We start from the raw sequence: 72,089 nt of genomic DNA, 5'->3' as shown, positions 1-72,089 counted from the left end.
AATTTAAATTATTTTTAAATTATTTTATATTCTTTCTAAAGCATTGTAAACTATTTTTAAAGCATTTTAAAATCAATTAAAATTGTTCTTAAAGCAATTTAAATTATTTTTTATGTATTTTAAACAGTTTCTAAAGTATTGTAAACGACTTTTAAAGCATTTTAAAAACATTTTAAAGTACTTTAAAGCTGTTTAAATTGTTGCTAAAGCGTTTTAAAAGAATTTAAAATTGTTTTTAAAACATTCTAAAGTGTTTTAAATTGTTTATAAATTATTTTGAACTATTTTAAATTGTTTTTAAAACGTTCTAAATTGTTTCAAAAACATTTTAAATTGTTTTTAAAGCATTTTAAGTTGTTTTTAAAGTGTTTAAAATTGTTTTTAAAACATTTTAAAGTACTTTAAAGCTTTTTAAATTGTTTTTAAAACATTTTAAAGTGTTTTAAATTGTTTTTAAAACATTTTAAAGTGTTTTAAATTGTTTTTAAATTATTTTGAACTACTTTAAAGTGTCTTTAAAACTTTCTAAAATGTTTCAAAAACATTTTAAAATCTTTTTAAAGCATTTTAAATTGTTTTTAAAGCATTTAAATCATTTTTAAAGAATTTTAAATTGTTTTGAAAGCAGTTTAAAAACATTTTAAAGTAATTTAAATGTCTTTAAATTGTTTTTTAAACATTTTAAAACGGTTTTAACACATTTTCAATTGTTGTTAAAGCACTTAAACTGATTTTTAAAACATTTTAAAATGTTTTTGAAACATTTTAAAATCATTTGAAATTGTTCTTAAATCAATTTATATTATTTTTAAAGTATTTTATATTGATTTTAAAGCATTGTAAACTATTTTTAAAGCATTTTAGAATCATTTAAAAATTTTCTTAAAGCAATTTAAAATATTTTTTAAGTATTTTAAATAGTTTTTAGAGCACTGTAAACTGTTTTTAAAGCATTTTAAATTGTTTTGAAAGAATTTTAAAGCACTTTAAAGCTTTTTAATTGTTGTTAAAGCATTTTAAAAGAATTTAAAACTGTTTTTAAAACATTTTAAAGTGTTTTTAAATTATTTTCAACTATTTTAAATTGTTTTTAAAATGTTCTAAATTGTTTCAAAAACATTTTAAATTGTTTTTAAAGCATTTTAAATTGTTTTTAAAGTGTTTTAAATTGTTTTTAAAACATTTTAAGGTACTTTAAAGCTCTTTAAATTGTGTCTAAAACATTTTAAAACGGTTTCAAAGCACTTTCAATTGTTGTTAAAGCACTTAAACTTATTTTTAAAACATTTTAAAATGTTTTTGAAACATTTTAAAACAATTTAAAATTGTTCTTAAATCAATTTAAATTATTTTTAAAGTATTTTAAATTGTTTTTAAAGCATTGTAAACTATTTTTGAAGCATTTTAAATTGTTTTGAAAGAATTTTAAGAACATTTTAGAGTACTTTAAAGCTTTTTAAATTGTTGTTAAAGCGTTTTAATAGAATCTAAAATTGTTTTTAAAGCATTTTAAAGTGCTTTAAATTGTTTTTAAATTATTTTGAACTAATTTAAATTGTTTTTAAAAGGTTCCAAATTGTTTCAAAAACATTTTAAATTGTTTTTAAAGAATTTTAAGTTGCTTTTAAAGTGTTTAAAATTGTTTTCAAAACATTTTAGAGTACATTAATTTTTTTTAAATTGTTTTTAAAACATTTTAAAATGTTTTTGAAACATTTTAAAATCATTTAAATTATTTTTAAATTATTTTAAATTGATTTTAAAGCATTGTAAAATATTTTTAAATCATTTTTAAATCATTTAAAATTGTTCTTAAAGCAGTTTAGATTACTTTTGAAGCATTTAAAATAGTTTTTAAAGCATTGTAAACGGTTTTTAAAGCATTTTAAATTGTTTTAAAAGCATTTTAAAGTACTTTAAATCTTTTTAAATCGTTGTTAATGCATTTTAAAAGAATTTAAAATTGTTTTTAAAACATTTTAGAGTGTTTTAAATTGTTTTTAAATTATTTTGAACTATTTTAAAGTGTTTTTAAAACATTCTAAATTTTTTCAAAAACATTTTAAATTGTTTTTAAATCGTTTTAAATTGTTTTTAAAGTGTTTAAAATTGTTTTTAGAACATTTTAAAGTACTTTAAATATTTTTAAATTGTTTATAGAACATTTTAAAATGGGTTCAAAGTATTTTAAATTGTGGTTGAAGCACTTAATCTTATTTTTAAAACATTTTAAAATCATTTAAAATTGTTCTTAAATCAATTTAAATTATTTTTAAAGTATTTTAAATTGTTTTTAAAGCATTGCAAACTATTTTTAAAGAATTTTAAAATCATTTTAAATTGTTTTGAAAGCATTTTAAATTGTTTTTAAAGCATTTTAAATTGTTTTTAAAGCGTTTAAATCATTTTGAAAGCATTTTAAATTGTTTTGAAAGCATTTTAAAAACATTTTAAAGTACTTTAAAGCTTTTTAAATTGGTTTTAAAACATTTTAAAACGGTTTTAAAGCATTTTCAATTGCTGTTTAAAAACATTTTAAAGTACTTTAAAATCTTTTTAAATTGTTGTTAAAGCATTTTAAAAGAATTTAAAATTGTTTTTAAAACATTTTAAAGTGTTTTTAAATTATTTTGAACTATTTTAAATTGTTTTTAAAACGTTCTAAATTGCTTCATAAACATTTCAAATTGTTTTTAAAGCATTTCAAATTGTTCTTAAATCAATTTAAATTATTTTTGAAGTATTTTAAATTGTTTTTAAAGCATTGTAAACTATTTTTAAAGCATTTTAAAAACATTTTAGAGTACTTTAAAGCTTCTTAAATTGTTGTTAAAACATTTTAAAAGAATTTATAATTTTTTTTAAAACATTTTACAGTGTTTTAAATTGTTTTTAAATTATTTTGAGCTATTTTAAATTGTTTTTAAAACGTTCTAAATTGTTCCAAAAACATTTTAAATTGTTTCAGAAACATTTTAAATTGTTTTTAAAGCATTTATATTGTTTTTAAAGCATTTAAAATTGTTTTTAAAACATTTTAACGTACTTTAAAGCTTTTTAAATTGTTTTTAAAAAATTTTAAAATGGTTTTAAAGCATTTTCAATTGTTTTTAAAGCACTTAAACTTATTTTAAAAACATTTTAAAATGTTTTTGAAACATTTTAAAATCATTTAAAATTATTATTAAATCAATTTAAATTATTTTTAAAGTATTTTAAATTGTTTTTAAAGCATTGTAAACTATTTTTAATGTTGGCATTATGATTCAAGTGTTGTCCTTGATGGCAACTCACTCAGAGGATGGTACAGGTGCTCAGAGGTTGGTACAGGTGATGGCAACTTAATCAGAAGACAGATCTTAGTACAGCATGCCAAGGAAGTTCATATACGCAGGTTCGTTAAGCCCAAGTCGCGTGTACACGCTAGTTGGATTCAGAAAAAGCGCGTGTATGTGGAAAAGTATCTTTGGTCCATGGTGGTTAGTCCTTGGAAGTTGTGCCTATGATTTCGGACCATTGTGTCTCGACGGGCGTGTCGATCCCTAGTTTTGAAGTTGATGGTATTGTGTTACTATGGTTTTGGCTCTTGGTATTGAGCAAGGCCTAAGGCTATATAAGGAGAAGAAGATCATTAGGCAAAATTATCTTTCGACAAGGCTTGAATATCTAAGAGAGAAAGAGATCTGATATGCAGGTTCTGGGTTGCTTGATCTAAGCCAAGGAGAGATCACATCGGTTGATGGAAGACTAGATCTAAGGATAGATCGGGATCTAATGGTTTGAAATGCACTATCATGATATGGTTGATTATGCGTATTTCTAGATCTGCATATTGTCGCAATGTTATGTTCTGGGTCTAACTAATGTCTGGTACAGCTGCAAATTGAGAAAGTTTATTTTTAGATCTGTACGCAGGTTGGCTTCGGTAAAAGCGCGTGTATACGCGGGTTTTGCTCATTGAAGTAGCGTATATCTTTTGAAGCTTGATTTTGGGTTTACAGTGGGGTCTGACTGTTATTGCAGAGTTCTGTAGTCTGCTCTGTGTTCTGGTAACTGGTGATTGACAGGGTTCAGTGGTTCAGTGATTCAAAGTTTGGTTGTTTTATGCTTCAATGATCTGTTGTGGAAATTGAATGAATTGTGGTCTTCAGATTGTAATGTTGTGCTTCAGGAATATCCAAGTCTGAAAATGTATGAAAAGTGATACCTGAAAGAAAGAAGATTGTAGGTCAGCACCTACGTACTAGTATCTTGGCTAGTACAAGAGCAAAGGGGGTTGGAGCTCCCTTCCAAGGAAGTTTGGAGAACGAGAGAAGGTTGTAGCCTTCTGCAGGTTGTAGCTGGTATAAGGCTGCACCAGTACAAAAGATTGTAAACTGAAGTTTCATATTAAGAAAGATAGAGACAACTTGCAGCAGGTGGTTTTCACCCACATTGGGTTTCCACCTTATATCTTGGTGTTCATGTGTGTGGCTTTTGATCTGTTCTGTTATACTGCACATGTTTACTGTTAATGTGGTGAATAATGTCCTGATGCACTTAACTGAAGAATAAGCTAACTAAATTGTGAGTTTTCTTCTTATACGCTGTTTTACTTAGTCACAGTAGCGTGTACACGCTGGTTCACTTAACTGAAGTAGCGTATATGTTTCTGAGCATTGAAAAAGTTTGATTGATCTGATAATACTGATTCACCCCCCCTCTCAGTATTATTTCCAACAATTGGTATCAGAGCAGGTCCTTCAGAGAAGCTTGATCGCTTGAAGGTAGATCATTCATCATGAGCAACTACGAGAAAGAAGCATCAATCAGGCCACCGGTTTTTGATGGAACAAATTTCAATTATTGGAAGGTAAGAGTTACTGCATATCTTCAATCTCTTGGTACAGAAGTTTGGAACATTGTAGAAACAGGCTATGCTTTTCCTTCAGCTACTCCTACAGATCCAGCTGAGAAAAAGACATATGAAACAAATGCAAAAGCAGTCAGTACTCTATTAGGAAGTATATCCCAAACAGAATTCATGAAGGTCATGCACTTCAAATCAGCAAAAGAGATATGGGACAAAATGATCACTAGCTATGAAGGAGATGAACAGGTAAAGCAAGCTAAACTTCAAACTCTCAGGATTCAATATGAGACTCTCAAGATGTATAATGATGAAAGTGTGGCTAATTATTTTCTTCGGGTAGATGAGATTGTTAATTGTATGAAAAATTTGGGTGAAGAAATAAAAGAGACTATAGTAGTTCAAAAGATTCTAAGATCATTATCCCCCAAGTTTGAATCTAAAGTATCTGCAATAGAAGAAAAGGAAAATCTCAAAGTTCTCACTATGTCTCAGCTACATGGAATTCTAACTGCTTATGAAATGAGAAAGGGAGGTCCATCAGACAGAAGGGAAGCTGCTTTTAAGGCATCAGGAAAAGAAGATTACTATGAAGCAAGCCATGTTCCAGAAGAAGAGGAAGAAGAATCAAATTTTGTCAGAAATCTTCAAAGGGGTGCTGGAAGGTTCAGAGGTAAGCTACCTTTCAAATGCTTTGCTTGTGGAAGAGTAGGTCATTATGCTGCAAAATGTCCTTATAAGGATAAAGGAAAAGAACCTGCTAGATGGAACAAGAAACAAAGTGCAAATAAGAAAAGCTACTACACCCATGAAGATAGTGATGGCTTATCAAACAGTGATGAAGATGAACAAGGTAATAAATATAAGCTGTTAATGGCATTTGAAGATGATGATTATGAGGATGCTGTAGATGTGGATAATCTCTATAATGAAATTACTAGACTCAAGAGATGCATAGAAGAAAAGAGTGTGATCATTGATACTTTGCAATTTCAAATTGATGAAAAGGAAAAACATCTTGAAAAACTAGAAGGTGAAATTGTTGGTCTCAGAAAAGAAATTGAGAAAACAAAAGCTATTAATCTTAAGTTTGTCAAAGGATCTGAAACTTTGGATGAGATTATCAATGTGCAGCGGTCTCCTCTAAACAAGACAGGTTTGGGCTATAATGGAGAAACCTCTCAAGCATCCACCTCAAAAAGTTATCTTGATGCAGCAAGAAGAAATGAGCAGAAGAACAATGAAGATAATCAGGTAAAGCAGGGACGAATTACAAACAGAAACTATCAGGGACAATCCTTCTTAAGGGTGAACAAAAGCTACAACCAACCACAGGTAAAATCTTCTCAGTTTGGCACAAGAATAGATGAAAATAGAAATTACAATCAGTTGGCTGGTAGATTCAATAACCGCAGAAGCTTCTTCAATGGACAATGCTTTTCTTGCCATAACTTTGGTCACAAAGCAGCTCAATGTGTTGCATATAAAACAATCATGACTAGGGAAGCTCAAAAACAAAGAAGTATGACAGGGATTACAAAGAGGACCTATAACAACTTTTCGGTTCTTGAAAATGAAGTTGAATGTTCTATTTGCAATAATTTTGGTCATAAAGAATCTGAATGCAGGAGCAGGTTTCAGGAGAAAAAGGAACAAGCCACGAGCACCAAAAAATGGAGAATAAAGGAACCTCAGACAGAAAGATGTGGGATAGCTTTTTATGCAGAAGGACAGGAAAATCTATGGTACATTGACAGTGGATGTTCGAAACATATGACAGGTGATAAAGAAAAACTTGAATCTTATTCTACTTTAGAAAAGGGAAAGAAAGTTTCTTTTGGAAATGATACTCCTGCAACTATAAAAGGAAAAGGTATTGCTCCTTTGAAAGAAAAGGTCAAGGCTGGAAATGTTTTGTATGTTGATGGATTGAAGCATAATCTTCTAAGTGTCAGCCAGATGTGTGATCAAAAAACCGAGGTTATTTTCAGATCGAATGGATGTCTTGTTCGTGATCTTGATACAGGTAAAACAGTTCTCAAAGGCAAAAGAACTCCAAATAATCTGTACATATTTGAAGAAGGACAACAACAATGCTATCTTAGCAAGGATGAAGAGCACTGGTTATGGCATCGAAGGTTGGGACATCTAAGCTTCTCACAAATAAGGAAAGCATGCAAATATCAGGCAGTTCGCGATCTTCCAGATATCAAAATTCCAGACAACACCATATGCAAATCTTGTCAGTTTGGAAAGCAAACCAGAACTAACTTTCCAGAGAAGGAAGGATCAGCTAGCTTGCCTCTTGAGCTAGTCCATACAGATGTATGTGGTCCATTTAGGAAAAGGACACCTCGAGGAGAAGAATATCTGATATTATTCATTGATGATTTCTCAAGGTTTGTTTGGTTAGGGCTTATGAAGCACAAAGATGAAGCATTCGAAAAATTCAAATCCTTCAAAGCATTGGCTGAAAATGAATCAGGACACAAAATTAAGTGCCTCAGATCTGACAGAGGTGGGGAGTTCACATCAAATGAATTTTTCGATTTCTGCGATGAACATGGGATAAGAAGAGAATTCTCTACAGCTAGAACTCCTCAGCAAAATGGGGTTGTGGAAAGAATGAACAGAACTATCCAACAAATGGCTCGTGCTATGCTCGATGAATCAGGTACTCCTGCAACCTTCTGGGGTGAAGCTGCACATGCTGCTGTTATCATTCTTAACAAAACAAATGTCCGAGTAAACAGCACTCAAACACCTCATGAGCTTTGGAGTGGTAAAACTCCTTCCGTGAAGCATTTCAAAATCTTTGGGAGCAAATGTTATATTAAGAATACTGATGAGCAACTTGGCAAACTTGAACCTAGAGCAGATGAGGGCATTCTTCTTGGTTATTCTCCACATAGCAAAGCATACAAGTGCTACAATAAAAGACTTGGCAGAATTGTTGACAGTATTGATATAGTGGTTGATGAGAAGGGATATATTCCTAGGCAAGTTCATCATGAAGACATTGAAGAAGATGAAGGTTACTCTCAAAGGCGAAATGATGAAGAAGAAGAACCTCAAGAAGAAGAAGAATCTCAAGAAGAACCAGAGGAGCAGACAAGAATAGAAGAGAAGACTCCATCCAGATATGTCCAAAAGAATCATCCAGAAACTCAGATTGTGGGGCAGAAAGAAGCAGGAGTACAAACAAGAAGGACACTTGCAGAAGCTTCAAGCTACTTGGCTCTACTCTCCTCCATTGAACCACAAAATGTGAAAGAAGCATGCAAAGATGAATGTTGGGTCAAAGCAATGGATGAAGAACTTGAGCAAATCGAAAAGAACAACACTTGGGAATTAGTTCCTAGACCAAAAGATAAGAATGTAATAGGAACAAAATGGGTCTTCAAGAATAAATTAAATGAAAATGGAGAAGTAATTAGAAACAAGGCCAGACTTGTTTGTAAAGGGTATGCACAGCAAGAAGGAATAGATTTTGAAGAGACCTTTGCTCCTGTGGCAAGACTAGAGGCCATCCGAATGTTCCTTGCTCTCTCAAGCTTTCAAAACTTCAAGGTATTTCAAATGGACGTGAAATCAGCCTTCCTGAATGGAGACTTAGAAGAAGAAGTATATATTGAGCAGCCAGATGGTTTCATTCTTGGGAATGATCCAAACCTTGTATGCAGATTGAAAAAGGCACTCTATGGGCTCAAACAAGCTCCAAGGGCTTGGTACTATCGGTTGGACAAATATCTTCACCAACAAGGCTTTTCAAAAGGATCAGCAGATAGCAATCTCTATATAAAAGTTGAAAATAACAAATTGCTAATTCTTGTTGTTTATGTAGATGATATTATTTTTGGCAGCAATGAAGAGACTATGAGTCAAAACTTTGCCTTGGTTATGCAGAAAGAATTCGAAATGTCACTTCTTGGAGAATTGACATATTTTCTTGGATTGCAAATCCAACAAAATGAAGGAGGTATCTTCTTGTCTCAAACCAAATACCTCAAGCAGATCTTGAAGAAGTATGGCATGGAAGAGTCAAAGCCAGTATGTACACCCATGGTTACAGGATGCAGCCTCAGTGCAAATGATGAATCAGCAGCAGTTCACCAACCCACTTATAGATCCATGATTGGGAGTTTGCTTTATTTGACAGGTACTCGACCAGATATTACACATGCAGTAGGAATGGTTGGAAGATTTCAAGCCAACCCAAAGGAAACTCATCTTCAGGCAGTCAAAAGAATCTTCAAATATCTTCAAGGGACCCAAAACTATGGCTTATGGTATCCTAGAAATACAGATCTCACTCTTCATGCTTACACAGATGCAGATTGGGCTGGAAGTGTGGATGATAGGAAAAGCACAAGTGGAGGTGCTTTCTTCATGGGTTCCAGATTAGTATCTTGGTTCAGCAAGAAACAAAGTTCGATTGCCTTATCTACAGCTGAAGCAGAATATGTGGCTGCAGCATCTTGTTGCACACAACTTCTTTGGATGATGCAGACCTTGCAGGACTTTCAAATCACTTGCACTCCACCTGTCTCTATCTTATGTGATAATACAAGTGCAATCAGCATTTCAAAGAATCCAGTCATGCACTCAAAGACCAAGCACATACCAATCAAGTACCATTTTCTTCGGGAACAAGTGCTTGAGCAGAAGGTCAAGTTGGAGTATGTTCCTTCTAAGGAGCAAGTTGCTGATATTCTCACAAAACCACTGCCCAGGGAAACTTTTGAATATCTCAGACAAAAGCTGGGAGTAGTTGATGCTTCATCCTGTTGTTGAAGTTTGTTTGTTCTACAGAAAAGTTGGTATACGCAGGTTACGGAAGGGATATGCGCGTATATACGCGGATTTATGCTGGGTAAGTCGCGTGTATGTTGGACGCTTGTTGCAGAAAGTATATCCGCGTACATACGCTGTTTTATACAGGAGAAATCGCGTATATGAAGTTCTGAACAGCAAGGGAAAACTCTGGAGTTCTGAACAGCAATGGGAATGTCAGAATTCTTCAGGCACAGTTTCAGGGGGTGCAACAGGCACAGGTTCAGGGGGAGCAGCTTAAAAGTCTCATAAAGCATTGTTGGCATTCAGATGTTTTGGTTGTTGGTTTCAGGAGAAGGAGCTCAGAAAGAAATCCTGGTTGCTGATCTAACAAGATGTTTATCAGATGCTGCTGGTGCCTTTCTTAAGTCTTGGTCTAGATCTGTTGTCTCTATGTCATGTATCTCTCTTGTCATATCTCTTTTATGGTGTCAAGGTCATGTAACGGCCTATGTTGGTTTCCCCACTATGCCTGGGATGAATGCTGTAATATAATTGGTTGTTTCTGATATGTCCCCTCTTGGTAGGGAGTATGGATGTATGTATTGAGTTTTTTTGGTGATAGGAAGGTCCCTTATGGTGTATAAGTCTTGGTTCTTGTTGAAGAACATCTTTTGCAGCACAGCCAAGCAGAGGTATCAGCATGTCCTCAGGGGGAGCACAGCCCTTTGCCCTTGATGTCAAAGGGGGAGAGTGACTTGGTGTGGTGGTTGCCATCAAGTCCAAAGGGGGAGATTGTTGGCATTATGATTCAAGTGTTGTCCTTGATGGCAACTCACTCAGAGGATGGTACAGGTGCTCAGAGGTTGGTACAGGTGATGGCAACTTAATCAGAAGACAGATCTTAGTACAGCATGCCAAGGAAGTTCATATACGCAGGTTCGTTAAGCCCAAGTCGCGTGTACACGCTAGTTGATGCCAAGGAAGTTCATATACGCAGGTTCGTTAAGCCCAAGTCGCGTGTACACGCTAGTTGGATTCAGAAAAAGCGCGTGTATGTGGAAAAGTATCTTTGATCCTTGGTGGTTAGTCCTTGGAAGTTGTGCCTATGATTTCGGACCATTGTGTCTCGACGGGCGTGTCGATCCCTAGTTTTGAAGTTGATGGTATTGTGTTACTATGGTTTTGGCTCTTGGTATTGAGCAAGGCCTAAGGCTATATAAGGAGAAGAAGATCATTAGGCAAAATCATCTTTCGACAAGGCTTGAATATCTAAGAGAGAAAGAGATCTGATATGCAGGTTCTGGGTTGCTTGATCTAAGCCAAGGAGAGATCACATCGGTTGATGGAAGACTAGATCTAAGGATAGATCGGGATCTAATGGTTTGAAATGCACTATCATGATATGGTTGATTATGCGTATTTCTAGATCTGCATATTGTCGCAATGTTATGTTCTGGGTCTAACTAATGTCTGGTACAGCTGCAAATTGAGAAAGTTTATTTTTAGATCTGTACGCAGGTTGGCTTCGGTAAAAGCGCGTGTATACGCGGGTTTTGCTCATTGAAGTAGCGTATATCTTTTGAAGCTTGATTTTGGGTTTACAGTGGGGTCTGACTGTTATTGCAGAGTTCTGTAGTCTGCTCTGTGTTCTGGTAACTGGTGATTGACAGGGTTCAGTGGTTCAGTGATTCAAAGTTTGGTTGTTTTATGCTTCAATGATCTGTTGTGGAAATTGAATGAATTGTGGTCTTCAGATTGTAATGTTGTGCTTCAGGAATATCCAAGTCTGAAAATGTATGAAAAGTGATACCTGAAAGAAAGAAGATTGTAGGTCAGCACCTACGTACTAGTATCTTGGCTAGTACAAGAGCAAAGGGGGTTGGAGCTCCCTTCCAAGGAAGTTTGGAGAACGAGAGAAGGTTGTAGCCTTCTGCAGGTTGTAGCCTGCGTACTGGTATAAGGCTGCACCAGTACAAAAGATTGTAAACTGAAGTTTCATATTAAGAAAGATAGAGACAACTTGCAGCAGGTGGTTTTCACCCACATTGGGTTTCCACCTTATATCTTGGTGTTCATGTGTGTGGCTTTTGATCTGTTCTGTTATACTGCACATGTTTACTGTTAAAGTGGTGAATAATGTCCTGATGCACTTAACTGAAGAATAAGCTAACTAAATTGTGAGTTTTCTTCTTATACGCTGTTTTACTTAGTCACAGTAGCGTGTACACGCTGGTTCACTTAACTGAAGTAGCGTATATGTTTCTGAGCATTGAAAAAGTTTGATTGATCTGATAATACTGATTCACCCCCCCTCTCAGTATTATTTCCAACATTTAAAGCATTTCAAAATCATTTAAAATTGTTCTTAAAGCAATTTAAACTATTTTTGAATTATTTTAAATAGTTTTTAAAGCGTCGTAAACTGCTTTTAAAGCATTTTAAATTGTTTTGAAAGAATTTTAAAAAAGATTTACAGTACTTTAAAGCTTTTTAAATTGTTGTTAAAGCATTTTGAAAGAATTTAAAATTGTTTTTAAAACATTTTAAATTGTTTTTAAATTATTTTGAACTATTTAAATTTGTTTAAATAAAATGTTCTAAATTGTTTCAAAAACATTTTAAATTGCTTTTGGAGCATTTTAAATTGTTTTTAAAGCGTTTAAAGTTGTTTTAAAAGCATTTTAAAGTACTTTAAAGCTTTTTAGATTGTTTTTAAAACATTTTAAAATGGTTTTAAATCATTTTCAATTGTTGTTAAAGCACTTAAAGTTATTTTTGAAACATTTTAAATTGTTTTTGAGATATTTTAAAATCATTTAAAATTGTTCTTAAATCAATTTAAATTATTTTTAAATTATTTTATATTGTTTCTAAAGCATTGTAAACTATTTTTAAAGCATTTTAAGATCATTTAAAATTGTTCTTAAAGAACTTTAAATTATTTTTGATGCATTTTAAACAATTTTTAAAGCATTGTAAACGGTTTTTAAAGCATTTTAAACTGTTTTGAAAGTATTTTAAGAACATTTTAAAGTACTTTAAAGCTTTTTAAATTGTTGCTAAAGCGTTTTAAAAGAATTTAAAATTGTTTTTAAAACACTCTAAAGTGTTTTAAATTATTTAGAAATTATTTTGAACTGTTTTAAATTGTTTTTAAAACGTTCTAAATTGTTTCGAAAACATTTTAAATTGTTTTTAAAGCATTTTAAGTTGTTTTTAAAGTGTTTAATTTATTTTATTTTTAACATTTTAAGGTACTTTAAAGCTTTTAAAATTGTTTTTAAAACATTTTAAAACGGTTTTGAAGCATTTTCAATTGTTGTTAAACCACTTAAACTCATTCTTAAAACATTTTAAAATGTTTTTGAAACATTTTAAAATCATTTAAAATTGATCTTAAATCAATTTAAATTACTTTTAAAGTATTTTATATTGTTTCTAAAGCATTGTAAACTATTTTTAAAGCATTTTAAAATCATTTAAAATTGTTCTTAAAGCAATTTAAATTATTTTTGAAGTATTTTAAATAGTTTTTAAAGCATTGTAAACGGTTTTTAAAGCATTTTATTTTTTTAAATTGTTTTGAAAGCATTTTAAAGCACATTTTGATTTAAAATTGTTTTTAAATCAATTTAAATTATTTTTAAAATTTTAATATTGTTTTTAAAGCATTGTAAACTATTTTTAAGGCATTTTAAATTGTTTTGAAAGAATTTTAAAAACATTTTAGAGTACTTTAAAGCTTTTCAAATTGTTGTTAAAGCATTTTAATGGAATTTAAAATTGTTTTTAAAACTTTTTAAAGTGCTTTAAATTGTTTTTAAATTATTTTGAACTAATTTAAATTGTTTTTAAAATGTTCCAAATTGTTTCAAAAACATTTTAAATTGTTCTTAAAGCATTTTAAGTTGTTTTTAAAGTGTTTAAAATTGTTTTTAAAACATTTTAAAACAGTTTTAAAGCATTTTCAATCGTTGTTAAACCACTCAAACTTATTTTTAAAACATTTTAAAATGTTTTTGAAACATTTTAAAATCATTTAAAACTATATTTAAACCAATTTAAATTTTTTTAAAGCACTGTAAACTATTTTTAAAACATTTAAAATTGTTCTTAAAGCAATTTAAATTACTTTTGAAGCATTTTAAATAGTTTTTAAAGCATTGTAAATGGTTTTTAAAGCATTTTAAATTGTTTTGAAAGCATTTTAAAATACTTTAAAGCTTTTTAAATCACTGTTAATGCATTTTAAAAGAATTTAAAATTGTTTTTAAAACATATTAGAGTGTTTTAAATTGTTTCAAATTATTTTGAACTATTTTAAAGTGTTTTTAAATCATTCTAAATTGTTTCAAAAACATTTTAAATTGTTTTTAAAGCATTTTAAATTGTTTTTAATGCGTTTAAAATTGTTTTTAAAACATTTTAAAGTACTTTAAAGCTTTTTAAATTGCTTATAAAACATTTTAAAACGGAATTAAAGCATTTTCAATTGTCGTTAAAGCACTTAATCATATTTTTAAAACATTTTAAAATCATTTAACATTTTTCTTAAATCAATTTAAATTATTTTTAAAGTATTTTATATTTCTAAAGCATTGTAAACTATTTTTAAGGCATTTTAAAATGATTTAAAATTGTTCTTAAAGCAATTTAAATTATTTTTGAAGTATTTTAAATAGTCTTTAAAGCATTGTAAATGGTTTTCAAAGCATTTTAAATTGTTTTGAAAGAATTTTAAAAACATTTTAAAGTACTTTAAATCTTTTTAAATAGTTGTTAAAGCATTTTAAAAGAATTTAAAATTGTTTTTAAAACATTCTAAAGTGTTTTTAAATTATTTTGAACTATTTTAAATTGATTTTAAAATGTTCTAAATTGCTTCAAAAACATTTCAAATTGTTTTCAAACCTTTTAAATTGTTTTTAAAGCATTTAAAATTGTTTTAAAAACATTTTAAAGTACTTTAAAGCACTTACACTTATTGTTAAAACATTTTAAAATGTTTTTGAAACATTTTAAAATGATTTAAAATTGTTCTTAAACTAATTTAAATTATTTTTGAAGTATTTTAAATTGTTTTTAAAGCATTGTAAACTATTTTTAAAGCATTTTAAATTGTTTTGAAAGCATTTTAAAAACATTTTAGAGTACTTTAAAGCTTCTTAAATTGTTGTTAAAACATTTTAAAAGAATTTATAATTGTTTTTAAAACATTTTCCAGTGTTTTAAATTGTTTTTAAATTATTTTGAGCTATTTTAAATTGTTTTCAAAATATTGTAAATTGTTTCAAAAACATTTTAAATTGTTTCACAAACATTTTAAATTATTTTTAAAGAATTTTAAATTGTTTTTAAAGCGTTTAAAATTGTTTGTAAAACATTTGAAAGTACTTTAAAGCTTTTTAAATTGTTTTTAAAACATTTTAAAATGGTTTTAAAGCATTTTCATTTGTTGTTAAGGCACTTAAACTTATTTTAAAAACATTTTAAAATGTTTTTGAAACATTTTAAAATCATTTAAAATTGTTATTAGATCAATTTAAATTATTTCTAAAGTATTTTAAATTGCTTTTAAAGAATTGTAAACTATTTTTAAAGCATTTCAAAATCATTTAAAATTGTTCTTAAAGCAGTTTAAATTATTTTTGAATTATTTTTGAATTATTTTAAATAGTTTTTAAGCGTCGTAAACTGTTTTCAAAGCATTTTAAATTGTTTTGAAAGAATTTTAAAAACATTTTAATTTACTTTAAAGCTTTTTAAATTGTTTTTAAAGAATTTTGGAAGAATTTAAAATTGTTTTTAAAACATTTTAAAGTGTTTTTAAATTATTTTGAACTATTTTTTTTTTTTAATGTTCTAAATTGTTTCAAAAACATTTTAAATTGCTTTTGGAGCATTTTAAATTGTTTTTAAAGCATTTAAAATTGTTTTAAGAACATTTTAAAGTACTTTAGAGCTTTTTAAATTGTTTTTAAAACATTTTAAAACGGTTTTAAAGCATTTTCAATTATTGTTAAAGCACTTAAACTTATTTTTGAAACATTTTAAAATGTTTTTGAAATCAATTTAAATTATTTTTAAAGTATTTTATATTGTTTCTAAAGCATTATAAACTATTTTTAAAGAATTTTAAAATCATTTAAAATTGTTCTTGAATAAATTTAAATTTATTTCGATGTATTTTAAACTGCTTTGAAAGCATTTTAAAAACATTTTAAAGTACTTTAAATCTTTTTAAATTGTTGCTAAAGTGTTTTAAAATAATTTAAAATTGTTTTTAAAACACTCTAAAGTGTTTTAAATTGTTTATTAATTATTTTGAACTATTTTAAATTGTTTTTTAAACGTTCTAAATTGTTTCAAAAACGTTTTAAATTGTTTTTAAAGCATTTAAAAAAAATTTAAAGAGTTTAAAATTCTTTTTAAAACATTTTAAAGTACTTTAAAGTTTTTAAAATTGTTTTGAAAACATTTTAAAACAGTTTTAAAGCATTTTCAATTGTTGTTAGAGCACTTAATCTTATTTTTAAAACATTTTAAAATGTTTTTGAAATATTTATAACATTTTAAAATCATTTAAAATTGTTCTTAAATCAATTTAAATTATTTTTGAAGTATTTTAAATTATTTTTAAAGCATTGCAAACTATTTTTAAAGAATTTTAAAATCATTTTAAAGTGTTTTGAAAGCGTTTTAAATTGTTTTGAAAGCATTTTAAAAGCATTTTAAAAGAATTTAAAATTGTTTTTAAAAGATTTTAAAGTGTTTTAAATTGTTTTTAAATTATTTTGAACTATTTTAAAGTGTTTTTAAAACTTTCTAAATTGTTTCAAAAACATTTTAATTTGTTTTTAAAACATTTTAAATTGTTTTTAAAGCGTTTAAAATTGCTTTTAAAACATTTTAAAGTACTTTAAAGCTTTCTAAATTGTTTATAAAACATTTTAAAACGAGTTTAAAGCATTTTCAATTGTGGTTAAAGCACTTAATCTTATTTTAAAATCATTTAAAATTCTTCTTCAATCAATTTAAATTATTTTTAAAGTATTTTAAATTGTTTTTAAAGCATTGCAAACAATTTTTAAACAATTTTAAAATCATTTTAAATTGTTTTCAAAGCGTTTTAAATTGTTTTGAAAGCGTTTTAAATTGTTTTGAAAGCGTTTTAAATTGTTTTTAAATTATTTTGAACTATTTAAAAGTGTTTTTAAAACTTTCTAAATTGTTTCAAAAACATTTTAGATTGTTTTTAAAGCATTTCAAATTATTTTTAAAGCGTTTAAATCATTTTAAAAGCATTTTAAATTGTTTTGAAAGCATTTTAAAAACGTTTTAAAGTACTTTAAAGCTCTTTAAATTGTGTTTAAAACATTTTAAAACGGTTTTAAAGCATTTTCAATTGTTGTTAAAGCACTTAAACGTATTTTTAAAACATTTTTAAATGTTTTTGAAACACTTCAAAATCATTTAAAATTGTTCTTAAATCAATTTAAATTATTTTTAAAATATTTTATATTGTTTTTAAAGCATTTTAAACTTTTTTAAAGCATTTTAAAATCATTTAAAATTGTTCTGAAAGCCATTTAAATTATTTTTGAAGTATTTTAAATAGTTTCTAAAGCATTGTAAACGCGTTTTAAAGCATTTTAAATTGTTTTGAAAGCATTTTAAAGCACTTTAAAGCTTTTTAATTGTTGTTAAAGCATTTTAAGAGAATTTAAAAATGCTTTTAAAACATTTTAAAGAGGTTTTAAATTATTTTATTTGCACTATTTTAAATTGTTTTTAAAACATTCTAAATTGTTTCAAAAACATTTTAAATTGTTTTTAAAGCATTTTAAATTGTTTTTAAAGCATTTAAAATTGCTTTTAAAACATTTTAAATTACTTTAAAGTTTTTTAAATTGTTTATAAAACATTTTAAAACAGGTTTAAAGCATTTTCAATTGTTGTTAAAGCACTTAAACGTATTTTTAAAACATTTTGAAATGGTTTTGAAACATTTTAAAACAATTTAAAATTGTTCTTAAATCAATTTAAGTTATTTTTAAAGTATTTTAAATTGTTTTTAAAGCATTGTAAACTATTTTTAAAGCATTTTAAATTGTTTTGAAAGAATATTAATAACATTTTAGAGTACTTTAAAGCTTTTAAAATTGTTGTTAAAGCATTTTAATAGAATTTAAAATCATTTTTAAAACATTTTAAAGTGCTTCAAATTGTTTTTAAATTATTTTGAACTAGTTTAAATTGTTTTTAAAACGTTCCAAATTGTTTCAAAAACATTTCAAATTGTTTTTAAAGCATTTTAAGTTGTTTTTAGAGAGTTTAAAATTGTTTTTAAAACATTTTAAAACAGTTTTAAAGCAATTTCAATTGTTTTCAAAACATTTTAAAATGGTTTTAAATCATTTTCAATTGTTGTTAAACCACTCAAACTTATTTTTAAAACAATTTAAAATGTTTTTGAAACATTTTAAAATCATTTAAAATTGTTTTTAAATCAATTTCAATTATTTTTAAAGTATTTTAAATTGTTTTTAAAACATTTTAAACTACTTTTAAATCATTTTAAAATCATTTAAAATTGTTCTTAAAGCAATTTAAATTATTTTTGAAGTATTTTAAATAGTTTTTAAAGCATTGTAAACAGTTTTTAAAGAATTTTAAATTGTTTTGAAAGCATTTTAAAGTACTTTAAATCTTTTTAAATCGTTGTTAATGCATTTTAAAAGATTTTTTTTTTTTTTTTTTAACATTTTAGAGTGTTTAAATTGTATTTAAATTATTTTTAGCTATTTTAAACTGTTTTTAAAACATTCTAAATTGTTTCAAAAACATTTTAAATTGTTTTTAAAGCATTTTAAATTGTTTTTGAAGCGTTTAAAATTGTTTTTAAAACATTTTAAAGTACTTTAAAGATTTTTAAATTGTTTATAAAACATTTTAAAACGTGTTTAAAGCATTTTCATTTGGGGTTAAAGCACTTAATCTTCTTTTTAAAACATTTTAAAATCATTTAAAATTGTTCTTAAATCAATTTAAATTATTTTTAAAGTATTTTAAATTGTTTTTGAAGCATTATGAACTATTTTTAAAGAATTTTAAAATCATTTTAAATTGTTTTGAAAGCATTTTAAAAACATTTTAAAGTACTTTAAAGCTCTTTAAATTGTTTTTAAAACATTTTAAAATGGTTTTAAAGCATTTTAAATTGTTGTTAAAGCGCTTAAACATATTTTTATAACATTTTAAAATGTTTTTGAAACATTTTAAAATCATCTAAAATTGTTCTTAAAGCAATTTAAATTATTTTTGAAGTATTTTAAATAGTTTTTAAAGCATTGTAAATGGTTTTTAAATCATTTTAAATTATTTTGAAAGCATTTTAAAAACATTTTAAAGTACTTTAAATCTTTTTAAATTGTTGTTAAAGAATTTTAAAATAATTTAAAATTGTTTTTAAAACATTTTGAAGTGTTTTTAAATTATTTTGAACTATTTTAAATTGTTTTTAAAACGTTGTAAATTGCTTGAAAAACATTTCGAATTGTTTTTAAACCATTTTAAATTGTTTCTAAAGTGTTTAAAATTGTTTTAAAAACATTTTAAAGTACTTTAAAGCTTTTTAATTTTTTTATAAAACATTTTAAAGTGGTTTTAAAGCATTTTCAATTGTTGTTAAATCACTTAATCTTATTTTTAAAACATTTTAAAATGTTTTAGAAACATTTTAAAATGATTTTAAATTGTTCTTAAATAAATTTAAAGTATTTTTGAAGTATTTTAAATTGTTTTTAAAACATTGTAAACTATTTTTAAAGCATTTTAAAATCATTTTCAATTGTTTTGAAAGCATTTTAAAAACATTTTAGAGTACTTTAAAGCTTCTTAAATTGTTGTTAAAACATTTTAAAAGAATTTATAATTGTTTTTAAAACATTTTACAGTGTTTTAAATTGTTTTTAAATTATTTTGAACTATATTAAATTGTTTTTAAAATGTTTTAAATTGTTTCAAAAACATTTTAAATTGTTTCAAAAACATTTTAAATTGTTTCAGAAACATTTTAAATTGTTTCAAAAACACTTTAAATTGTTTCAGAAACATTTTAAATTGTTTCAAAAACATTTTAAATAGTTTTTAAAGGCTTTAAAATTGTTTTAAAAACATTTTAAAGTACTTTAAAGCTCTTTAAATTGTTTTTAAAACATTTTAAAACGGTTTTAAAGCATTTTCAATTGTTGTTAAAGCACTTAATCTTATTTTTGAAACATTTTAAAATGTTTTTGAAACATTTTAAAATCATTTAAAATTGTTCTTAAAGAAATTTAAATTATTTTTTATTTATTTTAAACAGTTTTTAAAGCATTGTAAAAGGTTTTTACATAATTTTAAACTATTTTGAAAGCATTTAAAAACATTTTAAAGTACTTTAAAGGTTTTTGAATTGTTGTTAAAGTGTTTTAAAAGAATTTAAAATTGTGTTTTAAATTGTTTATAAATTATTTTGAAATATTTTAAATTATTTTTAAAACGTTCTAAATTGTTTCAAAAACATTTTAAATTGTTTTTAAAGCATTTTAAGTTGTTTTTAAAGTGTTTAATTTAAAAAAAAAAAAAAAAACATTTTAAAGTACTTTAAAACTTTTTTAAATTTTTTTTAAAACATTTTAAAATGGTTTTAAAGCATTTTAAATTGTTGTTAAACCACATAAACTTATTCTTAAACATTTTAAAATGTTTTTGAAACATTTTAAAATCATTTAAAATTGCTCTTCAATCAATTTAAATTATTTTTCAAGTATTTTATATTGTTTCTAAAGCATTGTAAACTATTTTTAAAGCATTTTAAAATCATTTAAAATTGTTCTTAAAGCAATTTAAATTATTTTTTTATGTATTTTAAACAGTTTTTAAAGCATTGTAAACGATTTTTAGAGCATTTTAAACTGTTTTGAAAGAATTTTAAAAACATTTTAAAGTACTTTAAAGCTTTTTAAATTATTGCTAAAGCGTTTTAAAAGAATTTAAAATTGTTTTTAAAACATTCTAAAGTGTTTTAAATTATTTTGAACTATTTTAAATTGTTTTTAAAACGTTCTAAATTGCTTCAAAAACATTTCAAATTGTTTTTAAAGAATTTTAAATTGTTTTTAAAGCGTTGAAGATTGTTTTTAAAACATTTTAAAGTACTTTAAAGCTTTTTAAATTGTTTATAAAACATTTTAAAACGGTTTTAATGGATTTTCAGTTGTTTTTAAATCGCTTACACTTATTTTTAAAACATTTTAAAATGTTTTTGAAACATTGTAAAATCATTTAAAATTGTTCTTAAATCAATTTAAATTATTTTTCCAGTATTTTATATTGTTTCTAAAGCATTGTAAACTATTTTTAAAGCATTTTAAAATCATTTAAAATTGTTCTTAAAGCAATTTAAATTATTCTTGAAGTATTTTAGATAGTTTTTAAAGCATTGTAAATGGTTTTTAAAACATTTTAAATTGTCTTTAAAGCATTTTAAAAACATTTGAAAGTACTTTAAATCTTTTTAAATTGTTGTTAAAGCATTTTAAAAGCATTTAAAATTGTTTTTAAAACATTTTAAAGTGTTTTTAAATTATTTTGAACTATTTTAAATTGTTTTAAAAACATTCTAAATTGCTTCAAAAACATTTCAATTTGCTTTTAAAGCATTTCAAATTGTTTTCAAAGCGTTGAAAATTGTTTTTAAAACATTTTAAAGTACTTTAAAGCTTTTTAAATTGTTTATAAAACATTTTAAAACGGTTTTAAAGCATTTTCAATTGTTGTTAAAGCACTTACACTTATTTTTAAAACATTTTAAAATGTTTTTGAAACATTTTAAAATGACTTAAAATTTTTCTTAAATCAATTTAAATTATTTTTGAAGTATTTTAAATTGTCTTTAAAGCATTGTAAACTATTTTTAAAGCATTTTAAAATTATTTAAAATTGTTTTGAAAGCATTTTAAAAACATTTTAGAGTACTTTAAATCTCTTTAAATTGTTTTTAAAACATTTTAAAGTGTTTTAAAATCATTTAAAATTTTTCTTAAATCAATTTAAATTATTTTTAAAGTATTTAATATTGTTTCTAAAGCATTGTAAACTATTTTTAAAGAATTTTAAAATCATTTAAAATTGTTCCTAAAGCCATTTAAATTATTTTTGATGTATTTTAAACAGTTTTTAAAGCATTGTAAACGGTTTTTAAAGCATTTTAAACTATTTTGAAAGCATTTTAAAAACATTTTAAAGTACTTTAAAGCTTAATAAATTGTTGCTAAAGCGTTTTAAAAGAATTTAAAATTGTTTTTAAAACAATCTAGAGTGTTTTAAATTTTTTATAAATTATTTTGAACTATTTTAAATTGTTTTTAAAACGTTCTAAATTGTTTCAAAAACATTTCAAATTGTTTTTAAAGCATTTTAAATTGTTTTTAAAGCGTTGAAAACTATTTTTAAAACATTTTAAAGTACTTTAAAGCTTTTTAAATTGTTTATAAAACATTTTAAAATGGTTTTAAAGCATTTTCAATTGTTGTTAAATCACTTACACTTATTTTTAAAACATTTTAAAATGTTTTTGAAACATTTTAAAATCATTTAAAATTGTTCTTAAATCAATTTAAATTATTTTTCCAGTATTTTATATTGTTTCTAAAGCATTGTAAACTATTTTTAAAGCATTTTAAAATCATTTAAAATTGTTCTTAAAGTAATTTAAATTATTTTTGATGTATTTTAAATAGTTTTTAAAGCATTGTAAATGGTTTTTAAAACATTTTAAATTGTTTTGAAAGCATTTTAAAGTACTTTAAAGTTTTCTAAATTGTTGTTAAAGAATTTTAAAAGAATTTAAAATTGTTTTTAAAAATTTTAAATTGTTTTTAAATTATTTTGAACTATTTTAAATTGTTTTAAAAACATTCTAAATTGCTTCAAAAACATTTCAAATTGTTTTTAAAGGATTTTAAATTGTTTTTAAAGCGTTGAAAATTGTTTTTAAAACATTTTAAAGTACTTTAAAGCTTTTTAAATTGTTTATAAAACATTTTAAAACGGTTTTAAAGCATTTTCAGTTGTTGTTAAAGCACTTACACTTATTTTTAAAACATTTTAAAATGTTTTTGAAACATTTTAAAATGATTTAAAATTGTTCTTAAATCAATTTAAATTATTTTTGAATTATTTTAAATTGTCTTTATAGCATTGTAAACTATTTTTAAAGCATTTTAAAATCATTTTAAATTGTTTTGGGAGCATTTTAAAACCATTTTAGAGTACTTTAAAGCTTCTTAAATTGTTGTTAAAACATTTTAAAAGAATTTATAATTGTTTTTAAAACATTTTACAGTGTTTTAATTTTTTTTTAAATTATTTTAAGATTGTTATTAAATCAATTTAAAATATTTTTAAAGTATTTTAAAATGTTTTTAAAACATTGTAAACTATTTTTAAAGCATTTCAAAATTATTTAAAATTGTTCTTAAAGCAATTTAAATTATTTTTGAATTATTTTAAATAGTTTTTAAAGCGTCGTAAACTGTTTATAAAGCATTTTAAATTGTTTTGAAATAATTTTAAAAACATTTTAAAGTAAATTAAAGCTTTTTAAATTGTTGTTAAAGCATTTTGAAAGAATTTAAAATTGTTTTTAAAACATTCTAAAGTGTTTTTAAATTAGTTTGAACTATTTAAAATTGTTTTTAAAATGTTCTAAATTGTTTCAAAAACATTTTAAATTTCTTTTGAAGCATTTTAAATTGTTTTTAAAGCGTTTGAAATTATTTTAAAGACATTTTAAAGTACTTTAAAGCTTTTTAAATTGTTTTTAAAACATTTTAAAACGGTTTTAAAGCATTTTCAATTCTTGTTAAAGCACTTAAACTTATTTTTGAAACATTTTAAAATCATTTAAAATTGTTCTTAAATCAATTTAAATTATTTTTAAAGTATTTTATATTGTTTCTAAAGCATTGTAAACTATTTTTAAAGCATTTTAAAATCATTTAAAATTGTTCTTAAAGCAATTTAAATTATTTTTGATGTATTTTAAACAATTCTTAAAGCATTGTAAACGGTTTTTAAAGCATTTTAAACTGTTTTGAAAGCATTTTAAGAACATTTTAAAGTATTTTAAAGGTTTTTAAATTGTTGTTAAAGCGTTTTAATAGAATTTAAAATTGTTTTTAAAACATTCCAAAGTGTTTTAAATTGTTTATAAATTATTTTGAACTATTTTAAAACGTTCTAAATTGTTTCAAAAACATTTTAAATTGTTTTTAAAGCATTTTAATTTGTTTTTAAAGTGTTTAATTTTTTTTTAATCATTTAAAGTACTTTAAATCTTTTTAAATTGTTTTTAAAACATTTTAAAATCATTTAAAATTGTTCTTAAATCAATTTAAATTATTTTTAAAGTATTTATATTGTTTCTAAAGAATTGTAAACTATTTTTAAGGCATTTTAAAATCATTTAAAATTGTTCTTAAAGCAATTTAAATTTTTTTGATGTATTTTAAATAGTTTTTAAAGCATTGTAAACAGTTTTTAAAGAATTTTAAACTGTTTTGAAAGCATTCTAAGAACATTTTAATGTGCTTTAAAGCTTTTTAACTTGTTGTTAAAGCGTTTTAAAAGAATTTAAAATTGTTTTTAAAGCATTCTAAAGTGTTTTAAATTGTTTATAAATTATTTTGAACTATTTGAAATTGTTTTTAAAACATTCTAAATTGTTTCAAAAACATTTTAAATTGTTTTTAAAGCATTTTAAGTTGTTCTTAAAGTGTTTAATTTAATTTTTTTTAACATTTTAAAGTAACTTAAAGCTCTTTATATTGTTTTTAAAACATTTTAAAACGGTTTTAAACCATTTTCAATGGTTGTTAAACCACTTAAACTTATTCTTAAAACATTTTAAAATCATTTAAAATTGTTTTTAAATCAGTTTGAATTGTTTTTAAAGTATTTTAAATTGTTTTTAAAGCATTGTAAACTATTTTTAAAACATTTTAAAATCATTTAAAATTGTTCTTAAGGCAATTTAAATTATTTTTGAAGTATTTTAAATAGTTTTTAAAGCATTGTAAACGGTTTTTAAAGCAATTTAAATTGTTTTGAAAGCATTTTAAAGCACTTTAAAGCTTTTTAATTGTTGTTAAAGCATTTTAAAAGAATTTAAAATCTTCTTAAAACATTTTAAAGTGTTTTTAAATTATTTTGAACTATTTTAAATTGTTTTTAAAACATTCTAAATTGTTTCAAAAACATTTTAAATTGTTTTTAAATCATTTTACATTGTTTTAAAGCGTTTAAAATTGTTTTTAAAACATTTCAAAGTACTTTAAAGCTTTTTAAATTGTTTATAAAACATTTTAAAATGGGTTTAAAACATTTTCAATTGTTTTAAAAGAATTTAAAAACATTTTACAGTAATTTAAAGATTTTTAAATTGTTGTTAAAGCGTTTTAGTAGAATTTAAAATTGTTTTTAAAACATGTTAAAGTGTTTTAAATTGTTTTTAAGTTATTTTGAACTAATTTAATTTTTTTGTAAATGTTTCAAAAACATTTTAATTTTTTTTAAAGCATTTTAATTTGGTTTTAAAGTGTTTAACATTGTTTTTAAAACATTTTAAAGTACTTTAAAGCTTTTAAAATTGTTTTTAAAACATTTTAAAACGGTTTTAGAGCATTCTCAATTGTGGTTAAACCACTCAAACTTATTTTTAAAACATTTTAAAATGTTTTTGAAACATTTTAAAATCATTTAAAATTGTTTTTAAATTAATTTAAATTGTTTTTGAAGTATTTTAAACTGTTTTTAAAGCATTGTAAACTATTTTTGAATTGTTTTTAAAGCATTTTAAAATCATTTAAAATTGTTCTTAAAGCAATTTAAATTGTTTTTAAAGCATTTTAAACTATTTTTAAAGCATTCTCAATTGTTTTGAAAGCATTTTAAATTGTTTTGAAAGAATTTTAAAATACTTTAAAGCTTTTTAAATTGCCGTTAATGCATTTTAAATGAATTTAAAATTATTTTTAAAAAAATTTAGAGTGTTTTAAATTATTTTTAAATTATTTTGAACTATTTTAAACTATTTTTTACACTTTCTAAATTGTTTCAAAAACATTTTAAATTGTTTTTGAAGCATTTTAATTTTTTTTGAAGCGTTTAAAATTGTTTTTAAAACATTTTAAAGTACTTTAAAGCTTTTTAAACTATTTATAAGACATTTTAAAACGGGTTTAAAGCATTTTCAATTGTTGTTAAAGCACTTAATCTCATTTTTAAAACATTTTAAAATCATGTAAATTTTTTCTTAAATCAATCTAAATTATTTTTGAAGTATTTTAAATTATTTTTAAAGCATTGCAAACTATTTTTATAGAATTTTAAAATCATTTTAAAATGTTTTGAAAGCATTTTAAATTGTTTTGAAAACATTTTAAAAGAATTTAAAGTACTTTAAGGATTTTTAAATTGTTGTTAAAGGATTTTAAAAGAATTTAAAATAGTTTTTAAAACATTTTAAAGTGTTTTAAATTAGTTTTAAATTATTTTGAACTATTTTAAAGTGTTTTTAGAACTTTCTAAATTGTCTCAAAAACATTTTAAATTGTTTTTAAAGCATTTTAAATTGTTTTTAAAGCATTTAAATTGTTTTGAAAGCATTTTAAATTGTTTTGAAAGCATTTTAAAAACATTTTAAAGTACTTTAGAACTCTTTAAATTGTTTTTAAAACATTTTAAAATGGTTTTAAAGCATTTTCAATTCTTGTTAAAGCACTTAAACTTATTTTTAAAATGTTCTTGAAACATTTTAAAATTATTTAAAATTGATCTTAAATCAATTTAAATTATTTTAAAAGTATTTTATATTGTTTCTAAAGCATTGTGAACTATTTTTAAAGCATTTTAAAATCATTTAAAATTTGTTCTTAAAGCAATTTGAATTATTTTTGATTATTTTAAACGGCTTTTAAAGCATTTTAAACTGTTTTGAAAGCATTTTAAAGTACTTTAAAGATTTTTAAATTGTTGCTAAAGCATTTAAAAAGAATTTAAAATTCTTTTTAAAACATTCTAAAGTGTTTTAAATTGTTTATAAATTATTTTGAACTATTTTAAATTGTTTTTAAAACGTTCTAAATTGTTTCAAAAACATTTTAAATTGTTTTTAAAGCATTTTAAGTTGTTTTTAAAGTGTTTATAATTGTTTTTAAAACATTTTAAAGTACTTTAAATCTTTTTAAATTGTTTTTAAAACATTTTAAAATGTTTTTAAAGCATTTTCAATTGTTAAACCACTCAAACTTATTTTTAGAACATTTTAAAACGTTTTTGAAACTTTTTTTTTTTTTTTTTTGTAAGCTGGGGTGGGACTCTCCGATTTACATGTCCATTATGTACCCCTCTACGGGGGAAGGGTAGCCCAAGATTTGAACCCAAGACTTCCGGTTCGGTGAGACTTCATTTCCACGGCCCTTGCCGCTTGAGCTACCCCATGTGGACAACGTTTTTGAAACATTTTAAAATCATTTAAAATTGTTTTTAAATCAATTTAAATTATTTTTAAAGTATTTTAAATTGTTTTTAAAGCATTGTAAACTATTTTTAAATCATTTAAAATTGTTCTTAAAGAAATTTAAATTACTTTTAAAGCATTTTAAATTGTTTTGAAAGCATTTTAACGTACTTTAAAGCTTTTTAAATTGTTGTTAATGGATTTTAAAAGAAATTAAGATTGTTTTTAAAACATTTTAGAGTGTTTTAAATTGTTTTTAAATTATTTTGAACTATTTTAAAATGTTTTTAAGACATTCTAAATTGTTTCAAAACATTTTAAATTGTTTTTAAAGCATTTTAAATTGTTTTTAAAGCGTTTAAAAATGTTTTTAAAACATTTTAAAGTACTTTAAAGATTTTTAATTTGTTTATAAAACATTTTAAGCATTTTCAATTGTTGTTAAAGCACTTAATCTTATTTTTAAAACATTTTAATTTTTTTTTGAAATATTTTAAAACATTTAAAATTGTTCTTAAATCAATGTAAATTATTTTTGAAGTATTTTCAATTGTTTTTAAAGCATTGCAAACTATTTTTAAAGAATTTTAAAATCATTTTAAATTGTTTTGAAATCGTTTTAAATTCTTTTGAAATCGTTTTAAATTGTTTTGAAAGCATTTTAAAGTACTTTAAATATTTTTAAATTGTTGTTAAAGCATTTTAAAAGAATTTAAAATTATTTTTAAAACATTTTAAAGTGTTTTAAATTGTTTTTAAATTATTTTGAACTATTTTAAAGTGTTTTTAAAACTTTCTAAAATGTTTCAAAAACATTTTAAAATCTTTTTAAAGCATTTTAAATTGTTTTTAAAGCATTTAAATCGTTTTGAAAGAATTTTAAATTGTTTTGAAAGCATTTTAAATTGTTTTTAAAGCGTTTAAATCGTTTTGAAAGAATTTTAAATTGTTTTGAAAGCATTTTAAAAACATTTTAAATTAATTTAAATCTATTTAAATTGTTTTTAAAACATTTTAAAATGGTTTTAAAGCATTTTCAATTGTTTTTAAATCACTTAAACTGATTTTCAAAACATTTTAAAATGTTTTTGAAACATTTTAAAATCATTTGAAATTGTTCTTAAATCAATTTAAATTATTTTTAACGTATTTTATATTGTTTCTAAAGCATTGTAAACTATTTTTAAAGCATTTTAGAATCATTTAAAATTGTTCTTAAAGCAATTTAAATTATTTTTGAAGTATTTTAAATAGTTTTTAAAGCACTGTAAATGGTTTTTAAAGCATTTTAAATTGTTTTGAAAGCATTTTAAAGCACTTTAAAGCTTTTTAATTGTTTTTAAAGCATTTTAAAAGAATTTAACATTGTTTTTAAAACATTTTAAAGTGTTTTTAAATTATTTTGAACTATTTTAAATTGTTTTCATAATGTTCTAAATTGTTTCGAAAACATTTTAAATTGTTTTTAAAGCATTTTAAATTGTTTTTAAAGTGTTTAAAATTGTTTTTAAAACATTTTAAAGTACTTTAAAGCTCTTTAAATTGTGTTTAAAACATTTGAAAACGGTTTTAAAGCATTTTCAATTGTTGTTAAAGCACTTAAACTTATTTTTAAACATTTTAAAATCATTTAAAATTGTTCTTAAATCAATTTAAATTATTTTTAAAGTATTTTATATTGTTTTTAAAGCACTGTAAACTATTTTTAAAGCATTTTAAAATCATTTAAAATTGCTCTTAAAGAAATTTAAATTATTTTTGAAGTATTTTAAATATTTTTTAAAGCATTGTAAATGGTTTTTAAAGCATTTTAAACTGTTTTGAAAGCATTTTATATTGTGTTTTTTTTTTTAACAAAGTCGGTTACTCATATATTATAAAAGCCAGCAAACCAAAATTCTAGTACAGAAGGGGAATAACTCTGAGAGCTGAGGTACAAAAGTGGGTTCACAGACCCGAATTCCTCTAAGCTTCTCTTGATTGAACACAAAGCTAAAAACAAACGGCTATATTGCCTGACAAATGAGCCTCCTATCCAACTGAATTTACAATGCATAAATTTCAAGGGAAGTGCTGAGTGACTGAATCGTCCGGGAGCTGATCCCTCCGAGCACTTGCTTTGGTTGAAGCTTCTGCCTGCTGGCTCTCGGTGAGGGAGAGAAGATGATCAATGGCCGCCTCCAAGTGGATGCAACGGTCCTTTAAGTCTTCAATCTCTTTCTTCCTTTTCTCCAACTTCTTGCGCTTGGAGTTCCTATCAGAGTGATAGTCTTCAGCCAGCTCTTTCAGCTGCTTGATCAGACTGTTAATCATGATCGTATTGGATTTGCACATGTTACACTCCTTATTGTTGAAGATGTGTCCCATAGAATTGCTGGGCTGAGCCTGGTTGGCTAGCTGGTTTGGGTGCTCCGCCATCCTGGCAGTCTGGAAACCAGGATCAAAAGTATCACGAGGAGGGGGAATTGATGATACAGAGGGCGTGAAGACAATGCCACAAATCTGCGGGCGCGCTAGATTAATGGAGAAGGGACTCAGACAGTGAATGAGGGCGCTGCTGAGGACATAAACAAGATTTCTAGCAATGAGCAAAGTACTGGAAAGCGAAACAGGGGTTACCAAGAACAGAGGACGAAGGCCTGGATCCCGGAACGTGCAGATGGCCTCCGAAAGATGCCTGAGCTTGGAGAGAGTGAAGGAGTGGCTTCTTACTTGAATACAGGCTGTGGAGGTCTGGTGAACTTGACTGCACGCCAAGAGGAGCCCGGTGTTTGCCGAAAACAAGATACTGGTCTTATGATCCTGGAAGGAGTCTTCTAACTCGAGCCTTCGCCTGTAGGAGTCACCGCGCCTCTGTCTTTGAGCTGTGATGGCCCTGAGCTGATCACTGTCATTTATAGAAGCCATGAGGACTTGCTCACTCTTGATTCAGTTAATGGAGTATCTGTTCTTAGAATCGGTGAGATCTTTGGGGGAGATTTTTACGTGTCCTAGGAGCCTGCCACCTGAATGAGCGTGATCACACCTTCTGAGATTGTCTGCGCTGACCGATGAGAGAGTCCATACCCTGCCTGCATTCCTCAGATCCTGAGGGCGATACGCTGTCCTGTAGTACCTATTTTGGCAGTCGAGAAGGATAGGGAATGATGAAGATAAGTTGTAAATGGGCCAAGTGCATTGATACAGATGCCTGAGGTGACCGATAACCTGGAGAGAGGGGAGAGAGGCCTGTCTATGGAATATCCCTTTCGTAATACTCATTGTTTTCCTTGACCTGGCCTGTGGGTCTTCTTGTTGCATTGTTTGCTTGCTCATCCGCTTCCAAATTGTTGCTTCTTAGGATATGCTTGAAAGTCACTTTGCTGAAGCCCCTGATCTGGTCCATGATTCTGCCTTTGATTCTGTTTAAGGCTGTTTGGTTAAAGTCTTTTCCAGAGTTCATAGCTGCTATTATGATTGCAGAGTCGCCCAGTACTAGAAGATTTTGGATGCCTAGCCTCATGGCGATGGAGGTCCCCATTAGAAGGTTGTAGGCTTCAGCCTTGTTGTTCGTCATGGTACCCAAACCCCACTCATAAGTAACGATCATTTTCCCCAGAGGATCCCTGATTATTCCCCCAGCTCCAGCTCTGCCTGGATTATTTTTTGAGGCCCCGTCAAAGTGAAGAGTATACCTCTTTTGATTTTGGATCCAATTGTTGATTTCGTCCTTTGTCCCTCTCAGTTTCCAATCCTTTTGACCAGGTCCTGCTATTGTATTATTATTTGTTCTTGGTTTGTAGTTGAATCTCCTGACCCATTCCTTCACCCTGCCATCTGTATAGTCCGGGTCTGCTTGGGAGATTCCATTTACTTCTATTGTTTCTGTGATGAGAGCAGAAGTTTTAGCTAGAATGCTGGATATACTAGGTTTCTTATTTTTGAAAATACTTTCATTCCTAGCTAACCATAACTGCCAACAGAGATTTGAAGGGATGTTGTTCCATATCCTCCTTGCCAAATTCATGTTTTTGTTGGCGTAAGGGAAGCTTTTCCCCCAGCCTTTCTGGAGGAGAGAAATCTGATTGGGAAGGTCTCCAATATTTAGAGGACTAGCTATGAGCTTCCAACAGGACCTTGCAACCGGACATTCAATGAAAAGGTGGTTGATGTTTTCCTCTGCCTCCCTGCACATGAAGCAAACTGAGGGGCCCTGTATACCCTTTTTCCTAAGGTTTTCTGCTGTTAGGATTTTGCCATGAAGTAGAGTCCAATTGAATAGTTTTATCTTTGGCAGGCTTTCAATTCTCCATGCTGCTTTATATAGATGCCAATTGTTGATTGCTGATGAGTTTTGGAGTGCCTTATATCCTTCTTTCACTGTGTAGGTGCCTCCTGTTGGATCCCAAACATAATTTTCATCTGTAGTTCTGTTTGTAGGGGCAGACCCTATGAGAGAGAGCTTCAGGTCACTCCAGAGATTCGCTATTTCATTGGGGAGATGTAGTGCCTTCCATCCAATCCATTTGTTTTGGTCCCAAATGGAGATGTCAAAGAGGGTTTTGAGGTTAGCTTCTGTCATCCACTGATGAAGGGGCCTGAAATTGATGGACTTTTCCCTGGCTTCCGTGCCCATAATTCTATCCTCCCAAATGCTGGTGTGCCTTCCATTGCCTGGGGCTTTAGATATGCTAGATTTGAAAAGGGGAATGGTTTTTTTGATCAATTTCCAAACGGGTGTACAATGTCTATCAGTGATGACTTCAGAGAGGATGTTGCTGTTGATCCCATTCAGATATTTCCTTTTGATGGCCTCTGCCCACCAGGTCCCTTTCTCATTGAGGATTCTCCAAGTTAATTTAAAACCCATTGCCATATTTGCCAGTCTCGGAATTCTAATTCCCAGTCCTCCTTTTTCTATGGGAAGGATTACCTTTTCCCAGCTCACCAAGCTGAATTTTTTTATGTCTTTCTTTCCCCCTTTCCATAGGAAACTTCTGATAAGCAGCTCCATGTGCTTATGAATGCTTGCTGGGGCGAGGGTAATGGCAAATTGGTAGATAGGAAGGGCTGATAGAATGGCCTTGATGAGTATAGTTCTGCCCGCCAAGTTGAGCCAATACATCCCCCAGCTCTGCAATTTCCCCCTCAACTTCTCAATAAGCTTTACCCAAACTTCATTTTTGATTGATTCTTTGGCTAGCGGCAGCCCTAAATACATAAAGTGGGACCAATTTGATTGGGCTGGGATTTCCATAATCAAAGAGATTCTTTGGGTTATGTATCTTGGGACGTTCCATGTATAAACCATGCACTTATTGTTGTTTAATTTGCCCCCAGAGGCTTGGAGGAAGAGGTCCAGAATGTTCTTGAATCTCCTGGCCATGAGGCTTGAAGCACCACCAATTAGAAGGGTGTCATCTACAAATAATGAGTGATTGATTCCCTTGGAGCCTCGAACAATGTCCACTCCTGTTATCTCCTTTAACTTTCGCTTGTTTTCAAGGTGCAGACTTAAAGTTTCTGCCATGATGATATAGAGGAAAGGAGAAAGAGGACATCCTTGCCTTAGGCCTCTTGAACTCTTGAAGGCGCTGCAGGGCCTGCCATTAATTAAAGGGGCTGTCCAATTGTTGGAGATGCATTCCATGATCCTACTGATGAAGAGCTCTGACACACCAAAGTTCTTTAGGACTGCCTGCAGAAATGAGTGGTTTACCCTATCGAAAGCGTTCGCCATGTCCAACTTGATTATCATACCCTTTTCATTCCTGGCTACACTGCTGTGTATCGCCTCCTGAATGAGAATAACATTATCTGTAATATGTCTCTTGGGGACAAATCCTCCTTGATTTTCGGAAATAAGTGAGGGAAGGATTTTTTTTAACCTATTTGCCAGAATCTTAGTGATAATTTTGTATGAGACATTGCATAATGAGATAGGTCTGAACCTGTCAAAAGATTGGGGATTGGGCTCTTTTGGGATTAGCGCTATATGTGAAGATTTTATGCTGCTGCCCATTTTGCATTTTGAGTGAAAATTTTTCACCATTCTTATGTAGTCTTTCTTGATAATATCCCAGTGAGTTTTATAAAAGCTCACCGTGAAGCCAGCAGGCCCAGGGGCTTTGTCCAAGGGCATACTTTGAATTGCCCATTCAATCTCCTCCCTTGAGATTTCTTTATCCAGCTCACAGTTTTGTGCTTCAGAGACCTTTCTGTCAATGATATTGATGAATTCCGGATTTTCCTGATAATGAGGGTCTGCTGAAAGGAGAGTTTGGAAATATCTAGAAGCGGCCTCCTTGATTTCCCCTTGGTCCATAAGCTCTCTGCCTTCATAAGTTATCCTTTCTATGTTGTTTCCAGCTCTCCTTACTTTAAGACTGTTATGGAAAAATGAGGTGTTTTTGTCCCCAGAATTGAGCCAGAGACATCTTGACTTCTGTCTTTGCTCGTCCTCTTCTTTACGATGCTGGCTGTAGAGCGCCTTATACAACTCACTTTCTTTCCTTTGGTCTTCTTCTGTATCTTGACTGGCTTCCTTATCCTGATTCCATTGCTCCAATATCATTTGTAGGTCGATTTTTGCCTTCCTTTCCTCTAACGCGTGATTCCTGGCCCACTGTTTTATGGCAATCCGCAGCAGTTTGATCTTAGATTCCCAAATGAAGTGTGGGGAGCCTGTTATCCTCATTGCCCAGGTTTCTTCAATCACTTTTTTGAAGTCCTCACAGGAATCCCATGCCCTGTTGTATTTGAATGGCAACGGGCCCATGTCTTCCCCTTTGTCTAAATGCAGCGCCACTGGCTTGTGATCTGATATGAAGCCCTGTATAATTGTACTTCGGATCCTCGAGAAGTTGGCAACAATTCTCTCCTAGACCAGAATTCGGTCAAGTCTCTCTTTGATATTGTTTCTACCTGTTCTTTTGTTTGACCAGGTGTAGCAGCCATTCTGAGGGGGTATGTCAATAAGGCTGTGTGTTTGAATAATTTCTTCCAGCTTGTCTCTTGAGGGATCGGCCAAGAAATTCCCTCCCATTTTTTCATCGGCATTCCTTATTAGGTTGAGGTCTCCTCCCAGGAAAATATTCCTCCCTTGAGCAGTCCCAAGATCTATGATGAGAGAATCCCAGCAAGAGGCTTTATCTCTGAAATGGGGAGGAGCATAGACATTATAAATTGTGTATTCTTCCATCTTAGCTGTGCTTTGCAAATCTAGTCTTATCCACCAACTGCTGTGCCTGTTGTCTGTGAGCTTCCATTTGTTTTTATTCCATATTGCCCCTATGCCTCCTGAGGCTCCTATTGCACTAATAGCTAGACCTTCATAATTTCTACTTCTTTTTAAGCTGTTTTGGAATTCTTGTTCATTGATTTTGGTCTCCTGGAGTAGGAGGAAGTCTGGATGTTCTGTTTTAATAAGGTCTCGGACTGCATTTAACTTAAGGGAGGATCCCATCCCCCTACAGTTCCAAGAGACCAAAATCACCATTTGCTTGATTTATTGTGGATCCTGCTCTTCTCCTTCATCTTCTCCCCGCTTCCTTTATTCTTGCCAAGGAAAGTATCCATTGGCTGCTGGGTCCCTGTGGCCATTTCTTTTGCTGCATTCTCATCTCTTATCTCTTTGTTTGATTTCCTTCCTACTTTTCTTGGGGGATCCGTGGCTGAGATGTTTTCCTTTGTTTTATTTCTAGTTAGAATTATTTCCACTGTTGGAGGGGGGGAGGCCTGGAGGGGGGAAGAAGGGGAAGCCCGGGGGCCCTTGGGAGACGGAGGGGGGGATAAGGGTTCCTCTGAAGCCAAGGATTCAAAAGGATTGGAGGAGGAAGGGATGGTAGGGCCAGATCCAGAGGGATGAGAAGAGGGGATTGGGGTTTTAGAGGAGGGCTCTAATGTAACAGGAGGAGGGTTTGTCTTTTTTTTTTTTTGACGATTTCCCAAGCTTCTTCCGGGGCTTCCTCATTGCTATTATCTTTTGATTTAGATTTACTGCACCTATTAGCAAAATGCCCATATTCATGACATACCTTACACTTGAACGACAACTGCTCATAGTCCACCTGCTGAATGTGCGTCCACTGGTCTACTTTGAGTTTGATTGCCTCCGGTAATCCTTTCCCCAGATCCACTTCTACGCATATCCTAGCGCATGCATGCATGTTCTCCTTTGGCTCCGATCTGTCGATGTATTTCCCAACCGCGTTCCCGATGGCTCGCACAGATTCATCTCCCCAACAGTGAAGCGGGAGATGTGGAAGGCGGACCCAAACAAGGACTGCGTTGGGGACGTCCATTTCTGGATCGAAGTCAGGAGTCCATCGGTTGAGATAAAGGCCTCTGGTATCCATGAAGTAGGGACCATTTCTGAAAATAAGGTTACGGTCTTCCACTGATTCAAAGAGGAAGGTGAAGAACCCCCTTCCACAAAACCTTATAGCGATCTTTCCTTGGACCATTGCATTCCAGTTTCGTTCCACCCAACGTTGGACCGAGCGGGGAGAAGGCCATAACCCCGTGAATTGGCCAACCAGACCTCGTTCAGCAAGAGACACAACAGCTCTCCTTGGAAGGGCGGGGGGGAGCGAGACTTCCGGGATTTCATCAAGTTTTTTGACAAACTTTGTGGCAGAAGGGCGGATCCTTTCCGAGCTATTCTCTGGAATGAGAGATGCAAAAGCTTTGTCCAGTTCTGCGTGCTCCTGAGAGGGAGGGTCCATAGTGCAGCGCAGGGGCGCTCTGACAACGAACGGGTAAAGGGCAGGAGGCCCAGAAGAGGAGAGGGCAGGAGGCCCTGGGCAATGAGGGGTCAGCAGCAGGAGGCTGCGGCCCAGCAGCAGAGCTGCCAGGCGCGGGCGCGCTCAGGGATCAGGGCAGGGGCGCAGCAGGGCGCGGGAGCAGAGCGCGGGGAATATGAAAAGTAATTTTAATAACACCCGAAAGCATTTTATATTGTTTTTAAAGCGTTTAAAATTGTTTTTTAAACATTTTAAATTACTTTAAAGCTTTTTAAATTGTTTATAAAACATTTTAAAACGGGTTTAAAGCATTTTAAATTCTTGTTAAAGCACTTAAAATTATTTTTAAAACATTTTAAAATGTTTTTGAAACATTTTAAAACAATTTTAAATTGTTCTTAAATCAATTTAAATTATTTTTAAAGTATTTTAAATTGTTTTTAAAGCATTGTAAACTATTTTTAAAGCATTTTAAATCGTTTTGAAAGAATTTTAAGAACATTTTAGAGTACTTTAAAGCTTTTTAAATTGTTGTTAAAGTGTTTTAATAGAATTTAATATTTTTTTTAAAACATTTTAAAGTGCTTTAAATTGTTTTTAAACTATTTTGAACTAATTTAAATTGTTTTTAAAACGTTCCAAATTGTTTCAAAAACATTTTAAATTGTTTCTAAAGAATTTTAAGTTGTTTTTAAAGTGTTTAAAATTGTTTTCAAAACATTCTAAAGTACTTTAAATCTTTTTAAATTATTTTTAAAACATTTTAAAATTGTTTTAAAACACTTTCAATTGTTGTTAAACCACACAAACGTATTTTTAAAACATTTTAAAATGTTTTTGAAACATTTTAAAATCATTTAAAATTGTTTTTAAATCAATTTAAATTATTTTTAAAGTATTTTAAATTGTTTTTAAAGCATTGTAAACTATTTTTAAAGCATTTCAAAATCATTTATAATTGTTCTTAAAGCAATTTAAATTATTTTTGAATTATATTAAATAGTTTTTAAATCGTTGTAAACTGTTTTTAAAGCATTTTAAATGTTTTGAAATAATTTTAAAAACATTTTAAAGTACTTTAAAGCTTTTTAAATTGTTGTTAAATCATTTTGAAATAATTTAAAATTGTTTTTAAAACATTTTAAATTGTTTTTATATTATTTTGAACTATTTAAAATTGTTTTTAAAATGTTCTAAAGTTTTTCAAAAACATTTTAAATTGCTTTTGAAGCATCTTATTGTTTTGAAAGCATTATAAAAACATTTGAAAGTACTTTAAAGCTCTTTAAATTGTTTTGAAAACATTTTAAAACGATTTTAAAGCATTTTTAATTGTTGTTAAAGCACTTAAACGTATTTTTAAAACATTTTAAAATGTTTTTGAACCATTTTAAAATCATTTAAAATTGTTTTTAAATCAATTTAAATTATTTTTCAAGTATTTTATATTGTTTCTAAAGCATTGGAAACTATTTTTAAATCATTTAAAATTGTTCTTAAAGCAATTTAAATTACTTTTGAAGTATTTAAAACAGTTTTTAAAGCATTGTAAACGGTTTTTAAAGCATTTTAAATTGTTTTAAAAGCATTTTAAATTACTTTAAATCTTTTTAAATCGTTGTTAATGCATTTTAAAAGAATTTAAAATTGTTCTTAAAACATTTTAGAGTGTCTTAAATTGTTTTTAAATTATTTTGAACTATTTTAAAGTGTTTTTACAACATTCTAAATTGTTTCAAAGACATTTTAAATTGTTTTTAAAGCATTTTAAATTGTTTTTAAAGCGTTTAAAATTATTTTTAAAAAAATTTAAAGTACTTTAAATATTTTTAAATTGTTTATAGAACATTTTAAAATGGGTTTAAAGCCTTTTCAATTGTGGTTAAAGCACTTAATCTTATTTTTAAAATATTTTAAAATAATTTAAAATTGTTCTTAAATCAATTTAAATTATTTTTAAAGTATTTTAAATCTTTTTTAAAGCATTGCAAACTATTTTTAAATAATTTTAAAATCATTTTAAATTGTTTTGAAAGCGTTTTAAATTGTTTTGAAAGCATTTTAAGAACATTTTAAAGTACTTTAAAGATTTTAAAATTGTTGTTAAAGCATTTTAAAAGAATTTAAAATTGTTTTTAAAACATTTTAAAGTGTTTTAAATTGTTTTTAAATTATTTTAAACTATTTTAAATTGTTTTTAAAACTTTCTAAATTGTTTCAAAAACATTTTAAATTGTTTTTAAAGCATTTTAAATTGTTTTTAAAGTGTTTAAATCGTTTTGAAAGCATTTTAAATTGTTTTGAAAGCATTTTAAAAACATTTTAAAGTACTTTAAAGCTCTTTAAATTGGTTTTAAAACATTTTAAAACGATTTTAAAGCATTTTCAATTGTTGTTAAAGCACTTAAACTTATTTTTAAAACATTTTAAAATGTTTTTGAAACATTTTAAAATGTTTTTGAAACATTTTAAAATCATTTAAAATTGTTCTTAAATCAATTTAAATTATTTTTAAAATATTTAATATTGTTTCTAAAGCATTGTAAACTATTTTTAAAGCATTTTAAAATCATTTAAAATTGTACTTAAAGCAATTTAAATTATATTTGAAGTATTCTAAATAGTTTTTAAAGCATTGTAAATGGTTTTTAAATCATTTTAAATTGTTTTTAAAGCATTTTAAAAACATTTTAAAGTACTTTAAATCTTTTTAAATTGTTGTTAAAGCATTTTAAAAGAATTTAAAATTGCTTTTAAAACAATTTAAAGTGTTTTTAGATTATTTTGAACTATTCTAAATTGTTTTTAAAACATTCTAAATTGCTTTAAAAACATTTCAAATTGTTTTTAAGGCATTTTAAATTGTTTTTAAAGTGTTTAAAATTAATTTTAAAACATTTTAAAGTACTTTAAAGCTTTTTAAATTGTTTATAAAACATTTTAAAACAGTTTTAAAGCATTTTCAATTGTTGTTAAAGCACTTACTCTTATTTTTGAAACATTTTAAAAAAAAATTGAAACATTTTAAAATGATTTAAAATTATTCTTAAATCAATTTAAATTATTTTTGAAGTATTTTAAATTGTTTTTAAAGCATTGTAAACTATTTTTAGAGCATTTTAAAATCATTTTAAATTGTTTTGAAAGCATTTTAAAAACATTTTAGAGTACTTTAAAGCTTCTTAAATTGTTGTTAAAACATTTTAAAAGAATTTATAATTGTTTTTAAAACATTTTACAGTGTTGAAATAAACGACAAAGAAGACATCCAACTCGGCTTCTTGAAGGATGAGAGCGCTGGAGCTCAACTGCTAGGGTTCTGTACTCTCCTCAGACGGCGCAGTCTGATCTGCTCAGACAGCCATCACGGACCTGACCTTGTGCCCAGAAAATACCCAACTGCATTGTGAAGGATCGCAGGGCAAATGGACAACCCCCAAGGGGGGGATACGGCGACCTCCCACAAGGCAAATAAACTGCAGCACCAAACTGAAAGAACGATGCTATTTGGATCGGTCAACGAGAATGTGATCAACCAGGAAATCCCGCGCTGGCATGAGCGCACTGGAAAAGACAAACTAGAAAATAAGGCAGATGAAGAAACAAGACAGAATAAACGACCAGACGGAACCCCAAAGGTCTCCTCGACCACCTGCAAACCAATAGCAACAGATCGACCCAGAATCGAACTACCGAGAGAAAAAATAGAAGAACGAATCCAATTTATGACAGATCATGCGCTCATCAAAAAATTTATAGGATTCTGGCCAACGGAAAAAGCCCTATACTGTTGGATCGCAGCGAAGTGGAAGCCTAAGGGCAATGTGACTCTGCAGCTAGGCCCAAAAGGATTCTTCACAGTGATCTTCTTTTGCCTGGAAGACAAATACAAAATCCTGGTTGAAGGACCCTACTTCTTCAACTCAGCTGGCTTATACTTAAGGGACTGGGCACCCAGATTCAACCCGGATAAGGAGGACCTCACATGGGCACCGGTCTGGATAAGACTATACTCACTTCTAGATGAGTACTGGGGTGAGGATATCCTGAGAACCATTGGAAATGGCTTGGGGGAATACATAAAGGCTACAGAAGAAACGAAAATGCGTAGATACACATCATACGCCCGCATTTGCGTCTTCATGCGCTTGGACAAAGCTCTGCCAGAATCGGTAACTCTCTCTCACCGTGACTATGAATGGATTCAACCCTTAGACTATGAACATGTCCCATTTCGATGCCGTAAATGCCATGCCATAGGGCATCTTTTCAGGGATTTCCCCCTAAATGTTAAAGCTACTACCCTTGCCCCACTGACTCTCTGACCATGACGGCTTCACCAAGGCCCCTACCCACAAACGAGCACATAAAAAATCAACAACAGGGAAGAAACCCCAGCAAAATAATACCTCTGACCCTACGATCAGAAATAACTTTGGAATCCTGGTTCAATCCACGGAAGAGCAAAACACATCCTCTCTTCCCAACTCTGCTCTCCCCTCCTCCTCCACCCAGCCACCTCCTTCCGCCCCCTCCTCTGATTCCCCTCCAACCAAAGACGCCCCAGGTAACCTCACGGAAAGCAAGGAGAAGTAGGTGGAAAAATACAATGAAATGGAGGTTGAAGGATCCTCAGACCCCCTCCAAAGCCCATACATGCCCACGGAAGAAGATAACCAGGTGCAACGAATGGAGGAAGAACCAGAAAGCATAGATCTGAATGGACTAGACATATTAGAACTAGAAGTAGCATGCAAAAAGAAAGCCTATGAAAGCATCCCAGAGCTTCAGCTTAACAAACTGGAAATAGTCATTTCCAGAGCCTACCAACAGTACCAGCTTGACATCCAGTCAGGAAGTCAATGGGATTTAGGCCCAACTCCAAAAGACTCCAAAAAAAGGGGAAGAAGAACTGATCTCCAAAGAACAATAGCAGTAGGGAAGATCTTGGTGGACTCAGGCAGGTATGCTAAGCTTACGAAGTACTATAAGCCCTCTACCAATAGTCAATCATGAAGCTCATTTCATGGAACCTAAGAGGGCTCAATATCCTAAGAAAACTCAGAATGTTAAAAAATATGTTAAAAATGGAAAAGCCGCAAATATGCTTTCTCCAAGAGACAAAATGTAACAGCTCAACTCTAGAAACGATCCTCTCTAAAGCTTGGCCAGGATGTCAATCGGTGGTTGTGGATGCATCTGGCGCATCTGGAGGGCTAGCTATTGCGTGGAACTCTCAAGCACTCACCCTCACGGACTTTCACGCTTCTTATAGTCTAATTCAGGCTACTTTCCACATCGTAGGCATGAATATTCATGGGAATCTCTCGAATGTATACTTCCCTGAGGAAGCAAGGGAAAAAATTGCTCTCCTCCACACCCTAGAAGCTCTAAACTTCAATAGAAGGCACCCGCTCTGGATTGTTGGAGGGGATTTTAACATGATAACAAAATTGGAGGAAAAGATTCGGGGCAGAAACAGGCTGGAACAGGAAAACACCCACTTTAAAGACTTCATCCAGAACGCATCTCTCATAGATTTTCATTTCTGCAATGGCACTTTTATGTGGAGCAACCGAAGAGCAGGCAAGCATCAAATAGCCTCCAAGCTGGATCGGTTTCTAATCTCAGACAACTCGATTCACCTAGGGGGAGACTTCTCGGCAGCCATTCTTCCACACTCAGGATCTGATCACTGGCCTGTTGCCCTTCAATGGCAATGTCCTGGCAACACCACAAGAAGACCTTTTCACTTCAAGGAATTTTGGTTCACCCATCCCTCGCTCAAAGATTTGGTTCACTCTACATGGACATCCTTCAGCCCTCCAGACGGCTCCAAGATGTTCCAGTTCCAACAAAAACTCAAACATCTAAAGTTCTGCCTCAAGCGATGGAATAGAGAGACCTTCAGAAACATCTTCAAGGTGCAACACAATCTTCAAAAAGCCCTGGCGGATCTGCAGCAAGAAATAAGTATAGGAGGCCACACAGAGAGAACCCTTGAGCAGGAGCAGCGCATCCACAATTAGCTTGAGGAGAGAAGAAAGCAGGATGAGATATACTGGAAGCAAAAGTCCAGAATCATATGGTTGAAATAGGGAGAACGAAACACCAAATTCTTCCACAGAACCACTGTTCAACGTAGAATGTGCAATAATATCCCTTACATTCAAAAATCAGGAGGAGAAAGGGTGGAATAGCATGAGGAAATTGAGAAGGAACTCCTCAATCACTTCAAGCAAGTCCATCAAGAGCCTGAAATCAACAGACATCCTGCAATTGAAAGAATCATACACAATGTGCCAAAATTAATCACAGCGGAGCACAATGAACTCCTCCTCAGTCCAATTCAAATACAGGAAGTGGACATCGCTATGGCTTAGCTTAAAGAAGGAAAATCTCCCGGCCTAGACGGCTTCACCACCACTTTCTTCCACAAGTTCTGGGAATTGATAAAGTTGGAAGTCTGGGAAGTGGTAGAGGAATTGCGAGCATATCATTGGTTGCTTCCCTCACTTAACTCCACTTTTATAGCCCTAATCCCAAAAGAGGAGGACTCGATCAAACTGGACAAATTCAGGCTGATTGCACTCTGCAACGTAATATACAAAGTCATCTCTAAAGTCATTGCAAACAGGCTAAAGCCCCTCTTGCCAATGCTCATTTCTCCGGAACAGTCAGGATATGTGGAGGGGAGACAGATTATGGACGGCATCATCCTCTCGCATGAGATCACACACACTCTCAAGCATTCAAAACAGGCAGGTATGCTCCTAAAACTTGATCTTTCCAAATCATTTGATAAACTTGGCTGGAATTATGTACAACAAATGCTAATTGCTTTCGGATTCAGTCCCACATGGATTCACTAGATTATGAGTCTAATTTCCTCCACTAGCTTCTCCATTCTCGTGAATGGGATCCCCTCTCGCCCCTTCTCCCCCTCCCGAGTTATCACGCAAGGTGACCCTCTATCCCCCTTCCTCTTTGTCTTAATGGCTGAAGGACTGGGACGTCACATTAAAAATGCCCTTCACTCTCATCAGCTTATAGGTCTCTCCATTCATCAATTGCCTGCCATTTCCGATCAGCAATTTGTTGATGACACTATGCTCTTTGGTTACCCCTCCGTTCAAGAAGCCTCCAGATTTAAAGCCGTGCTCAATGACTTTGTCGAAGCCTCTGGAACCAGCATCAACTGTTCAAAATCGCAGATCTTCTTCTTTAATACCCCTCTAGTTGTCAAGTCTGCTATAGTCCGCATTTTGGGGTTCCCTATTGCCACCCTTCCCTCCAAATACCTTGGAGCCCCCCTCACTGTCTCTGCCATCAAGCATTCCTCATGGCGCAACCTTATTGAAAAGCTTGAAACCCGTCTCAACCAATGGACGCACCGAGCTTTGAACTTAGTCAACTGCGTAGTGCTCATAAAGGTTGTTCTTCAAGAAATGACGCTGTACTTATTCTCCATCCTGGCTGTGCCAAAGTGGGTCCTAAAAAGACTAAGGAATATTCAGAGAGGATTCCTATGGGGAATCAATGCAACTAATCGCAAATGGGCAATGGTAAAGTGGAGCACAGTTTGCAAACCAAAAGCAAAAGGAGGCATAGGCCTAAGAGATCCCGAGCACAACAATGCCATCATGGGAGCCAAAATATGGTGGCAATGGTTCACCAATCCAGGTAAACCTTGGGTTACATTATGGATGGAAAAGTATGCCAACCACCGACCCCAGGAAGAACTCATCAGATTAAAGCCCAACGATAAAGGATCGCTAATTTGGAATGCAGCCAAAGAACACTATCAAATGATCCAGCAGCACAGTTTCTGGGAGGTAAGAAACGGGTACACCACTAGATTCTGGACAGACGCCTGGAATCAAATGCCTATTCTCAGCCATGTTCTTAACCTGCCACCGGACATCATTAGGGAGGAGACACAACAAGCTAAGATTAGGCAGTATTGGACCCAGGAAACTGAGAAGGGTTTCAGGATTTGGAAACCGGGCAACCAAGTACTCACAAATGAAGATCACCAAATTTCCATGGATATGGAAAGGGAACTAAGCAAAAGGAAAATCAGGTACAACGAGAGTAGAGACATTCTAAGGTGGGGATATCAGCCGAAAGGAGCCTTCACCACGTCCGAGGCCTACAAAATCATATGCAATGATTCTTATCCCCAAGACCCAATATGGAGCAAAATCTGGAGCTCTGGCTCTTGGCCCAAAATCTGTCATTTTCTCTGGCTGGTAGGACATCAGAGAATTCTAACCTGGCACAAGCTTAGAATAAGAAACTTTCATGGCCCCTCCATCTGTTTCAACTACAATGCCCATGAGGAAACTCTCCAACATTTGTTGGACTCTTGCCCCTTGGCCAATCAGCGATGGGAAAAGGCAAGCTTTCGGTGTCAAAGAAGATGCAGACTTGAGAATGAAATCACGAATTCTATACACCAGTGACAACGGGACCCTTACAAGAGTGAAATCCTTAATCATCTATGGAGACTAGTTCCCAGGCTAGTTCTATGGAGCATATGGAAGGAGCGAAATAAGCACATATTTAAAAATCAACGCTCTTCGATAGACAATATTTGGAACCTGCTCTGCAAAAATCTTCAAGTGACTCTTATGCTAAGATCTTGGAAGGAGGAGGACTAGCCTATGCTAGACAATGAGAAAACCATTATGGAAAACTGGCAAATACATTGTACTCAAGGTTCTCACAAGCAGGACTACTCTGAAACCAACACTAAAAATCAGGTCACATGGAAGCCCCCACCAAAGCATACATTCAAACTCAACTTTGATGGTGCCTCCAAAGGGAATCCCGGTCTCGCAGGCTTTGGAGGAATAATAAGGAATCATGATGGTGATCCCCTGATACTGTATTTCGGAAACATTGGATGGGACACCAACAACTCAACTGAGTTAGAGTGTCTATGGCAGGGACTTCTACTTGCTGGGGGACACAACTTTCACCCTCTGGAGGTGGAAGGAGATTCTCAGATCCTCATAAACATGGCCAAAAAAATCGTAAATGGATCTCAGGCTAGGAAAATAGCCACCAGCTGGAGGCTTGAAGCAAGACTGGAGGCCATAGAACTTGAGCTCCACAGAAATAGAGCAATCACCTTCACACACACAAGATGGGAGGGCAACAGGGTTGCAGACTTCATGGCCAATGTGGGGTTGGAGAATGACCACTCTCTAATCACAGGGCAGCTGAATACTATTTTAACACATGACAAAGCTCAAGAATGCTCTCGACTGGTCCAAAAAGATGCAGTTCCCCCGGATGCGGGTGCTAAATGAGATGGGACAGGCATGGATGGATGGCCACATGCCGGCCACTGGCCATCACGTGGCCGGTGTTGAAAACGAAAGTAAGGGATGCAACTGGTATAAGGTGAAGCTGCAGGGAATAGTTAATGCCCAACACGGTAATTCGGCTCAGGCGGAGGCAGCAGTTATGGCGGGTGAGCTCCAAAGCAAAGCAGGTGAGGTTATAAGTGATGTTGCAGCGCATGATCAGAGAATGTTTGTGGCTCCTCCGTCAAGCAGGACTCTACAACTCCGGTTGCCCTGCCTCTCCGTCTCCGTTGGGATATCCTCTCCGTCTGTTTGGCTCATCCCACAATCGGTTCTGGTAGCTGGGTGTTTGGATTACCTCATGGTCTGTTGGAATTTCCTCCCCTTGCCCACTGTGAGAATGGTGAGACCTCGACAACGTCTGCTTAGCCGTCAAGGCACTTCTAGAGGGGGAACCTCTTGCAGTCACGAGGCGGATAAAGTTGTCCATTGCTGTCATTGCAATATTGCTCGCTCCACTGGAGCTAATCCCCTCCATTCCAGTCAATTCATGGATGCAGGGGCTTCGAGCTCGACTGCCTTGCCTGTCTTCGGCTCTGATATCTTCAATTTTAGCAGTTCCATGAATAACCCATGGATTAGTTCGCATGTCTCGGTCTTGTTCATTGAAAATGCCCGGGAAGACGATGATTCCCTGGATGAACATGGGCAGAGGAAAACTGATAACCAGATGCACGAAGCACAGGTTCCTGAAGCTGATACGGAGCAGGAGGTTAAAGGTCCTGCCTCAGACCCGGAAAACGCATCGCAAAGCAAGCACGATCAGAGGGCGGGGACCAGCGAAGAGGAAGATACTTTTCCCACTGCTGCTGAAAGGGAAGCCTACGGTTGGTGCCGGGTAGAGGAAGTGCAAATGGACGATTGATGACGCCTGAGCACAAGGTTCCTTTGGCTCTTCTGTTTGGTCTTCTGGTTTCTTTTGCTGTTTGTTTTGGCTTAAATATATAATCAATGCTTCTGGTCTCTTTCGCTGTCTGTTTTGCTGTCTTTGTTTCTGAAACTTTGTTAATGGGATGGGTAAGGTCAGTCTCCCCTGCTTGGGATAAAACGATTGGTGCCCCTGCGTGGGCTTGCTCTTTTGGACAATCTCGCTTATATGTCTGGCGCCCCTGCGTGGGCTAGTTTCCTGGTTGGCCTCAACTGCTCTCGGGTGACATACCTAGAGCCTGGTTCTCTCTTGATTTACCATGGTGTAATTTTTGACTCCTATACATAATATAATAGTATAGTTTTTTACCGAGAAAAAAAAAACATTTTACAGTGTTTTAAATTGTTTTTAAATTATTTTGAACTATTTTAAATTGTTTTGAAAACGTTCTAAATTGTTCCAAAAACATTTTAAATTGTTTCAGAAACATTTTAAATTGTTTTTAAAGCATTTTAAATTAATTTTAAAGCGTTTAAAATTATTTTTAAAACATTTTAAAGTACTTTAGAGCTTTTTAAATTGTTTTTAAAACATTTTAAAATGGTTTTAAAGCATTTTCAATTGTTGTTAAAGCACTTAAACTTATTTTTAAAACATTGTAAAATGTTTTTGAAACATTTTAAAATCATTTAATATTGTTATTAAATCAATTTAAATTATTTTAAAAGTATTTTAAATTTCTTTTAAAGCATTGTAAACTATTTTTAAAGCATTTCAAAATCATTTAAAATTGTTCTTAAAGCAATTTAAATTATTTTAAATAGTTTTTAAAGCGTCGTAAACTATTTTTAAAGCATTTTAAATTGTTTTGAAAGAATTTTAAAAACATTTTACAGTACTTTAAAGCTTTTTAAATTGTTGTTAAAGCATTTTGAAAGAATTCAAAATTGTTTTTAAAACATTTTAAATTGTTTTTAAATTATTTTGAACTATTTAAAAGTGTTTTTAAAATGTTCTAGATTGTTTCAAAAACATTTTAAATTGCTTTTGGAGCATTTTAGATTGTTTTTAAAGCGTTTAAAATTGTTTTAAAAGCATTTAAAAGTACTTTAAAGCTTTTTAAATCGTTTTTAAAACATTTTAAAACGCTTTAAAACATTTTCAATTGTTGTTAAAGCACTTAAACTTATTTTTTTAACATTTTAAAATGTTTTTGAAACATTTTAAAATCATTTAAAATTGTTCTTAAATCAATTTAAATTATTTTTAAAGTATTTTATATTGTTTCTAAAGCATTGTAAACTATTTTTAAAGCATTTTAAAATCATTTAAAATTGTTCTTAAAGAAATTTAAATTATTTTTGATGTATTTTAAACAATTTTTAAAGCATTATAAACAGTTTTAAAGCATTTTAAACTGTTTTGAAAGCATTTTAAGAACATTTTAAAGTACTTTAAATATTTTTAAATTGTTTCTAAAGCGTTTTAAAAGAATTTAAAATTGTTTTTAAAACACTCTAAAGTGTTTTAAATTGTTTATAAATTATTTTGAACTGTTTTAAATTGTTTTTAAAACGTTCTAAATTGTTTCAAAAACATTTTAAATCGTTTTTAAAGCATTTTAAGTTGTTTTTTAAGTGTTTAATTTATTTATTTTTAAACATTTTAAGGTACTTTAAAGCTTTTAAAATTGTTTTTAAAACATTTTAATACGGTTTTAAAGCATTTTCAATTGTTGTTAAACCACTTAAAAGTATTCTTAAAAAATTTCAAAATGTTTTTGAAACATTTTAAAATCATTTAAAATTGTTCTTAAATCAATTTAAATTATTTTTAAAGTATTTTATATTGTTTCTAAAGCATTGTAAACTATTTTTAAAGCATTTTAAAATCATTTAAAATTGTTCTTAAAGCAATTTAAATTATTTTTGAAGTATTTTAAATAGTTTTTAAAGCATTTTAAATTGTTTTTAAAGCGTTTAAAATTGTTTTTAAAACATTTTAAAATGGGTTTTAAGCATTTTCAATTGTTGTTAAAGCACTTAAACTTATTTTTAAAACATTTTAAAATGTTTTTGAAACATTTTAAAACAATTTAAAATTGTTCTTAAATCAATTTAAATTATTTTTCAAGTATTTTATATTGTTTCTAAAGCATTGTAAACTATTTTTAAGGCATTTTAAATTGTTTTGAAAGAATTTTAAAAACATTTTAGAGTACTTTAAAGCTTTTTAAATTGTTGTTAAAGAGTTTTAATGGAATTTAAAAATGTTTTTAAAACTTTTTAAAGTGCTTTAAATTGTTTTTAAATTATTTTTAACAAATTTAAATTGTTTTTAAAACGTTCCAAATTGTTTCAAAAACATTTTAAATTGTTTTTAAAGCATTTTAAGTTGTTTTTAAAGTGTTTAAAATTGTTTTTAAAACATTTTAAAACAGTTTTAAAGCATTTTCAATTGTTGTTAAACCACTCAAACTTATTTTTAAAACATTTTAAAATGTTTTTGAAACATTTTAAAATCATTTAATATTGCTTTTAAACAAATTTAATTTTTTTTTAAAGCACTGTAAACTATTTTAAAATCATTTAAATTGTTCTTAAAGCAATTTAAATTACTTTTGAAGTATTTTAAATAGTTTTTAAAGCATTGTAAACGGTTTTTAAAGCATCTTAAATTGTTTTGAAAGCATTTTAAAGTACTTTAAATCTTTTTAAATCACTGTTAATGCATTTTAAAAGAATTTAAAATTGTTTTTAAAACATTTTAGAGTGTTTTAAATTAATTTGAACTATTTTAAAGTGTTTTTAAATCATTCTAAATTGTTTCAAAAACACTTTAAATTTTTTTTAAAGCATTTTAAATTGTTTTTTAAAGCGTTTAAAATTGTTTCTAAAACATTTTAAAGTACTTTAAAGCTCTTTAAATTGTTTTTAAAACATTTTAGAATGGTTTTAAAGCATTTTCAATTGTTGTTAAAGCACTTAAACTTATTTTTAAAACATTTTAAAATGTTTTTAAAACATTTTAAAATCATTTAAAATTGTTCTTAAATCAATTTAAATTATTTTTAAAGTATTTTATATTGTTTCTAAAGCATTGTAAACTATTTTTAAGGCATATTAAAATCATTTAAAATTGTTCTTAAAGAAATTTAAATTATTTTTGAAGTATTTTAAATAGTTTTTAAAGCATTGTAAATGGTTTTCAAAGCATTTTAAATTGTTATGAAAGCATTTTAAAAACATTTTAAAGTACTTTAAAGCTTTTTAAATTGTTTTTTTTTTTTTTCCGGGGAAAACGAGCGCGTAATTTATATTCATAAAATGAAAAAAATTACATGTTGTAGATGCTAGAAAGCATATGCAGATAGCTGTCCATGAGAAGGACGGAACAAAATTAAAAAACAAATAATTTACAAAATAAGTCGCAAGCCTAAACTTTTCGACCCTTTTTCTTTTCCACTCTACGCCAACCCTGTGTGTCAGGAGAGGGAACAATGATAGCCTGCATGGACTCCAGAGTGATCACTGGTGATTCCTTGTCGGATTCAGATCCTTCCGAACCATGAGATCTTTTGATGCCACCTACATCCAGCTGAGGATTTTGCTGGATTAGATTTTGGGGAGCTTCCAGATGAGGGTCTGGGGAGATATCATTTTGTGTACCCTACTGTTCCATATTTGTGTCGGATTCCTCTTGTTTATCTGCCTGCTCTGACAGTGTGTCCTCTTCATCCAACGGATTCGTGTGCTGCCATCCATTGGGCTTTTTTTTCCTGTTCTTGTTTCCTTTAGGATTCTTTTTGACCAAGGGGCAAGAGTATTGGAGGTGTCCTGTTTGCCTGCAGCAGCGACATCTGAAAGCGGTGTTTTCATAGTCAAGGGACTGAAGCCACTGTGTGTTGTTGAAGTTTAGTGTGATATGATCAGGCAGCCCCTGACTCATGTCCACTTCAATGCAAATTCTGGCGAAGGAGAAGATTCCTCTACAAACTCTGTCCTCATCCATTTTTATGAATTTCCCTAAGGTATTCCCAATGGCAGCTAAAACTAAATGATGCCAGAAATGTAATGGGAGATTATGAAGCCTCACCCAAACAGGCATTGTTGTGATTTTCATAGTGTTTGCATCAAAATCAGCGAACCAAGGGGTAACAAAAAGACCAGCATTACCCCAAAACCAAGGCCCCTCAGTAATGATACTATCCCTTTCTTCTGATGTATGGAAGCTAACTATGAAGAAGCCTTTTGAACATAGGTGTATATCGCAGTCTGAAGTCCAATTGGAGTATATCCACTAATGTAAAGCATCGGATTTAGGCCAGTATCCATTGAATCTACATATTAAAGCAGTTTTGGTGAGGACAGAGTGAAGATCTGTTACCTCTGGCATTGTGACTTGGAGTATTGGGGATTCCAGCTTTTGATCTACTATATATGGACCTGGTAGCTCTGTTAGTATCACTGGTTTGTTCTGCATTTTTTCTTTGCCCTTGACTGCGTCGCGGAATGAAGCTGGCGTCTTTGAACCGGATCCTTTGCATCCATCACGCAGCCTTAGGTTAAGAAATATGGTTGTATCTTGACAGATCCCATATTCCTGTAGCGTAAAGTGGTCCTGTAAACTACGACCTGCACAAATCAAGTTCTAGTTATTTGATGGTATTCCAAGTTGATGTTGTATTTCTTTTTTAAGCTCTTGTATGTTTGTTCCCATACGGAGTCTCATGCAACGGTGGCCGCCCCCAGTTGATTTTATAAAGATTTGAATCCTGTTTTCATCCTGGAAGTGTGGATCAGCCGCTTGGTGGGGGAGCTTCTGTGGATTGGATATGTTCTGTGTAATATCCAATGCTCCCCTGTTTTTATTCAACTCATTTGTGGCATTCTCTGTCTCGGCTCCCCGCTCTAAGGAAGCCTCTGTGGTCTGCCCCCTTACTATTTTACTGGATTTTCTCTGTCCAAATGATAGCCAGGATGTCAATGCAGAGCTCCGCTCTATTTCGGTGCTATGAGTAGCCTGGAGCCTGGTGCCTACCTCTCGCATGTAACCCCCAGGGCGCGTGTCCATGGAGAGAGCAAATGCCACCAAGGGCCGCCCTGAGTAGTTGATGTCATACAGGAGATTTTGAGACCACGCCTCCATTGCCAATATTAATGAGCAGGTCTGTTGTTTCATGGTAACCCTGTATAAAAGCAGTTCCAAGAAGAGGCAGAGCATCACCTCCTCAGTATTTCCGAGGTCCAAAACTACCAGCAGGAAGAAATAGTCGATGCCCGAGACGGCAGGTGACCAGATCAGGAAGAGTGTCCGCCCCGTGTCCACCCCATGTCCACCCCTGGACCCGATAAACCACCGGGGAATCCCATCGCTACCCCCTGCTGCATACGTTGGGCAGACAAAAGCCCCTTCTCCGACCCTAAGTCGCCACTGGGCGCATACCCTGCTTGACCCGCTTCCTGTGCGCAAAACAGACTGTGGAGGGGAGCCCGCTGCAGCCGTCGGTCCCCCAAATCCGTCTGATTCAACAAGCCACAAGGCGTCCATAGCCATTCAGTTGGCCTGTGAAGCCATACCACCGAGAGCCCATGAGATAAATATAAACCAGAGTGGCCAAGCATGGACGATAAAGACGTATGGTGAAATCTCCTCCATTGCTGCCATGTATCCTGGCCGCCATGACTGCCCTTCAAGCCGTCTAAGGGATAGAGCAAGGCGGCCATACCCAGAGATGCATTCTTGCGCAGTGTAAACCCTAGCTCCATCTTTCTCTTCCCGACCTCAACAAAACCTCCTCTCTTTTTTATCTTATTAATACCCTTTTTAAATTGTTGTTAAAGCATTTTAAAAGAATTTAAAATTATTTTTAAAACATTTTAAAGTGCTTTTAAATTATTTTGAACTATTTTAAATTGTTTTAAAATGTTCTAAATTGCTTCAAAAACATTTCAAATTGTTTTTAAAGCATTTTAAATTGTTTTTAAAGCGTTTAAAATTGTTTTAAAAACATTTTAAAGTACTTTAAAGATTTTTAAATTGTTGTTAAAGCATTTTAAAAGAATTTAAAATTGTTTTTAAAACATTTTAAAGTGTTTTAAATTGTTTTTAAATTATTTTGAACTATTTTAAAATGTTTTTAAAACTTTCTAAATTGTTTCAAAAACATTTTAAATTGTTTTTAAAGCATTTTAAATTGTTTTTAAAGTGTTTAAATAATTTTGAAAGCATTTTAAATTGTTTTTAAAGTGTTTAAATAATTTTGAAAGCATTTTAAATTGTTTTGAAAGCATTTTAAAAACATTTTAAAGTACTTTAAAGCTCTTTAAATTGTTTTTATAACATTATAAAATGGTTTTAAAGCATTTTCAATTGTTGTTAAAGCACTTAAACGTATTTTTAAAACATTTTAAAATGTTTTTGAAACATTTTAAAATCATTTAAAATTGTTCTTAAATCAATTTAAATTATTTTTCAAGTATTTTATATCGTTTCTAAAGCATTGTAAGCTATTTTTAAAGCATTTTAAAATCATTTAAAATTGTTCTTAAAGCAATTTAAATTATTTTTGATGTATTTTAAATAGTTTTTAAAACATTGTAAATGGTTTTTAAAGCATTTTAAATTGTTTGGAAAGCATTTTAAAAGCATTTTAAAGCACTTTAAAGCTTTTTAATTGTTGTTAAAGCATTTTAAGGGAATTTAAAATTGTTTTTAAAACATTTTAAAGTGTTTTTAAATTATTTTGAACTATTTTAAATTGTTTTTAAAACGTTCTAAATTGTTTTCAAAACGTTCTAAATTGTTTTTAAAACATTTTAAAGTGTTTTTAAATTATTTTGAACTATTTTAAAATGTTTTTAAAACTTTCTAAATTGTTTCAAAAACATTTCAAATTGTTTTTAGAGCATTTTAAATTGTTTTTAAAGCGTTTAAATCATTTTGAAATCATTTTAAATTGTTTTGAAAGCATTTTAAAAACATTTTAAAGTACTTTAAGGCTCTTTAAATTGTTTTTAAAACATTTTAAAATGGCTTTAAAGCATTTTAAATTGTTGTTAAAGCACTTAAACATATTTTTAAAACATTTTAAAATATTTTTGAAACATTTTAAAATCATTTAAAATTGTTCTGAAAGCAATTTAAATTATTTTTGAAGTATTTTAAATAGTTTTTAAAGCATTGTAAATGGTTTTTAAATCATTTTAAATTATTTTGAAAGCATTTTAAAAACATTTTAAACTACTTTAAATCTAGATTGTTGTTAAAGCATTTTAAAATAATTTAAAATTGTTCTTAAAACATTTTGAAGTGTTTTTAAATTATTTTGAACTATTTTAAATTGTTTTTAAAACATTCTAAATTACTTTAAAAACATTTCAAATTGTTTTTAAAGCATTTTAAATTGTTTTTAAGGCATTTAAAATTGTTTTTAAAACATTTTAAAGTACTTTAAAGCTTTTTAAATATTTTATAAAACATTTTAAAACGGTTTTAAAGCATTTTTAATTGTTGTTAAAGCACTTAATCTTATTTTTAAAACATTTTAAAATGTTTTTGAAACATTTTAAAATGATTTAAAATTGTTCTTAAATCAATTTAAATTATTTTTGAAGTATTTTAAATTGTTTTTAAAGCATTGTATACTATTTTTAAAGCATTTTAAAATCATTTTAAATTGTTTTGAAAACATTTTAAAAACATTTTAGAGTACTTTAAAGCTTCTTAAATTGTTATTAAAACATTTTAAAAGAATTTATAATTGTTTTTAAAACATTTTACAGTGTTTTAAATTGTTTTCAAGTATTTTATATTGTTTCTAAAGCATTGTAAACTATTTTTAAGGCATTTTAAATTGTTTTGAAAGAATTTTAAAAACATTTTAGAGTACTTTAAAGCTTTTTAAATTGTTGTTAAAGAGTTTTAATGGAATTTAAAAATGTTTTTAAAACTTTTTAAAGTGCTTTAAATTGTTTTTAAATTATTTTTAACAAATTTAAATTGTTTTTAAAACGTTCCAAATTGTTTCAAAAACATTTTAAATTGTTTTTAAAGCATTTTAAGTTGTTTTTAAAGTGTTTAAAATTGTTTTAAAACATTTTAAAACAGTTTTAAAGCATTTTCAATTGTTGTTAAACCACTCAAACTTATTTTTAAAACATTTTAAAATGTTTTTGAAACATTTTAAAATCATTTAATATTGCTTTTAAACAAATTTAATTTTTTTTTAAAGCACTGTAAACTATTTTAAAATCATTTAAAATTGTTCTTAAAGCAATTTAAATTACTTTTGAAGTATTTTAAATAGTTTTTAAAGCATTGTAAACAGTTTTTAAAGCATTTTAAATTGTTTTGAAAGCATTTTAAAGTACTTTAAATCTTTTTAAATCACTGTTAATGCATTTTAAAAGAATTTAAAATTGTTTTTAAAACATTTTAGAGTGTTTTAAATTAATTTCAACTATTTTAAAGTGTTTTTAAATCATTCTAAATTGTTTCAAAAACACTTTAAATTTTTTTTAAAGCATTTTAAATTGTTTTTAAAGCGTTTAAAATTGTTTCTAAAACATTTTAAAGTGCTTTAAAGCTTTTTAAATTGTTTTTAAAACATTTTAGAATGGTTTTAAAGCATTTTCAATTGTTGTTAAAACACTTAAACTTATTTTTAAAACATTTTAAAATGTTTTTGAAACATTTTAAAATCATTTAAAATTGTTCTTAAATCAATTTAAATTATTTTTAAAGTATTTTATATTGTTTCTAAAGCATTGTAAACTATTTTTAAGGCATTTTAAAATCATTTAAAATTGTTCTTAAAGAAATTTAAATTATTTTTGAAGTATTTTAAATAGTTTTTAAAGCATTGTAAATGGTTTTCAAAGCATTTTAAATTATTATGAAAGCATTTTAAAAACATTTTAAAGTACTTTAAAGCTTTTTAAACTGTTGTTAAAGCATTTTAAAAGAATTTAAAATTGTTTTTAAAACATTTTAAAGTGCTTTTAAATTATTTTGAACTATTTTAAATTGTTTTAAAATGTTCTAAATTGCTTCAAAAACATTTCAAATTGTTTTTAAAGCATTTTAAATTGTTTTTAAAGCGTTTAAAATTGTTTTAAAAACATTTTAAAGTACTTTAAAGATTTTTAAATTGTTGTTAAAGCATTTTAAAAGAATTTAAAATTGTTTTTAAAACATTTTAAAGTGTTTTAAATTGTTTTTAAATTATTTTGAACTATTTTAAAATGTTCTTAAAACTTTCTAAATTGTTTCAAAAACATTTTAAATTGTTTTTAAAGCATTTTAAATTGTTTTTAAAGCATTTAAATAATTTTGAAAGCATTTTAAATTGTTTTGAAAGCATTTTAAAAACATTTTAAAGTACTTTAAAGCTCTTTAAATTGTTTTTATAACATTATAAAATGGTTTTAAAGCATTTTCAATTGTTGTTAAAGCACTTAAACTTATTTTTAAAACATTTTAAAATGTTTTTGAAACATTTTAAAATCATTTAAAATTGTTCTTAAACCAATTTAAATTGTTTTTCAAGTATTTTATATCATTTCCAAAGCATTGTAAGCTATTTTTAAAGCATTTTAAAATCATTTTAAATTGTTCTTAAAGCCATTTAAATTATTTTTGATGTACTTTAAATATTTTTAATTGTTGTTAAAGCATTTTAAGGGAATTTAAAATTGTTTTTAAAACAGTTTAAAGTGTTTTTAAATTATTTTGAACTATTTTAAATTGTTTTTAAAATGTTCTAAATTGTTTTTAAAACGTTCTAAAGTGTTTTTAAAACATTTTAAAGTGTTTTTAAATTATTTTGAACTATTTTAAAATGTTTTTAAAACTTTCTAAATTGTTTCAAAAACATTTCAAATTGTTTTTAGAGCATTTTAAATTGTTTTTAAAGCGTTTAAATCATTTTGAAAGCATTTTAAATTGTTTTGAAAGCATTTTAAAGACATTTTAAAGTACTTTAAAGCTCTTTAAATTGTTTTTAAAACATTTTAAAACGGCTTTAAAGCATTTTAAATTGTTGTTTAAGCACTTAAACATATTTTTAAAACATTTTAAAATATTTTTGAAACATTTTAAAATCATTTAAAATTGTTCTGAAAGCAATTTAAATTATTTTTGAAGTATTTTAAATAGTTTTTAAAGCATTGTAAATGGATTTTAAATCACTTTAAATTATTTTGAAAGCATTTTAAAAACATTTTAAACTACTTTAAATCTAGATTGTTGTTAAAACATTTTAAAATAATTTAAAATTGTTCTTAAAACATTTTGAAGTGTTTTTAAATTATTTTGAACTATTTTAAATTGTTTTTAAAACATTCTAAATTACTTCAAAAACATTTCAAATTGTTTTTAAAGCATTTAAAATTGTTTTTAAAACATTTTAAAGTACTTTAAAGCTTTTTAAATATTTTATAAAACATTTTAAAACGGTTTTAAAGCATTTTTAATTGTTGTTAAAGCACTTAATCTTATTTTTAAAACATTTTAAAATGTTTTTGAAACATTTTAAAATGATTTAAAATTGTTCTTAAATCAATTTAAATTATTTTTGAAGTATTTTAAATTGTTTTTAAAGCATTGTATACTATTTTTAAAGCATTTTAAAATCATTTTAAATTGTTTTGAAAGCATTTTAAAAACATTTTAGAGTACTTTAAAGCTTCTTAAATTGTTATTAAAACATTTTAAAAGAATTTATAATTGTTTTTAAAACATTTTACAGTGTTTTAAATTGTTTTTAAATTATTTTGAACTATATTAAATTGTTTTTAAAATGTTCTAAATTGTTTCAAAAACATTTTAAATTGTTTTTAAAGCGTTTAAAATTGTTTTAAAAACATTTTAAAGTACTTTAAAGCTATTTAAATTGTTTTTAAAACATTTTAAAATGGTTTTAAAGCATTTTCAATTGTTGTTAAAGCACTTAAACTTATTTTTGAAACATTTTAAAATGTTTTTGAAACATTTTAAAATCATTTAAAATTGTTCTTAAATCAATTTAAATTATTTTTAAAGTATTTTATATTGTTTCTAAAGCATTGTAAACTATTTTTAAAGCATTTTAAAATCATTTAAAATTGTTCTTAAAGCAATATAAATTATTTTTGAAGTATTTTAAATAGTTTTTAAAGCATTGTAAATGGTTTTTAAGGCATTTTAAATTGTTTTGAAAGCATTCTAAAAACATTTTAAAGTACTTTAAAGCTTTTTAAATTGTTGTTAAAGCGTTTTAAAAGAATTTAAAATTGTTTTTAAAACATTCTAAAGTGTTTTAAGTTGTTTATAATTATTTTGAACTATTTAAGTTGTTTTTAAAACATTCTAAATTGTTTCAAAAACATTTTAATTTTTTTTTAAAGCATTTTAAGTTGTTTTTAAAGTGTTTAATTTATTTTTTTCAGAACATTTTAAAGTACTTTAAAGTTTTTTTAATTGTTTTTAAAACATTTTAAAATAGTTTCAAAGCATTTTCAATTGTTGTTAAACCACTTAAACCTATTCTTAAAACATTTTAAAATGTTTTTGAAACATTTTAAAATCATTTAATATTGTTTTTAAATGAGTTTAAATTATTTTTAAAGCATTTTAAATTGTTTTTACAGCATTGTAAATTATTTTTAAAGCATTTTAAAATCATTTAAAATTGTTCTTAAAGCATTTAAATTATTTTTGAAGTATTTTAAATAGTTTTTAAAGCATTGTAAACGGTTTTTAAAGCATTTTTAATTGTTTTGGAAGCATTTTAAAAGAACTTTAAATCTTTTTAATTGTTTTTAAAACATTTTAAATTACTTTAAATCTTTTTAAACTGTTTATAAAACATTTTAAAATGGGTTTAAAGCATTTTCAATTGTTGTTAAAGCACTTCAACTTATTTTTAAAACATTTTAAAATGTTTTTGAAACATATTAAAACAATTTAAAATTGTTCTTAAATCAATTTAAATTATTTTAAAAGTATTTTAAATTGTTTTTAAAGCGTTGTAAAATATTTTTAAAGCATTTTACATTGTTTTGATATAATTTTAAGAACATTTTAGAGTACTTTAAATCTTTTTAAATTGTTGTTAAAGCGTTTTAATAGAATTTAAAATTGTTTTTAAACCATTTTAAAGTGCTTTAAATTGTTTTTAAATTATTTTGAACTAATTTAAAATGTTTTTATAACGTTCCAAATTGTTTCAAAAACATTTTAAATTGTTTTTAAAGCATTTTAAGTTGTTTTTAAATTGTTTAAAATTGTTTTTAAAACATTTTAAAGTACTTTAAAGCTTTTTAAATTGTTTTTAAAACAACTTTAAAGCATTTTCAATTGTTGTTAAACCACTCAAACTTATTTTTAAAACGTTTTAAAATGTTTTTGAAACATTTTAAAATCATTTAAAATGGTTTTTAAACCAATTTAAATTATTTTTAAAGTATTTTAAATTGTTTTTAAAGCATTGTAAAATATTTTTAAATCATTTAAAATTGTTCTTAAAGCAATTTAAATTACTTTTCAAGTATTTTAAATAGTTTCTAAAGCATTGTAAACTGTTTTTAAAGCATTTTAAATTGTTTTTAAAGCATTTTAAAGTACTTTAAAGCTTTTTAAATCACTGTTAATGCATTTTAAAAGAATTTAAAATTGTTTTTAAAAGAATTTTAAATTGTTTTTAAAGCATTGTAAACTATTTTTAAAGCATTTCAAAATAATTGAAAATTGTTCTTAAAGCAATTTAAATTATTTTTGAATTATTTTAAATAGTTTTTAAAGTGTCGTACATTGTTTTTAAAGCATTTTAAATTTTTTGAAAGAATTTTAAAAACATTTTAAAGTACTTTAAATCTTTTTAAATTGTTGTTAAAGCATTTTGAAATAATTTAAAATTGTTTTTAAAACATTTTAAAGTGTTTTTAAATTATTTTGAAGTGGTTTATATTGTTTCTAAAGCATTGTAAACTATTTTTAAAGCATTTTAAAATCATTTAAAATTGTTCTTAAAGAAATTTAAATTATTTTTTATGTATTTTAAACAGTTTTTAGAGCATTGTAAACGGCTTTTAAAGCATTTTAAACTGTTTTGAAAGCATTTTAAAAACATTTCAAAGTACTTTAAATCATTTAAATTATTGCTAAAGCGTTTTAAAAGAATTTAAAATTGTTTTTAAAACATTCTCAAGTGTTTTAAGTTGTTTATAAATTATTTTGAACTATTTTAAATTGTTTTTAAAACGTTATAAATTGTTTCAAAAACATTTTAATTTTTTTTTATAAGCATTTTAAGTTGTTTTTAAAATGTTCAATTTATTTATTTTTTTAACATTTTAAAGTACTTTAAAGCTTTTTAAATTGTTTTTAAAAAAATTTAATTGTTGTTAAAAAAATTTAATTGTTGTTTTTAAAAATTTTTAATTGTTGTTAAAGCATTTTAAGAGATTTTAATTTTTTTTTAAAACATTTTAAAGTGTTTTTAAATTGTTTCTAAAACGTTCTAAATCATTTCAAAAACATTTCAAATTGTTTTTAAAGCATTTTAAATTGTTTTTAAAGCGTTTAAAATTGTTTTTAAAACATTTTAAAGTACTTTAAAGCTTTTTAAATTGTTTATAAAACATTTTAAAACGGGTTTAAAGCATTTTCAACTGCTGTTAAAGCACTTAAAATTATTTTTAAAACATTTTAAAATGTTTTTCAAACATTTCAAAATGTTTTTGAAACATTTCAAAATGTTTTTGAAACATTTTAAAACAATTTAAAATTGTTCTTAAATCAATTTAAATTATTTTTAAATTTTTTTATAGCATTGAAAACTATTTTTAAACAATTTTAAAAGCATTTTAAATTGTTTTGAAATCATTTTAAAAACATTTTAAAGTACTTTAAAGATTTTTAAATTGTTGTTAAAACATTTTAAGAGAATTTTAAATTGTTTTGAAAGAATTTTAAAAACATTTTAAAGTAATTTAAAGCTCTTTAAATTGTGTTTAAAACATTTTAAAATGGTTTTAAAGCATTTTCAATTGTTGTTAAAGCACTTAAACGTATTTTTAAAACATTTTTAAATGTTTTTGAAACACTTTAAAATCATTTAAAATTGTTCTTAAATCAATTTAAATTATTTTTAAAGTATTTTATATTGTTTTTAAAACATTGTAAACTTTTTTTTAAAGCATTTTAAAATCATTTAAAATTGTTCTTAAAGCAATTTAAATTATTTTTTAAGTATTTTAAATAGTTTCTAAAGCATTGTGAATGGTTTTTAAAGCATTTTAAATTGTCTTCAAAGAATTTTAATTGTTGTTAAAGCATTTTAAGAGAATTTAAAAATGTTGTTAAAACATTTCAAAGAGTTTTTAAATTATTTTGAACTATTTTAAATTGTTTTTAAAACGTTCTAATTGTTTCAAAAATATTTTAAATTGTTTTTAAAGCATTTTAAATTGTTTTTAAAGCGTTTAAAATTGCTATTAAAACATTTTAAATTACTTTAAAGCTTTTTAAATTGTTTATAAAACATTTTAAAACGTGTTTAAAGCATTTTCAATTGTTATTAAAGCACTTAAACGTATTTTTAAAAAATTTAAAAATGTTTTTGAAACATTTTAAAACAATTTAAAATTGTTCTTAAATCAATTTAAGTTATTTTTAAAGTATTTTAAATTGTTTTTAAAGCATTGTAAACTATTTTTAAAGCATTTTAAATTGTTTTCAAAGAATTTTAATAACATTTTAGAGTACTTTAAAGCTTTTTAAATTGTTGTTAAAGAATTTTAATAGTATTTAAAATCATTTTTAAAACATTTTGAAGTGCTTTAAATTGTTTTTAAATTATTTTAACTAGTTTAAATTGTTTTTAAAACGTTCCAAATTGTTTCAAAAACATTTTAAATTGTTTTTAAATCATTTTAAATTGTTTTTGAAAAGTTTTAAATTGTTTTTAAAACATTTTAAAACAGTTTTAAAGCATTTTCACTTGTTTTCAAAACATTTTAAAACGGTTTTAAATCATTTTCAATTGTTGTTAAACCACTCAAACTTATTTTTAAAACAATTTAAAATGTTTTTGAAACATTTTAAAATCATTTAAAATTGTTTTTAAATCAATTTAAATTATTTTTAAAGTATTTTAAATTGTTTTTAAAGCATTTTAAACTATTTTAAAATCATTTAAAATTGTTCTTAAAGCAATTTAAATTATTTTTGAAGTATTTTAAATAGTTTTTAAAGCATTGTAAACGGTTTTTAAAGAATTTTAAATTGTTTTGAAAGCATTTTAAAGTACTTTAAATCTTTTTAAAGTGTTTTTAAAACATTCGAAATTGTTTCAAAAACATTTTAAATTGTTTTTAAAGCATTTTAAATTGTTTTTGAAGCGTTTAAAATTGTTTTTAAAACATTTTAAAGTACTTTAAAGATTTTTAAATTGTTTATAAAACATTTTAAAACTCGTTTAAAGCATTTTCATTTTTGGTTAAAGCACTTAATCTTATTTTTAAAACATTTTAAAGTCATTTAAAATTGTTCTTAAATCAATTTAAATTATTTTAAAAGTATTTTAAATTGTTTTTAAAGCATTGCGAACAATTTTTAAAGAATTCTAAAATCATTTTCAATTGTTTTGAAAGCGTTTTAAATTGTTTTGAAAGCATTTTAAGAACATTTTAAAGTACTTTAAAGATTTTTGAATTGTTATTAAAGCCTTTTAAAAGAATCTAAAATTGTTTTTAAAACATTTTAAAGTGTTTTAAATTGTTTTTAAATTATTTTGAACTATTTTAAAATGTTTTTAAAACTTTCTAAATTGTTCCAAAAACCTTTTAAATTGTTTTTAAAGCATTTTAAATTGTTTTTAAAGCGTTTAAATCGTTTTGAAAGCATTTTAAAAACATTTTAAAGTACTTTAAAGCTCTTTAAATTGTTTTCATAACATTTTAAAATGGTTTTAAAGCATTTTCAATTGTTGTTAAAGCACTTAAACTTATGTTTAAAACATTTTAAAATGTTTTTGAAACATTTTAAAATCATTTAAAATTGTTCTTAAATCAATTTAAATTATTTTTCAAGTAGTTTATATTGTTTCTAAAGCATCGTAAACTATTTTTAAAGCATTTTAAAATAATTTTAAATTGTTCTTAAAGCAATTTAAATTATTTTTGAAGTATTTTCAATAGTTTTTAAAGCATTGTAAACGGTTTTTAAAGCATTTTAAATTGTTTTGAAAACATTTTAAAAACATTTTAAAGCACTTTAAAGCTTTTTAATTGTTATTAAAGCATTTTAAGAGAATTTAAAATTGTTTTTAAAACATTTTAAAGTGTTTTTAATTTATTTTGAACTATTTTAAATTGTTTTTAAAACGTTCTAAATTGTTTCAAAAACATTTTAAATTGTTTTTAAAGCATTTTAAATTGTTTTTAAAGCGTTTAAAATTGCTTTTAAAACATTTTAAATTACTTCAAATCCTTTTAAATTGTTTATAAAACATTTTAAAACAGGTTTAAAGCATTTTCAATTGTTGTTAAAGCACTTAAATGTATTTTTAAAACATTTTAAAATGTTTTTGAAACATTTTAAAACAATTTAAAATTGTTCTTAAATCAATTTAAATTATTTTTAAAGTATTTTAAATTGTTTTTAAGCATTGTAAACTATTTTTAAAGCATTTTAAATTGTCTTGAAAGAATTTTAAGAACATTTTAGAGTACTTTAAAGCTTTTTAAATTGTTGTTAAAGCATTTTAATAGAATGTAAAAGTGTTTTTAAAACATTTTAAAGTGCTTTAAATTGTTTTTAAATTATTTTGAACTAGTTTAAATTGTTTTTAAAACGTTACAAATTGTTTCAAAAACATTTTAAATTGTTTTTAAAGCATTTTAAGTTGTTTTTAAAGTGTTTAAATTTTTTTTAAAACATTTTAAAGTACTTCAAAGCTTTTTAAATTGTTTTTAAAACATTTTAAAATTGTTTTAAAACATTCTCAATTGTTGTTAAACCACTCAAACTTATTTTTAAAACAATTTAAAATGTTTTAAAAATATTTTAAAATCATTTAAAATTGTTTTTAAATCAATTTAAATTATTTTTAAAGTATTTTAAATTGTTTTTAAAGCATTTTAAACTATTTTTAAATCATTTAAAATTGTTCTTAAAGCAATTTAAATTATTTTTGAAGTATTTTAAATAGTTTTTAAAGCATTGTAAATGGTTTTTAAAGAATTTTAAATTGTTTTGAAAGCATTTTAAAGTACTTTAAATCTTTTTAAATCGTTGTTAATGCATTTTAAAAGAATTTTTTTTTTTTAACATTTTAGAGTGTTTAAATTGTTTTTTAATTATTTTGAACTATTTTAAAGTGTTTTTAAAACATTCTAAATTGTTTCAAAAAAATTTAAACTGTTTTTAAAGCATTTTAAATTGTTTTTAAAGTGTTTAAAATTGTTTTTAAAACATTTTAAAGTACTTTAAAGATTTTTAAATTGTTTATAAAACATTTTAAAATGCGTTTAAAGCATTTTAAATTGTGGTTAAAGAACTTAATCTTATTTTTAAAAATTTTAAAATCATTTAAAATTGTTCTTAAATGAATTTAAAATACTTTTAAAGTAGTTTAAATTGTTTTTAAAGCATTGCGAACTATTTTTAAAGAATTTTAAAATCATTTTAAATTGTTTTGAAAGTGTTTTAAATTGTTTTGAAAGCATTTTAAGAACATTTTAAAGTACTTTAAAGATTTTTAAATTGTTGTTAAAGCATTTTATAAGAATTGAAAATTGTTTTTAAAACATTTTAAAGTGTTTTAAATGGTTTTTAAATTATTTTGAACTATTTTAAAATGTTCTTAAAACTTTCTAAATTGTTTCAAAAATATTTTAAATTGTTTTTAAAGCATTTTAAATTGTTTTTAAAGCGTTTAAATCGTTTTGAAAGCATTTTAAATTGTTTTGAAAGAATTTTAAAAACATTTTAAAGTACTTTAAAGCTATTTAAATTGTTTTTAAAACATTTTAAAACGGTTTTAAAGCATTTTAAATTGTCGTTAAAGCACTTAAACATATTTTTAAAGATTCTTAAATTGTTGTTAAAACATTTTAAAAGAATTTATAATTTTTTTTAAAACATTTTACAGTGTTTTAAATTGTTTTTAAATTATTTTGAACTACTTTAAATTGTTTTTAAAACGTTCTAAATTGTTTCAAAAACATTTTATATTGTTTGAGAAACACTTTAAATTGTTTTTAAAGCATTTTAAATTGTTTTTAAAGCGCTTAAAATTGTTTTTCAAACATTTTAAATTACTTTAAAGCCTTTTAAATTGTTTTTAAAACATTTTAAAATGGTTTTAGATCATTTTCAATTGTTGTTAAAGTACTTAAACTTATTTTAAAAACATTTTAAATTTTTTTTGAAACATTTTAAAATCATTTAAGACTGTTATTAAATCAATTTAAATTATTTTTAAAGTATTTTAAGTTTTTTTTAAAGCATCGCAAACTATTTTTAAAGCATTTCAAAATTATTTAAAATTGTTCTTAAAGAAATTTAAATTATTTTAAATAGTTTTTAAAGCGCCGTAAACTTTTTTTAAAGCATTTTAAATTGTTTTGAAATCATTTTAAAAACATTTTAAAGTACTTTAAAGCTTTTTAAATTGTTGTTAAAGCATTTTGAAAGAATTTAAAATTGTTTTCAAAACATTCTAAAGTGTTTTTAAATTATTTTGAACTATTTAAAATTGTTTTTAAATTGTTCTAAATTGTCTAAAAAACATTTTAAATTTCTTTTGAAGCATTTTCAATTGTTTTTAAAGCGTTTAAAATTGTTTTAAAAACATTTTAAAGTACTTTAAATCTTTTTAAATTGTTTTTAAAACATTTTAAAATGGTTTTAAAGCATTTTCAATGTTAAAGCACTTAAACTTAATTTTGAAACATTCTAAAATCATTTAAAATTGTTCTTAAATCAATTCAAATTATTTTTAAAGTATTTTATATTGTTTCTAAAGAATTGTAAACTATTTTTAAAGCAATTTAAAATCTTTTAAAATTGTTCTTAAAGCAATTTAAATTATTTTTGATGTATTTTAAACAGTTTTTAAAGCATTGTAAATGGTTTTTACAGAATTTTAAACTGTTTTGAAAGCATTTAAAAACATTTTAAAGTACTTTAAAAGTTTTAAATTGTTGTTAAAGCGTTTTAAAATAATTTAAAATTGTTTTTAAAACATTCTAAAGTGTTTTAAATTGTTTATAAATTATTTTGAACTATTTTAAATTGTTTTTAAAACGTTCTAAATTGTTTCAAAAATATTTTAAATTGTTTTTAAAGCATTTTAAGTTGTTTTTAAAGTGTTTAATTTTTTTTTCTAAAAACATTTTAAAGTACTTTAAAGCTTTTTAATTTTTTTTTTAAACATTTTAAAACGGTTTTAAAGCATTTTCAATTGTTATTAAACCACTTAAACTTATTCTTAAAACGTTTTAAAATGTTTTTGAAACATTTTAAAATCATTTAGAATTGTTCTTAAATCAATTTAAATTATTTTTCAAGTATTTTATATTGTTTCTAAAGCATTGTAAACTATTTTTAAAGCATTTTAAAATCATTTAAAATTGTTCTTAAAGCAATTTAAATTATTTTTGATGTATTTTAAACAGTTTTTAAAGCATTGTAAATGGTTTTTAAAGCATTTTAAACTATTTTGAAAGCATTAGAAAACATTTTAAAGTACTTTAAAGCTTTTAAATTGTTACTAAAGCGTTTTAAAAGAATTTAAAATTGTTTTTAAAACATTCTAAAGTGTTTTAAATTATTTTGAACTATTTTAAATTGTTTTTAAAACATTATAAATTGCTTAAAAACATTTCAAATTTTATTAAAGCATTTTAAATTGTTTTTAAAGCGTTGAAAATTGATTTTAAACATTTTAAAGTACTTTAAAGCTTTTTAAATTGTTTATAAAACATTTTAAAACGGTTTTAAAGCATTTTCAATTGTTGTTAAATCACTTACACTTATTTTTAAAACATTCTAAAATGTTTTTGAAACATTTTAAAATAATTTAAAATTGTTCTTAAATCAATTTAAATTATTTTTAAAGTATTTTATCTTGTTTCTAAAGCATTGTAAACTATTTTTAAAGCATTTTAAAATCATTTAAAATTGTTCTTAAAGCAATTTAAATTATCTTTGATGTATTTTAAACAGTTTTAAAGCATTGTAAACGGTTTTTAAAGCATTTTAAACTATTTTGACATCATTTTAAAAACATTTTAAAGTACTTTAAAGCTTTTTAAATTGTTTTTTTTTTATCGGTAAAACTAGCTACTTATATATTAATATGTACAGCAAAATAATTTACATCTTGATATGCTGGCTGCCCATGGCCACAGGCGTAACCATGGGTGACATTGACCGTTTCATGGAATTGCCGCGCAGGGCAATGTTAACAAAAGAAACAAAATACTTGACCCTGAGAGCTATTCTAAAAACACTTTGATGGCCTGCCCAGGGGCATCTAACACCATATTTATAGCCCGAGACACACTGTGACAGAAATTGACAAAGACTCGAAACATTACCACGCGCCTGCTGCGTTAGTGGAAACCGCCCGCAGGACTTGGCTCCTAGACACGAGATTAACATAACAGAAACATGAGATTGAAAATTAACCTGACACCCGAACCCAGCATGAAAGGACTCGACCTGAGCAAAGAAGACAAGAACAGGAGAGCGATGGTGTGATTTAATCCTCGGTCTCTTCCTCCATACTTCTGCTGCCTCCGTCTCCTTCAGCCTCGCTATCTCCCGTGGCTGGTGTGCTTTGCGAAGGGGATGACAGAATGTGATATGGAGATTGGGGGTGAGGCGGCAGATATGCACCTCCAGAAGTGCCCACAGCAGTGGATGACTCCCCCAACACAGCTTTTCCTTTACCCTTCTCAGAGGGGGCTCCCATCGTTGACGACTCCCCCAGAGGGAGTTTCCCCTTCTCCTGCCCTGCGACTTCCCCCATAAGAACCAGCGAAGACCCATCATCATCCACCTCAGGAGATTTGGTGAAAAGCACAGAGATGTGTGCGTTGACCCCTGCAGAGTCCTCAGAGCTGCCCAGTGAAAACACAACCGAACCAAAAGCTGGAAGACTGGGTGCCATCTCAACAGAATTACCAACTTCCAGAATTTGCCTTGCAGGAATTGGGTTGGCACCCCCCCGGCGATGGCAATAAACACAACAGCAGTGATGGTGTAAGTTTGCTGCGGGTGGGCGGGGGAATTGGCCATTCCCACTTCCCCTCCTGCACGGCATTCTTTCCCGAACCATCGTGACTCCGGCTCCCCTAAACAGTAGGCGAACACCCTCCGTCTCTTGCCACTTCCTCGATACAGCCAGACAGAGCTCCGAAGAGCGTAGACACAGGCAAAGGTGCTCAGGGGGGGGACCTGTTTTCACCCCTGCACTTCGCCACTCTAATGAAACATGAACAATAAACATTCCCTGAACCACAATGCAATTCCTTTGCCGGCCAACATTCATATTTATTCTCTTGCCCATTTCTTGATAAGATCACCACATTGAATGCCTTACGCAGGCCTGCCATCGTCCTCAGCTGCTCCATTAAGGATGCTCTGGGGCGGCTCGCTTGAACCAGAAATCCGCCGGCTTGAGTATTTAATACCCCCGTCCTCTTCACGTGGCATCGAGTGCTTGTCATGTGGCACCATGCCGTCAACCTTCGAGGCACCCGCATCCGGGAAAAGCTTTTTAAATTGTTGCTAAAGCGTTTTAAAAGAATTTAAGATTGTTTTTAAAACATTCTAAAGTGTTTTAAATTATTTTGAACTATTTTAAATTGTTTTAAAAATGTTCTAAATTGCTTCAAAACATTTCAAATTGTTTTTTAAGCATTTTAAATTGTTTTTAAAGCGTTGAAAATTGTTTTTAAAACATTTTAAAGTACTTTAAAGCTTTTTAAATTGTTTATAAAACATTTTAAAACAGTTTTAAAGCATTTCCAATTGTTGTTAAATCACTTACACTTATTTTTAAAACATTTTAAAATGTTTTTGAAACATTTTAAAATCATTTAAAATTGTTCTTAAATCAATTTAAATTATTTTTCCAGTGTTTTATATTGTTTCTAAAGCATTGTAAACTATTTTTAAAGCATTTTAAAATCATTTAAAATTGTTCTTAAAGCAATTTAAATTATTTTTGAAGTATTTTAGATAGTTTTTAAAGCATTGTAAATGGTTTTTAAAGCATTTTAAATTGTTTTGAAAGCATTTTAAAAACATTTTAAAGTAATTTAAAGCTTTTTAAATTGTTGTTAAAGCATTTTAAAAGAATTTAAAATTGTTTTTAAAACATTTTAAAGTGTTTTTTAAATTATTTTGAACTATTTTAAATTGTTTTAAAAACATTCTAAATTGCTTCAAAAACATTTCAAATTGCTTTAAAGCATTTTAAATTGTTTTTAAAGCATTGAAAATTGTTTTTAAAACATTTTAATGTACTTTAAAGCTTTTTAAGTTGTTTATAAAACATTTTAAAACGGTTTTAAAGCATTTTCAATTGTTGTTAAAGAACTTACACTTATTTTTAAAACATTTTAAAATGTTTTTGAAACATTTTAAAATGTTTTTGAAATTTAAAATGATTTAAAATTGTTCTTAAATCAATTTAAATTATCTTGAAGTATTTTAAATTGTTTTTAAAGCATTGTAAACTATTTTTAAAGCATTTTAAAATCATTTTAAATTGTTTTGAAAGCATTTTAAAAACATTTTAGAGTACTTTAAAGCTTCTTAAATTGTTGTTAAAACATTTTTTGAAGAATTTATAATTGTTTTTAAAACATTTTACAGTGTTTTAAATTGTTTTTAAATTATTTTGAACTATTTTAAATTATTTTTGAAACATTCTAAATTGTTTCAAAAACATTTTAAATTGTTTCAGAAACATTTTAAATTGTTTTTAAAGCATTTTAAATTGTTTTTAAAGCATTTAAAATTGTTTTTCAAACATTTTAAAGTACTTTAAAGCTTTTTAAATTGTTTTTAAAACATTTTAAAATGGTTTTAAAGCATTTTCAATTGTTGTTAAAGAACTTAAACTTATTTTAAAAACATTTTAAAATGTTTTTGAAACATCTTAAAAGCATTTAAGATTGTTATTAAATCAATTTAAATTATTTTTAAAGTATTTTAAGTTGTTTTTAAAGAATTGTAAACTATTTTTAAAGAATTTCAAAATTATTTACAATTGTTCTTAAAGCAATTTAAATTATTTTTGAATTATTTTAAATAGTTTTTAAAGCGCCGTAAACTATTTTTAAAGCATTTTAAATTGTTTTGAAATAATTTTAAAAACATTTTAAAGTACTTTAAAGCTTTTTAAATTGTTGTTAAAGCGTTTTGAAAGAATTTAAAATTGTTTTTAAAACATTATAAAGTGTTTTTAAATTATTTTGAGCTATTTAAAATTGTTTTTAAAATGTTCTAAATTGTCTAAAAAACATTTTAAATTTCTTTTGAAGCATTTTCAATTGTTTTTAAAGCATTTAAAATTGTTTTAAAAACATTTTAAAGTACTTTAAATCTTTTTAAATTGTTTTTAAAACATTTTAAAACAGTTTTAAAGCATTTTAAATTCTTGTTAAAGCACTTAAGCTTATTTTCGAAACATTTTAAAATCATTTAAAATTTTTCTTAAATCAATTTAAATTATTTTTAAAGTATTTTATATTGTTTCTAAAACATTGTAAACTATTTTTAAAGCATTTTAAAATCATTTAAAATCGTTCTTAAAGCAATTTAAATTATTTTTGATGTATTTTAAATAGTTTTTAAAGCATTGTAAATGGTTTTTACAGAAATTTAAACTGTTTTGAAAGCATTTAAAAACATTTTAAAGTACTTTAAAGGTGTTTATATTGTTGTTAAAGCGTTTTAAAAGAATTTAAAATTGTTTTTAAAACATTCTAAAGTGTTTTAAATTGTTTATAAATTATTTTGAACTATTTTAAATTGTTTTTAAAACGTTCTAAATTGTTTCAAAAACACTTTAAATTGTTTTTAAAGCATTTTAAGTTGTTTTTAAAGTGTTTAATTTTTTTTCTAAAAACATTTTAAAGTACTTTAAAGCTTTTTAATTTTTTTTTTAAACATTTTAAAACGATTTTAAAGCATTTTCAATTGTTGTTAAACCACTTAAACTTATTCTTAAAACGTTTTAAAATATTTTTGAAACATTTTAAAATCATTTAAAATTGTTTTTAAATCAATTTAAATTATTTTTCAAGTATTTTATATTGTTTCTAAAGAATTTTAAACTATTTTTAAAGCATTTTAAAATCATTTAAAATTGTTCTTAAAGAAATTTAAATTATTTTTGATGTATTTTAAACAGTTTTTAAAGCATTGTAAATGGTTTTTAAAGCATTTAAAACTATTTTGAAAGCATTTTAAAAACATTTTAAAGTACTTTAAGGCTTTTTAAATTGTTGCTAAAGCATTTTAAAAGAATTTAAAATTGTTTTTAAAACATTCTAAAGTGTTTTAAGTTATTTTGAACTATTTTAAATTGTTTTTAAAACGTTCTAAATTGCTTCAAAAACATTTCAAATTGTTTTTAAAGCATTTTAAATTGTTTTTAAAGCGTTGAATTTTTTTTTTTAAACATTTTAAAGTACTTTAAAGCTTTTTAAATTGTTTATAAAACATTTTAAAATGGTTTTAAAGCATTTTCAATTTTTGTTAAATAACTTACACTTGTTTTTAAAACATTTTAAAAAGTTTTTGAAACATTTTAAAATCATTTAAAATTGTTCTTAAATCAATTTAAATTATTTTTCTAATATTTTATATTGTTTCTAAAGCATTGTAAACTATTTTTAAAGCATTTTAAAATCATTTAAAATTGTTCTTAAAGCAATTTAAATTATTTTTGAAGTATTTTAGATAGTTTTTAAATCATTGTAAATGGTTTTTAAAGCATTTTAAATTGTTTTGAAAGCATTTTAAAAACATTTTAAAATACTTTAAAGCTTTTTAAATTGTTAAAGCATTTTAAAGAATTTAAAATTGTTTTTAAAATATTTTAAAGTGTTTTTAAATTATTTTGAACTGTTTTAAATTGTTTTAAAAACATTCTAAATTGCTTCATAAACATTTCAAATTGCTTTTAAAGCATTTTAAATTGTTTTTAAAGCATTGAAATTGTTTTTAAAACATTTTAAGGTACTTTAAAGCTTTTTAAATTGTTTATAAAACATTTTAAAACGGTTTTAAAGCATTTTCAATTATTGTTAAATCACTTACGCTTATCTTTAAAACATTTTAAAATGTTTTTGAAACATTTTAAAATGTTTTTGGAACATTTTAAAATGATTTAAAATTGTTTTTAAATCAATTTAAATTATTTTTGAAGTATTTTAAATTGTTTTTAAAGCATTGTAAACTATTTTTAAAGCATTTTAAAATCATTTCAAATTGTTTTGAAAGCATTTTAAAAACATTTTAGAGTGCTTTAAAGCTTCTTAAATTGTTGTTAAAACATTTTAAAAGAATTTATAATTGTTTTTAAAACATTTTACATTGTTTCAGAAACATTTTAAATTGTTTTTAAAGCATTTTAAATTGTTTTTAAAGTGTTTAAAATTGTTTTTCATACATTTTAAAATACTTTAAAGCTTTTTAAATTGTTTTTAAAAAATTTTAAAATGGTTTTAAAGCATTTTCAATTGTTGTTAAAGCACTTAAACTTATTTTAAAAACATTTTAAAATGTTTTTGAAACATTTTAAAATCATTTAAGATTGTTATTAAATCAATTTAAATTATTTTTAAAGTATTTTAAGTTGTTTTGAAAGCATTGTAAACTATTTTTAAAGAATTTCAAAATTATTTAAAATTGTTCTTAAAGC

The 72,089-nt window shown here is 26.8% G+C and overlaps 2 protein-coding genes across 2 annotated transcripts; both read right to left on the bottom strand.

The window, feature by feature from the left end:
* Positions 1-30,423: 30,423 nt before the first annotated feature.
* Positions 30,424-35,896, bottom strand: LOC149152400 (uncharacterized). The gene is made up of 2 exons (XM_089443471.1): positions 35,207-35,896; positions 30,424-34,050 (listed from the first exon to the last, which is right to left on the bottom strand). The coding sequence occupies exons 1-2, from the start codon at positions 35,894-35,896 to the stop codon at positions 30,424-30,426; spliced, it is 4,317 nt and encodes a 1,438-aa protein (XP_089299597.1).
* Positions 35,897-49,825: 13,929 nt separating this feature from the next.
* On the bottom strand, positions 49,826-50,263 carry LOC149152399 (uncharacterized). Its single transcript, XM_089443470.1, has one exon. The coding sequence runs from the start codon at positions 50,261-50,263 to the stop codon at positions 49,826-49,828; it is 438 nt and encodes a 145-aa protein (XP_089299596.1).
* Positions 50,264-72,089: the final 21,826 nt, after the last annotated feature.

Source organism: Pinus tabuliformis, chromosome 9 (assembly GCF_031772625.1).
Source record: "Pinus tabuliformis cultivar Carrire ecotype Pingquan chromosome 9, CPIR1, whole genome shotgun sequence".
Lineage (NCBI taxonomy): Eukaryota > Viridiplantae > Streptophyta > Pinopsida > Pinales > Pinaceae > Pinus > Pinus tabuliformis.
The sequence above is the reverse complement of the archived record's forward strand: the minus strand, read 5'-3'. Positions and strand labels throughout refer to the sequence as shown.

Coding starts and splice junctions, on each gene's coding strand:
- LOC149152400 (XM_089443471.1), bottom strand. CDS start 35,896: ATGGACCCTCCCTCTCAGGAGCACGCAGAACTGGACAAAGCTTTTGCA. Junction 34,051..35,206: donor AGTTGTCGTTCAAGTGTAAG/GTATGTCATGAA, acceptor ATTCTGGTCTAG/GAGAGAATTGTTGCCAACTT.
- LOC149152399 (XM_089443470.1), bottom strand. CDS start 50,263: ATGCCTGTTTGGGTGAGGCTTCATAATCTCCCATTACATTTCTGGCAT.